The 72,089-nt window shown below is 36.0% G+C and overlaps 4 protein-coding genes across 17 annotated transcripts in view; 3 read left to right on the top strand and 1 right to left on the bottom strand.

The window, feature by feature from the left end:
• Positions 1–3,894: 3,894 nt before the first annotated feature.
• LOC137942669 (protein HESO1-like) lies at positions 3,895–17,766 on the top strand. Its single transcript, XM_068788399.1, has 10 exons — positions 3,895–3,922; positions 4,117–4,276; positions 4,968–5,111; positions 12,631–12,789; positions 15,049–15,077; positions 15,312–15,407; positions 15,814–15,880; positions 16,059–16,180; positions 16,856–16,966; positions 17,402–17,766. The coding sequence occupies exons 3-10, from the start codon at positions 4,973–4,975 to the stop codon at positions 17,687–17,689; spliced, it is 1,011 nt and encodes a 336-aa protein (XP_068644500.1). The 5' UTR covers positions 3,895–3,922; positions 4,117–4,276; positions 4,968–4,972; the 3' UTR covers positions 17,690–17,766.
• Positions 17,767–27,712: 9,946 nt separating this feature from the next.
• Positions 27,713–37,292, top strand: LOC137935138 (protein HESO1-like). 8 transcript variants are annotated; one of them, XM_068779812.1, is made up of 10 exons: positions 27,713–27,899; positions 28,468–28,529; positions 28,985–29,128; positions 31,659–31,817; positions 34,299–34,471; positions 34,562–34,657; positions 35,061–35,127; positions 35,306–35,427; positions 36,147–36,257; positions 36,698–37,292. In XM_068779812.1, exons 3-10 carry the CDS (start codon positions 28,990–28,992, stop codon positions 36,929–36,931), a joined length of 1,101 nt encoding a protein of 366 aa, XP_068635913.1. In that variant the 5' UTR covers positions 27,713–27,899; positions 28,468–28,529; positions 28,985–28,989; the 3' UTR covers positions 36,932–37,292. The 8 variants fall into 8 exon arrangements, with proteins under 8 accessions (XP_068635913.1, XP_068635922.1, XP_068635906.1 ...); XM_068779821.1 differs by lacking the exon at positions 28,468–28,529 and adding an exon at positions 28,134–28,293 and having other exon boundaries at positions 27,713–27,888; XM_068779828.1 differs by lacking the exon at positions 27,713–27,899 and adding an exon at positions 28,168–28,293.
• A 419-nt stretch (positions 37,293–37,711) lies between these two features.
• LOC137943050 (small ribosomal subunit protein eS7-like) lies at positions 37,712–50,488 on the bottom strand. The gene is made up of 5 exons (XM_068788746.1): positions 50,414–50,488; positions 50,263–50,336; positions 47,394–47,401; positions 38,018–38,133; positions 37,712–37,840 (listed from the first exon to the last, which is right to left on the bottom strand). Exons 1-5 carry the CDS (start codon positions 50,486–50,488, stop codon positions 37,712–37,714), a joined length of 402 nt encoding a protein of 133 aa, XP_068644847.1.
• A 17,656-nt stretch (positions 50,489–68,144) lies between these two features.
• The window catches only part of LOC137935180 (protein HESO1-like), an 11,157-nt gene continuing 7,212 nt past the window's right edge, over positions 68,145–72,089 (top strand). Inside the window, exons 1-5 of one of the 7 annotated variants that reach the window (XM_068779900.1) lie at positions 68,145–68,339; positions 68,574–68,733; positions 68,908–68,969; positions 69,425–69,568; positions 70,235–70,393. In XM_068779900.1, the coding sequence (XP_068636001.1) occupies positions 69,430–69,568; positions 70,235–70,393 (298 nt within the window). In that variant the 5' untranslated portion in view covers positions 68,145–68,339; positions 68,574–68,733; positions 68,908–68,969; positions 69,425–69,429. Of the gene's footprint in view, positions 68,340–68,573; positions 68,734–68,893; positions 68,970–69,424; positions 69,569–70,234; positions 70,394–72,089 lie in introns of all 7 variants that reach the window. The other 6 variants (XM_068779879.1, XM_068779904.1, XM_068779885.1 and 3 more) reach the window with 6 other exon arrangements.

Raw genomic sequence — 72,089 nt, forward strand, 5'->3', positions numbered from 1 at the left:
TTTTTTATTTATTCATCATATTTATTTTTTAATTACTGTGCTATATTAGTGATTTAATAGTGGTAATTAAAATATTGTTAAATCAAGCATTTGATCAATTATCTTGTTTTAATTAACCCATTTTTAATTAATAAAATCAATGGTTTTAAATTTAACCGAAATATTTTATTAATTAATAATACGTAGGGGTGGCATCGAGTCGAGCCGAGCCCGAACCTGCCTATGTTCGAGCCGAGCTTGATTTAAATATTTCAAACTTGAGCTCGAGCCTAATAATTTTAGCCGAGCTCGAACTTCAACATTTATTTAAAACTTTTCAAAAAATACAAGTCTCTAGTTCGTGCTCCAACATATATTTAAAACTTTTAAAAAAAATACATGCAAATAAATTGTATATAAAATTATGCATACATTTTACATAAATTTGGGAATGACCTCTACTTAAAATTGGGCATAAGGGTGACATCGAATCCAACTGAGTCCGAACCTTGTTCAAGCTGAGCTTGATTTAAATATTTTGAACTCGAGCTCGGTCGACCCTAGCCTCGAACCTAAAATTGTAATCGAACTCGAGCCTCATAATTTTAACTGAGTTCGAGCTCGAGCTCTAGCTGAGTTCGAGCTTAACCTACATTTAATACTCTATATAAAATATATGTCAAATAAATTATATATAGAATTATGCATATATTTTAAAAAAGGAATAATAGGAGAGGTTCAGGATTGAATTTCAATAACGGATTAAAACGCACCAATATGGATTTTTTTTACTCCAATTATTGTCTAGCTTATTTTGTAAATTTTTAATCTTACCATAAATTTACTATGGCCTCCTTAGTGCCTCTAGTTGAAAATTTATATTCTAGGAAAAACTAGAAATGTTTTTCCTATGATACATATTTTCAAAAAAACCTTTAAATAAAATCCTATTACTATTAGTGACTTATTAGAAAGTTACAAGAATTATTTTAAAATTTTATTAGGAAAGTTAAATGGACCTCTTATTACCTCTTCTAGGGAAATAAATAAAAATTAATAATCAATCTAATATATTACTATACTTATCGATAAAATTTTAATCGAATAAAATGTCAAACACAAAATTACTATGAAAATTGCCTCATGCTAAAAGTATTACATCATCAATTGTCAAATACTTATTCAAAAAATTTCTATACGGTTTTCTAGCCCATATTGGCAGGAAAATCTTACTTAGAAAATTATATGATTTTTTAATAAGAATTTTCAATTAAAAAAATATTTTAAAAAAATATGGGACACTAATAGTCCATAGAAACTTATTTGTACTAAATTTTATTTTTAATTTCTTCAAGAGCCTTGAGGAAGGAAAGTTTAAAAAAAAGTTTTTTTTTTTTTTACTTTATGATCTCACACGTGTCGAGCTTGAGCCGCTCGCGAGCCGGCTCGGTTCAAAGCCACCCCTAATAATACGTATAAATATATGGTGTGTTAAAGTTATGATTTGATCAATTTTTCCTGTTTAATCATTCCTTTTTAGGTTAAAGTATATCTTATGTTATTAATAAATTAATAAATGAACTTATTACATTCGTTTATGTTATTTTTAACGTTATATTTTTTTTATAATTAATCATGTGCACAGTTAATTGGCTCACATAATTATTGTATTAATGTACAATAAATTGTAATCATTAAATAATATAATATTTTATTTTAATTAAATAGTATATTAATATATTTTAATTATACATTAAATTACTTATTCATGTAGCAGTCATGTTTATTTTACCTAATTTTGGATTGAAGTATTATATTTTAATTAAATATACTATTACAATGTACTAATTCTCTTATTTTTTATATTTTTTTCATATTGGGGCACTAACACTAGAAACTATTTTCTAATGCACATGAACTCGTCGACACTAACACCAAGTTTAAATATGAAGTTCATGTAGATGAATAAAATGAATTTGGCGCAGGGGATAAGGTGAACTTCCATGTTGCTCTCCAGCCCTCGATTGTAAGCCTCGAGGGCTCCATCAATCTATGCCTACATAATTGTTGTTGCTATAGTTAGATAAGAATCCCATGAAATATCCTAATTACCCATTGTGAACACATATGAAGTTGCCATGATTTTGTTCCCTCAACTAGTCTCCTTTGTTCTTTGGTCGATTTCTCTATTTTAGAGTTCGACTATTTGACGTCTCTTGACAGTTGTGCCAAAGCTATAATTACCTTGCAAACTGAGGCCTTGATTCGTAGATCTTAATTACTTTTCGCGTCTTCCCGCTCATCCAAGTACAAAATGTCAGTGGTCATACCTAGGGGGGTAGTCAACCTAAGTAATTACTTGAAGTTTAACTTCAACTTTAACTTCAAATTCAAGACAATGATTTAATTCAACTTCAAGTTCAAGTTTGGTGTTAGTGTACACGAGTTCAAGTATATTGAAAAATAATTTCCAGTATTAGTGCCCCAAAATAAAAAATATGATGCAAATAAGAGAATGAGTAACTTGTAATAATATACTTAAATAGAACATATATACCTAAACACTAGATTAACCAAAACAAACATGATTATTACACTAATAAGTAATTTAATGTAGAATTAAAATATATTAAAATATAAATTAATAAAATAAAATATTATATTAATTAATGATTGCAGTTTGTTGTACATTAATACAATAATTACGTGTGACAATTAATTGTGCATTGATTAATTATAAAAAAATTAATAAAAAGTAAAAAATAACATAAGTGAATGTAATAAATAAATAAATCTATTTATTAATAACATAAGACATATTTTAACATAAAAAAAGGAACAATTAAAAAAATAATTGACCACTCTTAAATCACTAATTTAATACTGTAATAAAAATGAATATAATAAATAAATAACTATATTATTTTATCAATATATTCAAAAAATATTAATTTATTCAATAAGTATTTTTTATTCTGTTTTATGTGTGCTAGAGGTCGTCTTCAACCTCCAACCATGCGCAAAGGGGGTTCGATGGTGGTCATCGTCGACCCCTGTTGGTAAGCGTTGCTGGCTCACCCCGCTCCAGCCAGCGTTGCCCTTTCACCGCAGAGGCCTAAGAATGTTTTCATCGCTCATTGTCGACCTCCGTCACTTATCGCAAGTCGAGAGAGAGAAGAGTGGGAGGTCGAGAGGGACAAGCGATGGGGAGGCCGAGAGGGAGAGTGAGTGAGAGAGAGAGAGAGAGAGAGAGAGAGAGAGAGAGGAGGAGAGCAATGAGAGGGAGAAGAGACGAAGAAGTCGAGAAAAGAAAAAAAATTGGGAGGAAGAAATGCGTCCCGACCAATGGCTTCAAGTGGATGAATCACAAATTTGGACGGATTCCTGCTTCCATGATTTAAGCCTGAGGCGTCTTCATCCTAATAACCTATATCTTTCAGATGAAGTTGGAGTTGTTGCACCATTAACAGCTTCTTTGAATTACTTAAATAATCTAGATTAACTTCATCTATTGACTCATGTTGACTAATCCCTATCAGGAGCAGAACAAAAACCCTCTCCATTAAGCAAATGCAAACTGCTCTTTCCGCCCAACTTCGATCGTTTCCCTTTTTTACTTTTAGTCTTCCGGCCGTACGATTCCTTTTCCTTTTCCTTTTCCTTTTCCTTTTCCTGAGATCAAAAACCTCGCTGTAGAGAATGTAGTAAAACCCTCTCCATTAAGCAAACTGCTCTTTCCGCCCGACTTCGATCGCCCCCCTTTTTACTTTTATTCTTCCGGCCGTACGATTCCTTTCCTTTTCCTGAGATCAAACCTCGCTGTAGAGAATGTAGTCTCCTAGAAGACTGAAGTCTTTGTGTGCCTCTGTTGCTCGTGAAGATAGTGTTCTTGTGAACTCCGGTGATCATCTCCTCCGCTCTCATATTTGAAATCTACCATGACGTACTCCCTGTGTGATAAATTTGTGATTTTCTTTCCTTGATTATGGATATTCTGAACTAGATTACTGACAGCTGCCGGGAGTTCATTTCGTTTTTCACTCTTTGATTTCATACTTGTGTCTTCATCGAATTGTTGTTTCTTGCTTTTGACGTTTTACTTTGTAACTTCAATTTCTCTTTTCGTTTCTTCTCAAGGTTGCTTGATTCTTGAGTTTTAGTTTTTAACATGGCGTGAGTAGCCAGCAGTGTCATCGGATATTTGTTGGATGATTATAACAAACTCTTCAATGGAAAACAAGTGCATGATACAATGAAGCCTTGCATCTGCTAGCATGGAAGTCTCTAGTTAATTCCGGTACTTTTTATTGCTTTTTGTACGAAATACCAGTAATTGTTTCGTTGTGATCTTCAAGTTGTCTTTTTTATATCAAATACGTATATGTGCCATATATGCATGTGCTAAGTCAAGCTAGTGTGAATGACCTTGCAATAGATTTTAATGTTGCTCTCAAAGGTCAACCTTTTGCAGGGCCATCTGCAACATATTTGTCAAATGGCACAATATTCTTAAATTTTGGAAAACAATCGGTGGTATGTTTCTCAGCATAACAATTTGGGGTCCAGTAATCTATAAATTTCTTGTGCAAAGCTCCTAGGAGAATGTGAGCAATTCTGAAAAGCTTGGTTTAAACTTTGTTATCCTAAACTGTGATTTTCTGCATCTGTCTTAGATTGCTCATAATCTCAGATACTTGATCTTCTGGTTTCTTCAGTAAATCGCAGCTAGAGAACACACTGGCTTTAACACTCTTGATCAAGATGTTGGTTTACTTAAAAAGTTCCTGTAGTATATGAAGTTTTAGTAATGACATTGCTCTAGTGCCTGCTTTTATATTCTTAGTTCCCTGTTGTGGATGTGAGTCATAACTGGTTCTAAACAAATGCTTGTCTAGTACCATATTGAATTATGTTGTTTCAAACTCAAGTTTTTTGTTATTTCCAATGATTATTTTGTAATCATTTTATGTTGAACTTATACTTGGCAGGTATTATGGCTGGTTCATTTGTCTTGGAGTCGGCTCTTCAAGAAATACTTATTGTAGTCAAACCTTCAGAGGACGATCAATCGACACGGTCGGATGTCATCGATGACTTCAAAGGAGTAGTTCAAACTGTCGAAAGTTTGAGAGGTATCTGTCTGAGAACTGTTTAAAGTGATTTTTTTCCTGGATTTTGTGTGAAGTTCTATCATATTAAAAACCCTCAAATGTTATTTCAGATTATCAATTAGCAAAAAAATAAAATAATGGTCTAAATAAAAAAAAATTAAAAATTATTTCCTGCAATTGTTAGACTTTATGATCCACGTTTTTTACATCAGTAACATTATAAAAAAAGGTATTTCAAATCAATGACTTTAAGGGGGGGTTAGTCCACAATGAAGTGGAATGAATTCCCCCCCGTATTACTTAGTTCATTAGATAAATGGGTTAGTGTAGAATGAATTACTCTTCAAGTGAATTATGTCACTTCATTCTCTCAGGAAAAAATCGGGGAATTTGGATTCCCACCTAATTTGCGAATCAACCAATTGAAGCGCGCGTTGCTCCTTCCCCTCCCCCCTCCCCCCTCCCCCTTCCGTGATACTTCGACCAATTTTTTTTTCTTTTTCTCCCTCCCGTCGGTCTCCCTCTCCTCTCCCTCTCGTCTTCCGTCGCAGAGTACGGGAGGCCGAGCCTCCCGACTTCTCTTCTCTCGGCCTCTTACATCTCTTCACCCCCCCCTGTCGGCCTTCCTCCCTCCCCTCTCCCTCTCGACCTCCGTCACAGAGCACGGGAGGCCGAGCCTCTTGACTTCTCTTCTCTCTCGGCCTCCCTCTCTTTTCACTCTCGGTGTACTGTTGGAGTGTCGCGGCTGTCGCCGTTGCCCACTGGCCTGTCGCTGAGGAAGACGACACGTGCCGTGAGGAAGACGATGGTTTAATTTTTCCTAAGTTAGGAAAAATTAAACCATCGTCATTAAAATAATAATTTATAATTTTTATTTATAAAATAATTATTTTATTTATTTAATATATTTATTTTATAATTATTATATTAAATTAGTGATTTAATAGTCATAATTAAAATATTGTTAAAATAAATATTTGATAAATTATTTTAGTTTAATTATCCCAGTGCTATAATTAATTAAACCAATGATTTTAAATTTTGTGACAATATATTATTAATTAATAATACATAAAAATATATATTATGTTATTGATAAATATATATTTATATATTATATTAATTTTTTATTATTGTATTAAATTAGTGGTTTTTAATGTTAAAACATATCTTATGTTATTAAAAAATAATTTATTTATTTATTATATTCTCTTATGTTATTTTTTATTTTTAATAATTTGTTCTAGTCACACTTAATTATTGTATTAATTTATAATAAAATATAATCATTAAGTAATATAATATAGTTTTTCATTAATTAGGATATTAATATATTCTAATACTACACGTTAAATAACTTGTAAGTGTGGTAACCATGTTTATTTTGGTTAATTATTTGTTTAGATATAAGTTCTATTTAAGTATATTATAAAATATTACTCATTCTCTTATTTATATCATACTTTTCATTTGGGGGCACTAACATTGGAATCTGTCTTCCAGTGTACTTGAACTCGTCTACATTAATACCCCAGGATGAGTTGAAGCTTAATTCAATTATTCACTTCAATTCAAATTCATTATGGACTAACAACCCCCCTAAAAGATGCATTGCAATCATGGTCTTAGACAATGCATTGTGATTTTCTAAAATAAAAGTTATAAGTTCTTAAATAGGTATTACATCTGACTTGTAATTCTTTCTTTGAAGCGTTATGTTAGGTACAAATAGACTCCATATTGGTGATGTTTGAAGGTTTACATTTTTTTATAAATGTTTCAAAGGCCTTTTGCATTGGATCACCAAGATCAAGCTTCTGATGTTTGCTATCACCTAATGCAAAAATAGTTTGATTAACACCATCCAAAAATGATCTGCCACCAGAGCTGTTAGAACTTTGATGTAATGCAAGAGAGTGAATGGGGGGAGGGGGAATGGGTTGTTAACCTTTACTCCTGAATCAATTTCAATTTCAACTTCATCTTCATCTTCAAGTGAATGAGCTAATTCAAGTTCAAGTTTAAGTTAGGTGTTAGCGAAGACGAGTGCTGCACTGGAAAACAATTTCCAGTGTCGGTGCCCCAAAATTAAAAATATCATAAAAACAAGAGAACGAGTAACTTTTAATAATATACTTAAATAGAACATATATACCTAAACACGAAATTAACCAAAAAAACATGATTATTATACTAATAAGTAATTTAATGTAGAATTAAAATATGTTAATATACAAATTAATTAAATAAAATATTGTATTAATTAATGATTACAGTTTATTATACATTAATTTAATAATTACGTATGACAATTAACTGTGCATTGATTAATTATAAAAAAATAAATAAAAACTAAAAAATAATAGAAGCGAATATAATAAATTAATAATAACATAGGATATATTTTGACATAAAAAGGAATAATTAAACAAAAATAAGTGACCACTCTTAAATCACTAATTTAGTACAGTAATAAAAAATAATATAATAAATAAATAAATTAATTATTTTATCAATATATTCAAAAAATATTATTTTATTCAAAAAATATATTTTATTCTTTGCTTTCTACGTGCTGGAGGTCATCTTCAACCTCCAGCCACACACAGAGGGCGTTCAATGGCGGCCACCGTCGACCCCCATTGGCCCCCTGTTGGCCGCCGCCGTCGGCATCGTTGGCTCTCCTTGTGCCAACCAGCGCTGCCCTTTCATTGCAGAGGCCCAAGAATGTTGTCGTCGCTCATCGCTAGCCGAGAGGGAGAAGAGGGGGAGGCCGAGAGGGAGAAGCAAGAGGAATAAGGAGACGAAGAAACTGAGAGGGAGAAGAGAGCGGGAGAGAAGAAAAAAAAATTCTGGAGGAAGAGTCGTGTCCTGACGGTTCATGTGGATGACTCAGGATTTATTGTGGATTCCAGATTCCACAACTTATGCCTTGGGCGGCTTCATCCACTTGCAGTTTATTGTACATTTATATAATAATTACGTATGACAATTAACTGTGCATTGATTAATTATAAAAAAATAAATAAAAACTAAAAATAACAAAAACGAATATAATAAATTAATAATAACATAAGATATATTTTAACTTAAAATGAATAATTAAACAAAAATAATTGACCACTCTTAAATCACTAATTTAATACAGTAATAAAAAATGAATATAATAAATAAATAAATAAATGATTTTATCAATATATTCAAAAAATATATTTTATTCTTTGCTTTCTGCGCTGGAGGTCGTCTTCAACCTCCAGCCACGCGCAGAGGGGGTTCAATGGCAGCCACTATCGACCCCTGTTGGCCGCTGCCGTCGGCATCGTTGGATCTCCCCGTGCTAGCCAGCGTTGCCCTTTCATCGCAAAGGCCTGAGAATGCTGTCGTCGCTCATCGCTAGCCAAGAGGGAGAAGAGGGGGAGAGCAGCGAGAGGGGGAAGCAAGAGGAAGGAGACGAAGAAGCCGAGGAGCGGGATAGAAAGAAAAAAAAAATTCGGGAGGAAGAGTCGCGTCCTGACATTTCATGTGGATGACTCAGGATTTATTGTGGATTCCAGATTCCACAGCTTATGCCTTGGGCGGCTTCATCCACTTGAAGTCGGCGTTGGTGCACCACTATCGGGTTCAAGTGGATGATTTAAGTAATCAGGATGAACTTCATCTCATGATTCATGTAAACTAACCCTCCCTCCCCCCCCTCCCCCTAGTATGATCATTGATTTTGAATGCTTTAGGCAAAGGTCTAACAATATTTTTGTGGAGAAAACTCTTGGCATGTTGTCAATATACAAGTTCTTGTTGTGTTAGCTTGGAAAACATTGGCAAGAAATTGGAATTTATTGGTGGGTAAAAAATTTTGGCCAACTTTTAGTTATTGATGCACTTCGCTTTTGAGGCTAGTTGTCTAAAAGGGATGTTGTTGTATGTAGGAGAATAGCTTCACATTGTTTTAGGTTTGAAAAGGACTTGTGCTTATTAATTGGGAAGAAGCCTCATAACTTTGGCTAGTCATTTTAAAGGAAGTCGTCCAATTTTATATAGTATCTAAGCTAACCTTAGCCCATGTTTGTGTTCCATGTGGCAATTGTGTTTGTTCTCTATGGCACGTGTATGTATGTTCTCCGTGTCTTGAACCTGGTTGTTGCTATAGGCAATGTGAGGGAGGCATGTTGGTGGGTAAAAAAAAGTCTACGAGTCTATGGTTGTACATGTGTTTCACATCTCGGGCTAATTATTTGGGAGTGAGAGTTGTTGTTTTTGAGAGAGTAATCTCACATTTTTTGAGGTTGAAAAGATCCTGTGCTTATTAGTTGGAAAGAGGTATCTTGACTTTGGGAGATCATTTTGAAGGGAAACGAATGACTTTTAATTGGGTTTTTTCACTCTATTTTGCATTAGACATATACACATACTTATAGGATGTCAATGAGCCTATCTTTTGAGTTTGATGATTTTTGTTATCCCTTACCTTATTCCAATAGCAGAAAGGTATATTTGGCTATGAAAATTAGCACACATGTTTTTTTTTGGAACATTATGAAAAAAGTATTATATCTGTCGAACACTAAATGCTGATGCAAAGGTAAAACAGTTTCACTACAAGATGTTGATGGAAAGATCTACTTCTAGCTTAGGAATCATCTAAGTTGTCAACAATTTTCAAAATGTTTACCCAAGTATAGACAAGGTATTGTTAAAATATGGGAAAGGGTATTTTTGTCATTTTCCATTACCGGTATATGCATTTGGAGTTAGCTATAGGTCATATGTCATGAGAGGAATCTTTAGTTCAAGTTTGGATTCATGAAATTATGTGAGTTGAGGTTATAGGAGGCATTATTGTAATCTTACACATGTAATCACTTAAGTGAATAAAAGAGAAATGGAGTTGTGATTTTCAGCCTCCAAAGAGTGCTACATGCACACTCTCTTTCTTCTTTCTCTCTCTCTCTGTCTCTTTCTTCTCCAATTTCTTACTTTTTTCATGGTAGCAAAGTAGTAAGATCCTGTTTCAGACCTTCGTAGGCTTTCTTCTTCACTCTTCTTGAAGTTTGCATATTCTAATAGAGGGGAGCTTTAAGACTTTTATTTGATTGGAGTCGGGTATTTTTCCTTTTTTTTTTTGCCATAACCTAAGGGTTAATGGTTTCTACAATTGATTAGATCAGTTTTATGAAAAAAATTTGTCCTTAAAAGGGTTCTACAGTTGGGACTATCCCAATGTCTGCCTATGCAGGCCTTGCACTATTGGTGCGACTCCTTTGGAAAGTGATGTCATCCTTGGGGTTATCGATTGAATTTTGGTCTATTGGTGACTAAGTTGGTTTGAATGAACTTGTTTGCTATTTTTTCTATCCTAATTGCCTTGTGTGAAGCCCGCATAATCTGCACATACCTATCGTTGACTTTTGTTAGATTTTGAGATAGCTGATTTTGGTGAAATGTATACACCGACTAAGGAGACCAGTTATTCAAATGGAAAGGACACAATTGTAATAACTACAAAAAAATTGAATGGTTAGAATTACTTAAGCTGGTCAAAATTAGTTCGGATATATTTAAAAGGCAAGAAGATGACAAAATGCTTGACAAATGATCCTTCTGTTCTAGTAAATGATGATTGGGAAGCTATAGACAACCAAGTAATGACTTGGTTGCTTAAAAGTATGGATGTCAAACTTGGGAACCAAGTTATGAATTGTGAAACAACAAAGGTGATTTGGGCATTTCTTGAGTTCATGTATGCATAGAAAAGTAATTTATCAAGGATTTATGAGCTATATGCTCGATTCTTTAGTTTGAAGAAGGGTGGCAGAAAGGTTATTGATTACTATAATGAGATACGGAGTCCCATATAGCAGATCAGTGTATATCACCTTTTCACCATTGATGATAAACAACTTAGATAACAAAAAGAACAAATTTATGTTGCAAAATTTCTAGAAGGTCTCGGCCCCGAGTATAATGCAGTACAAGCCTAATTCAGATGAGGTTCCTTTGCTCCCTAATGAATTTAATAGGGTTATGCATGAATCAACAGTGGTTCACATAGTAGTAAGGAACCACCTATTTTGTCCTTAATATTCAGTATGGGTCTAGTCTCTTAGAGGCCAATTTTGGTTATGGTGGTAGAAGCAAAGGACAAAGCTGAGAGGGCTCAGGTCATGGTAGAGGTAGAGTGGTAGACAATTTGTCTATGTGGGTGTACCAACCATGTTTTATACAAATGTTGAGAGAAGTTTGGAAAACCAGTATGGACAAACTGGAGTTTTTTTGGGAGTAGCGATACCTCTGCAATTTCAAAGGATGGCCCTATTGACTTCAGCTTCTTCGTTTGACCTCACTCTGCTCCTACATGTACGTCCAATGGCTTGTTTTTAATTCTAGTGCGTCATCTCATATGTCAGGTATGTCTTCATTTGTTTTCAAAATCTTAGTCAATCCTCGTCATGTAAATAAATTACACTTGTTGTTTGCTCATCTTTGTTGGTTAGTGGAGTAGGTTCTATTAACCACACTTCTTCTTTGCTTTTTTCTGTAAGCCATATCACAAAGTCTTTGAATTACTCAGTAACCTTCTATCCTACTCTTTGTGTATTTCAAGACATCCAGATGAGTAAGATGATTGATTTAGGGCATGGGAGAGATAGATTATATCACTTGGAGGATTCCTCTTCACATGCATCTTATGCGCTTCTGTTAAACACCTAACCAATACTACCCAAAAAACCGGCCTGTTAAGTAGCAGAAAACCAAGTACTTAACCCCAGGATCATAACAGCTTCATGTCAATAATACACCCTTCCAGTGGCATTTTCAACTAGGTCATTCTTGTCTAGCGAAGTTATCCCAGTTATTTTTTGCATTGTCATCTCAATCTCCATTTCTGTGCAAGTCCTGTTAGCTAGGGAAGTGCCGATGACACCATTTCTTCCTAGTTAGTCTTTTAGTCATAGTCTTTTGAAAATAGTTCATTCTAATGTATGGAGACCATGTCCTGCTGTTAGTGCTTTTGAATATAAGTATTTTGTGTCATTTATTGATGATTTTAGTAGATTTACGTGTGTATATCTCTTATGAGAGAAGTCTGAAGTGTTTGATATATTTTTGAATTTTGTAATGAAATAAAGACTCGATTTGATGCTTTACTTTGTGTTTGCATACAGACAATGAGTTTGAGTTTATGAAAAATAAGAAAGTAGAGAGAGAGGAATTGAAGGGAAGGAAAGAAGAATGGAGAAGACTTTGAGAAGAGAGCTTTTGAGAAGACTCTCGTTGACAACCCCCTCATCTATTTTATTAAGTGAAACAAATACAAAATTATATAATTGCCTTTGTACACTTAAAATCACTAAAAACCATTTATCTCCCAATATACATATTAAACATGAAGAACAAAATGATGTAGTTCTCAGGAACAACAGCCAATTCTTTTATCAACGTATATTATTTCACCGTAGCTGTTGCTTGAAAGTTTAACTTCTTTTTGTATGCTTCTTAGAGATTGATTTCATATGTTTAAAAATACTAACACTGTTAACAGGTGCTACTGTTGAACCATTTGGATCATTCATTTCTAATCTCTACTCTAAATGGGGAGATTTAGATATTACTGTCGAGCCATTGAGGTCCTCTTCATCAGTTGAGAGAAGCCGCAAGCTGGATTTACTAGAGGACATAATGAGAGCACTGCAAAGGAGAGGTAGTTTCTCATCACCACTTAGCTTCATTAATCCTCAAGTTTGATCTACAAAGCTGTGTTTTCAAAACAGAACCAGCCATCAAACCGCAGGCATTGCTGGTTCCAGTCTAACTGGCCCAGATAGACCAGGTTCAACCAGTGCTTGGGCAAAAATGAGATGCTACCCCTATGTTTATTGAACAGAAAACAGTGGTTTGGCAGGCTGGTTAGTGGTTAAACATTTACCAAGACCTGTTATAGGTCAATCCTTCGAATCCTTCCCCCAGCACAAAATATTTTCCCCTTATCTATTGATCTAATTGGTCCAACCGTTCTGGTTTACTGGTTGAACTGGTTCAGCCAGCTGGTTTCTTTTGTTTTACTTGAAATTGATTCTTCCCTGACTGGAAAGGACTGCAGTTCTGGTTCAGCTCAGTTGAGCAAACCAGTCCGGGCCCCTGGCTCCTTCCCCCCTCTCTCCCCAACTCGGTGAGTCGTTACACCATTCATAAAAAAAACATTAGTTCAGAATCCTCGGTTATCCCCCCTTTCTGCTAAAGTTTACTGCTTGAGAATTAGATTTGGGTGATTTTAAGTTGCTGTACTTCTTTATCTTAAGTGAAGGGTACTTCTGTATTTTACCAAATGAAGCTATAGTACAAACTTAAAGGCATCTTGAATTGCATATCTTGACAACTTCCTTCTTTTGGAATATCCTCTTTCTTGTTATTTCTTTCTCTTCTTCTTCATATTCATCTCTCTTCGTCTTGCAATCTCTTCTTCAGTCTTGTACTTGCTACAGTATATTAATCTTGCACTCTCTTTTTGATTAAAAAATATATGATTATAGTGAAAATCAGCAAGAATCTATAATAATCTAACTTCACATGATATCTATAATAAAACATTTTGCGTAAAGTGACCATCTACTTTCTGTTAGCAGATGCTGTTGTTAGTCTAATATTTAAATTCATGGTGATACTGTCTTGACAGCTATAGCAGAAGGTTAGTGGATTCTAGATGATCAGAAGATTATGCAATCTTTTTGTGGATCACATTTCTCAAATCACCTTTCATAAATGCATTCTGACTTTGGCCTTCCAAATGTTGACTTCACAGACAGCTCTTTATGGCTTTCTTTTGACCTTTATTGTTGCTGTTGATTTGTTCATAAGCATGAGCTCACCCTGTGATCTACTGGGGCACTGATTGCTGATGCCAGCTGCTAGGTTTAGACTACCTACACAGCTTTTTGTGCGTCTATGATCATTTTGCAGTTCATGCAGCTGCTGGCATTAGAAATGGTAGTGGGATGTAGCCTGGTAAAGGGTGATTGCAGAAGAGAGTATTTTGTAATGGGAAAAGTGGCAAGGCATAAGAAAAGCAGAGATTGCAATTGATTGTGTTTTTCTAGTATGTGGTTAAGTAATGTGCATGACCATATTGCTTTGAAGCTCCTTTTGGTGAAAAAAACACATCAGGTGTCTTTTCTTGAGAATCTCAAAACATGTCATTTTTTTTATAATGTTGGAAAATTTTAGAAGTTTTCCTTTACAATTTCTACTACTGTATAGCTGCTAAAGAATGTTTTAAACTTGTATCTATTGTTAGCAATAGAACTGAGAAACAGTGACTTATGTTAGGGCGATGCAAATTAAGTGTTCAATGCATTATATTTTCTCACCCTAGCTGCCATGTACTCACAATCCGAATACCCCCTAGCTATGCTTGCTTACTATAGTTGCTGGTTTTCTATCTCTTTTTTCTGTTTGAATTTCTACTTAAATAAGCTAACAGCTCCATAAGTAGTTTTCTCAACATCAAAGCAATCTATGACACGTAATACAGTTTCTTGATGGGAGTGTAGTTTTGTTCATGGTCATGTGTCATTGACTGCAACTTCTGAATCAGACTTAACAGCTTGCAGCTTACTATTGTTCTTTTAAATCTTTAGTTGTTGTACTATGTACTAAATAACTAAAACAAATTCTTCTGGCATATCATTTGACATGTTTCTGATTTTCAGATTTTCTTACTTAGGCTGGGATCCAGTGAAGGTTTATTAAGCTTAATTTTCACTAACAATTTGTTTTACTTAAGCAAAAGATATTAGGGGACATATAGGTTGAGCCTGACCTCTCATTCAATCTCTCCTAGTTCTGCGACGACTCTGTTATTTATCTCTTTTCTTGCCTCTTAAACCTTTAAATTTAACTCTATTTCTAAATTACTTTCTTCCATGGTTTAAATGGTTGAAATTCTTCCTGTTCTTTTCTGCAGGTGTACATAAGTTGGAACTCAATCGATGGGTGAGTGTTCCTATTTTAAAATTTGAGAGCAATCAAAGCATTTCATGTGACATCTCAATTGACAATCTTCTGTGTCAAATCAAATCCAAATACTTTTTGTGGATAAATGATATAGATGAACGGTTCCGTGATATGGTTTTGTTGGTCAGTTGTACACTTGTTTATTTACCAATCGTATCAGTAGACTGATTGCTTGTCAGTGATGGATATTTTTCACACGATTTTCATATGTAGGTCAAGGAATGGGCGAAGGCACAAGGCATAAATGACTCCAAAAATGGCACATTTAATTCATATTCTCTTACTTTACTTGTTATCTTTCATTTCCAGGTAAATTCTGTAATATTCTGTTTATAGGGGTTATGAAACATTAAGAAATTTTTGTTCCATTTGGGCCAAAGCATGTAGTTTGTCATTGAGGATGTTTACACCTTGATCACTATATTATTAATTGATGGGGTTGTGTTGTCTATCGGGAGAATAATGACTCCATCTCATAAGAGGTATGAACACTGCCGCTGACTAATGTAAGAATCAGTAACTCAAATGGGGTGAAGAAGTCTCTGAAACATCCCATTCTTTTACTGATTTAGTTCCAGTTGCATCCTAGGTTTCTTGTTCTTGAAAGCTCGATGTTGCTTTCTGAAATATTTAAGTCTTTTTTTTGGTTTTAAAGCTAATAAGTGTAGTTACATGAGGTATGTTGCTGAGAAGTTCCTGTGCCTGTTGATTGCAGACATGCGAGCCATCAATATTACCTCCGCTGATGAGCATCTTTGATGGAAATATTGCCGATCTTATTGGTACATAGCATTTACAAGATTCAGTAATTGATGGGAGTGCCTAAATGCTTGTCTATTCTCTCATTGACTCAATAACAAGAATTTATGGAGGCTTCAATTGTGGAGTTAATCTGAGTTTTGTTTATGAGGTGGAGTAGTTTCTAAGAAGTGCTGAGTGTCTGTAGTTATATTTTTGTAGGAATGCGGTCATATGCTTCAATCGAAACTACTTGTGCTGAAAACATAGCAAGGTTCAAACGTGAAAGATACAGAAGAAATCAAAGCACACTGTCTGAACTGTTTGTTTCATTCTTTGAGAAGGTAATCGTTGTGTCACGTACTCTAAATATTGCTTGTTATAGAAATGGTTCCTTTGTAATGTTTAAATGTCTTTGAAAGTCTGATGGATTCCTGCAGATACTGAAATCTGGTAATGGTTTAGTTGTAATCCAGACGAAAGAAAAGTGAAAGAAAAGAAAAGAAATATGAGTGGAAATGTTTATGGAGAGAGGTAGTGAGAGGTCACGCGGATTTTTATTTATTCTACAAACATTGTACAAGACCAAAATACTCCATGACTTGCATGAATGAGTTATTTATATCATATATTTCAACAGATGTGGGTTGTATCTGTGTTTCTATCAGGGTATATTGCATATCATCTTCCTAGAATCTGAAATGGAGGATTAATCTAAACAATACCAACTTAATTAGGAAGGCATTGTGATGATGATAATGTGCAATTTTTCTCTGGTATTCCAATGTTTTTTAATTTTTGAGCATTGAATATTTTCCAGTGCAAAGTGTGATTGGCTCGTTTTACCTAGGAGTATACTAGTGGATACCACCAAATATGTATTACCTTGTAATTTAACCGTTACATTTAAAAATGTGTATGATTTGGGTTGCTCTTTGAATTTGTGTTGACTGACTGAAGTTTTTATTGAAATCTCACTTTCTTTCCACAACTTTTCGTTTATGCTCTCTGTCTTACAGTTCTCCAAGATGAAGACAAAATCAGCAGAACATTTTATTTGTACATATACTGGAAATTGGGAACTCAAACAGAGTCAATCCAGAAGGAGAATGAAGTCCTATCCAATAATTGTAAGGCATTTAGTTATGTGCACTTCTTGGAACTGTTCAACCAAATAATCTTTTTCTATGATGATTATCTTTTCTTACCTTTTAAGGGGAGATACAGGGTAAATAGAGAAATTAGCCTCATTGATCCTGCTTGAGTCTTTCAAACCAGGATTGCAGAAAAAGGAAACTGGGGTTTTGAAAATTATATGGTGCTAATTTATTATTTGAATTTAGTTGTCCAGGTTGGTTCAAGGATTGAGGTTCAGAAATATTATTAACCTCATTATTTGGTAACTGAACTAGGTGTTTGGACTCTAGATACGTTGACAAGGACATTCAGTATATTTTAATTTGGAAACTTGTTACTAAATTAATATTTTCATACAAAAGAACCTATGTAACGTTTTGACTTTTGAATTGTAATGTTTATACCTACTTCACATTTGTTGGTTGCAGATCGAGGATCCATTTGAGTGGACAGAGAATGCTGCAAGATCTGTTGGTGTATATAACCTGAGAAAGATTGATGAAACTTTTCAAGAGACCCACCATAAACTTTCGGGTTCATCTGTATTATCGAAGAAGTCTTTGATTCCCATTCTGGTTGGGCCACAAATTTCTTCACAGCTTGAAGTAGGAGTTCCACAACGTGATCTGTCACTTTTACGACTTTTGCTTTCAAGTTTTGTTTTTTTTGTTATTTGGTTGTGTATCTCCTATTTTGTTAACACCGAAAAATTGTAGTCGCCTAAAAATAGTTGTACTGAAGTTCTACCACTATAGTCTCCCCTAGTTGAAAAAATAAGGTCACTTTGGAAGTACGAGAGTTACATGTCACCTCTTTTTGGTTAAAGTTGTTTTCCTCTAATATTTTTAGATTTTATCTATCTTGTGTTTTATCGCTTCAAATCAATGCTTAAACGTATAGGAGTGTACCTAACATCAAGTTTGAGTTAAGTGTTTTTTTTTTTTTCACCCAAAATGTGATTTGTGTTCGAGTTATCCTTAAAAAGTGAGTAGTATGTTTGTTAAGCCCTAAAGTTGGGTCATTTTTTTGCCTTTAAAATTGAGTAGAGTGTATTTCAAACTATGAATATTTTGACTGGTGTATGGAGTTTTGTCGTATGACAAGGAGTGAGTCTCTATATCCTTTTTATCCTTAGTTTGAAGGGGAGAAGTAAAAGAAATACAAGAAAGAGGCATTTTGTTGCACATATTGTAATTTTTTTTGTGACCAAAATATTTTAAGAAAGGGGGAAAATGGTTGATGAAGATTTAACATGTATTGAAAAGTTTTAGACAATGAAGATTAAAAACCAATAATCCCTTTCAATAGGTGTTGAAGAGTAGATATAGAAGAGCTTTACATGATTCTCATTGTAAAAAGTCTCACAGAGACAAAATTAATTTGGAGTCTTATGGGAATTTCATAGGTATCATAGAATAGTCATAGTTAAATGTGTTTTAGTTATGTTAGTTTTGTATTTATAGTTGTTCAATTGTTCTAAGATTTATCTTTTAGTGTTTAACTTTGGATGTAATTGGGACAAAGGTAATTTAATTATAATTGGATTCTACTTGTTTCTTATATTATAAATAGAGATTCATGTAAATTACAACAAGTTGGTAAAAAAATTCTCTTTTCAAGAAATTCAACACTTAGAGCACAAAAAGTGTTAGAAAAATAGGGATGGTCTACACAAACAAAAATAGATAAGGTAAGGAGCATATACTTTGCACCTATGTGAGATATCTGCTTAGGAGTTACCAATTTGACCTAAATTGGTCCTTGCATGGATTATCCACTTCAATATAAGGTGAAGAGTGGAAGGTCATCATCTTATCTTATCCTAATAAGGGTGTCACATGAGCTAGGTTAAAAAGGCAATCCCAACCCTTCACCTTTGTAGATTATGGAAGAGGTGAGGTGGAAAATCCTATTACTATTCTTTCTAACTTAAATATATTTATATTTTTCAAAATTTATATTAAAGATAGAATAATTGTAGTAGTACAAGAATGTGTGTTTATGGGGTGAGTTAGTTTTTCAATAACTTGTCAAACATGACCTTTAAACACCCATAAATCCTAACAAAGGAAAAAATAATCAGGATTGAATTGTATGAGTATTTTTGTTGAATTTTTAGAAAAGAAAAACATAACTTGTTGTAATTTGAGTATATGAGCCTATATTTATAATACTAAAAGATAAATCTTAAAATAATTGAAGAATTGAACATAAATAGAAAATTAACATAACTAAAACACCGGTAAACTAAAATTATTCAATGAGACCTCTTTCCATAATAATTTCAGTTATGTAAGACTTTTTGTTGTTAGAGTTATGTGAGACTTTTTTATACCTATTTTACATGATTTTCCCTCAAGTTGGAGTTTTTAACTTCAACTTGCAATGAAAATGATTCTTGGTTTTCAATCTTGGTTTTAAACCTTCATTGCTGAAAAAACTTAAAAGACACCCACGTGGGGTAGAGCATTCAAGCCTCTTCCTTTTGGCTCAACTTTGTCCATACACTTCTCTATCTCTTTTCCTCTTATTTCTCTCCCATGGTTTCTTCTCTCTTCTCTCCCAAGAGTTAGAGTTCCTCTCTCCTTTCCTTCCCTTAAAATATCTTGTATTTATGTATTGTATGTAGAAATCAACATGGTATTAGGTCGGGCAAATATCTGACATGGAAAAGGAGAAGAAGATAGAGAAGAAAGGGTAGAGGAAGAAGAAGAAGAAGAAAAAAAGAAAAGAAAAAAAGAGGAGTTTCTTGTTTTTCCTTAAATCTTTGTTTCCTAATTCCTATTTTTCATTAGATGTTTTATTCTCTTATCGTATGTTTCCTAAAGAAAATTATAAACCGTTGGAAAGATCTTTGAGTGTAGTTTCCAACTCAAAAAAGAAAAATTGTTGAAATCAATTTTTTTTAAAAAGAGAAATTAACATATGAAGTAGCAAATGTCAAGCAACAGAAATTTTTTGTGTAGCAGCAGAAAACCTCAACTACCTGAACGAGTTGTACCAACATTACTGAGGATTTTGTTAATTTTAAGGATTCTATGGATTTAACTCATAAAGAAAAAGGGAGACGACATATTGGGAGAAAATAGGAGGAAGAAAAAGGGTATGAACTTGTGTTAACCCTCGCATGAGGCTCAATTTACATATGAATAAGATTACAATATTGTAATAATACCCCTGAAACTTAAACTAATTACATCAATACTATCTTTATGAGATGACTTTTATTTACCATCATGCCTCCATTATGTGGGCCTATGGGTCATCTCCTTAGTCTGTGGGTTTGAGCCCACCTTCTAACACACTTGGTCGTGTGGGTTTGTGCCCATATTCTAACACTCCCCCTCAAGCTAGGGGTGAGAGAATAACATGAATGCCCTGCTTGCTGCAAATGGTGTATAGGATATTCTTGTATAAAATGGCAGTTCATCATATCTTCATATTGGACACACTCCTATCCTTTGTAGGTAGTGGGTCTATAGGCATGGCTTTGAAGTGTATTAATAAATTCCTCCATCACAGTGTCCCAACATAGGGCACCAACTCTCAAATGGTAGGAATAAAATTGTCAAATAAGGAGGTAAAAGGTAATCATCGGAGGATAATATTATGGGGCCACCATAAGCTTTCTTCTTCATCAGAATAACCAATGCTAACAACAATTAGCAACTGAGAAGTCCTTCTTCAATAATAGTGTCTCAATCAGAGACACAATAATAGTGGTTGAATCGGGCCTGGGTCCAAATAATAAAAATCCTTAAAATTGGCTCATAAAATAATCCACAGTTAGTCCATCACTAAATAAAGAAAGTTGTACCAAATAATATGTTGGAACCAAGTAATAAGTTGCCAATACTTCAAAATAATAATCCAACTGAAGACAAGGACCGAATCGAACCGAGTCAAGTATCAGACCAATACAGCCGAGTCTCAGAAGAAATAGGTATAGAACTTGGCACCCGAGCCCGTATAACAGAGGCAATAAGCAAGTGAGCTGAGTCAGTTGATCGAACCGAGTTGAGTCGATCTAAGTTGACTCGAATTAACTCGGTAGAATAGAAGCAAAGCTCGAGTCGGAAAATTAACTTCTTCTTCCTCCCCGTCGCCAAAAGTTGTAATGTACTTGGCTATGTAGAAAACTCGACGAAAACAAAGTTCTCGAGAGAGGAAACAATCTAGCGAGCAAAAACAGAAAACAGAAAATGGACTCAACAAAGTCGTCTTCTTTGGCAATGGCAACGGGAATCAATCAGCGAACAGAAGAGAGGGCCAACGAAGAACAACAACGAATCAAGAAGATTTCGACAGCTAGTAAAAGAAAATAACTAGGAGATAATTTGGTGAGGTCAATGGCTGTCATCTTCGACCTCCAGAAACGGAACAAAGTAGACATCTCGAAGAAAACAACAACGAGAATCAACGACAGAGACAATCTCAGAGAGGCAGCAGTGATTTTTATTTTTTGGATGTTGTTTGCCGAACAGAGCAGGATCGATCAACAATAGTTTATAAGAGGAAGTTGGTTCCAAAAACCATTCCAAAAATAGAGCGGCAATCAATCGGAATTACTAGGATTTATTGTGTTTCCCTTATTCGAGTTGATCAATATCTATACGGATTTGTAGAGACTTCCACTTGACTTGATGGAGGGAAGACTAAAGCTGGAAGGCAATGAAGATCGTCCAAAAAAAATCAACAGTGTAGGGGAAGACTTTTGTTTCTCCGTTCGTAACGGCGATTAAAACATCCAAGGCTGAGAAAAAAAGATCACTTTGTTCTTTTCCTGCACTGGTTTTGTTTACCAGTGGAAGGCTCGAGTCTCGGAGGTTTCCTGAGATAAAGACAAACTTGAAGCCTATTGGAGCTGGGAGTGGGGTTGTCCTCGCTTGCATTGCCTCCTTGATGACGAATTTCTCTACTGCTTCAAGTATGAAGTTGCTGTATCCGTTTTTCTTGTTAAACTTTGGAGAGGAACCTGTACAATTGCAAAATCAGACCCACCAGAAATAGTAGTCCACAAAGCTAATGTATCTGGTTCAGAAAGGGTTTGGAAACTATGATGTGTTTCAAAACAATTGCAAGGACTTTACACTATATTGTAAAAAAGGTCTACTGGTTCTTGAAAAGTCCAAGACAGGAATGAGTGGTCAAGCTTCTTCCTTCATGGCGGTCCTAGTAGCAACTCTTGTTTCATCACCTTTGATGTTATTAATACTAGGTCTCATTGCTATGGCCACAGTTACTGCTGGAATGTATGCCACTAATATTGGAGTTAGAACAGACATCGTCGTTGTCTTCCGGCAGTGGCAATATCTTGCCAACGAAGAAAGGTTTTTGGGAAGCTGATTGAAGAAATTGCATTTGTCCCTTCTTTCCGCCATCAGATGGAGGGATACAAGAGTTTTTTTATTCTTCCTAACCAAAAAAAAGCACGAGACGCAAATCTTCCTAACTATAAAATATAACTCGGATGAAGAGCAGTAATAACCCGAGCAGATAGCAATATTGGATTTCTAAAACACCATATTATGAAGCATGATAATCATTGCTCTGATACCATGTTAATTTTCAAGACTCTATGGATTTATCTCACGGAGAAAAAGGGAGACAACATATTGGGAAAAAACAGGAGGAAGAAAGAGGTTATGGACTTGTAGTAACCCTCTCCATGAAGCTCAATTTATAGATGAATACGATTATACTATTATAATAATACTCTTAAAACTTAAACTAATTACATCACTGCTATTTTTATGAGATGACTCGTTATTTACCATCATGCCACCATTATGTGGGCTTATGGGCCTTCTTCTTGGTTTGTGCTAACACACTTAGATGTATGGCTTCGGGCCTATCTTCTAACACTCCCCCTCAAGTTGGGGGGTGAGAGAATATGATAAACACCCAACTTGCTACAAATGGTGTATAGGACCTTCCATCAGATTTATATTGAGAATTATTTCTCTAAAGAAATCTATGTGAGTCTCCTTTCTATCCCAATAAATCATTTCTCAATCTGATTTTTCTAAAAAGAGATATCCACATTGGAAGAATTAAATATCTTGTTGGTATCCTATTGCATAAGAAGATTCGATTTTTTTGCTTCACTTTTTGTGTTGCTAATATTGGTTGAGTTTCCTATTTGTGTTCCCCCCACAAAACACCTCTGACACCCAACAAACAAACCTAGGACATTGAGCACATGTATAATGCCACAAAATTATGAGACTTTTATGCACCAACACACTAGAAGGGAATAATGAGGCGGTGTTTAGGTTGACCAAATAATCTATTTAGTTGGAGATGAATCAATCATAGCAAGGTCTACCTAAATTTGCATTAAAAAGATGCTCCAATGGACCTATTACCAATCAAGCCTATTTCTATTTTGGTGATAACCCAAAAACCATCACTTACACATATTAAGTTCCCTGTGAATGATAAAGATGAAAACTATGATTCCAAGATATATGGCTAGTGTTAAGACAAGGGCAAGGTGAGTAATTTGATCATTAATTATCTCATATATCAGTTTTGAAGCCTATAAATATGGTCTTTTGTCTACCATGACTGATAAAGTACCCATGATTATATTGTCACTGGGATGGACATGTATCATTGCCTTATCCACACAATACTATGCAATTATGAATGAAAAAATAATCATCATAACGCCAATAATACATATAATGGTTATCATCATAATAGTTAGTGGTGAAGAAAGTATTTCACTCATACATTCTTATATTGTATGGCCAAATAATTGTTCTTGGATAAAAGACTTTTGAGATTTCTTACCCGAATGTGGTAGGAGAAGAATTGAGCACTTCTGGAGGGACATATGTCGTCAAAAGCAAGTAAATAACCAAATAACCAATCAACCTAGAAAAAAAGTTAACTCAGACAAGATTTTAGTTTTCACTTGTTGAAAGATAGGCTCAAGCCCACACAATCAAAGAAGACCCACGAGTTCATGTGTGTGGAAGATGGACCCATAAAACCAAGAAAGACCCACACATCCAAGAGATGTGGAAGATGGGCTATTATTTAGTTGTTACTATTGTGTCTATTTTTCCTGAGACATTGTTATTGAAGGACTTCTCAGTTGCTGATTGTTGTCAGCATTGGTTATTCTAATGAAGAAAAAAAACACATGGTCGCCCTAGAATATTATTTTCTGGGTAATTACCCGTTGCCCCCCTTAATTGATATTTATTACTCCTACCATTTGAGAGTCGGTGTCCTGTGAAAGGATACGATGATGGAGGGATTTTATTACACTTCTAAGCACTGAGTATAGAGTCATTACCAACAAAAGTGCCCTACATCTAACATGAGTTATGACTAGAGTATGGATCGATGTCATACGACTTAGAGTGATTTTACTCACTTATCTTATGCCAGTTGGGCCTCATGGAGGAAACCACCAATGTGAGGGGGAGTGTTGGAAGATATGGAGGATTACCATTTTATATGAGAAGATCCTATACACCATTTACAACAAATTGAGAGTTCATGATGTTCTCTCACCCCTAGCTTGAGGGGGAGTATTGGAAGATGAGTCCAAACCCACAAGACCAAAGAAGACCCGCAAGTCCATGTGTGTGGAAGATGTGCCCAAGCTCATAAGACCAAGGAAGACCCATACATATAAGAGACGTGGAAGATGGGTTCAAGGCCCAAAGACCAAGGAGAAGGCACTAAGCCCACATAGTGAGGGCAACATGGTAAATAAAGAGTCATCTCATAAGAAATGACGTTGATATAATTAGGTTAAATTCTAGGGGCATAATTGTAATATTATAGTTTCATAGGAAGGGTTAGGACAATAAATTCATAACCTCTTCTTCCTCCAGTTTTCTCTTAATAGGTATTTTTTTTTCCATGAGCTAAATCCATAGAGTCTTGAAAATGAACATCACTCAGGGGGGATTAGTCTACAATGAACTTGAAATAAAGTTAAAATTTCAATTCATCTTAAATGAATTAATTCAACTTCAACTCATCCTTGGGTGTTAGTGTAGACGAGTTCAAGTGCACCGGAAAACAGATTCCAGTGTTAGTGCCCCAAATGAAAAATATGATATAAACAAGAGAATGAGTAACTTTTTATAATATATTTAAATATATACCTAAACAGATAATTAACCAAAATAAACACAGTTACTACCCTTATAAGTGATTTAATGTGTAGTATTAAAATATATTCATAAACTAATTAATGAAAGACTATATTATATTATTTAATGACTATAGTTTATTATAAATTAATATAATAATTATGTGTGACTAGAATAAATTAAAAATATATATATATTATTTTATCAATGACATAATATATATTTTTACATATTATTAATTAATAATATATTACACAATATTTAAAACTACTGGTTTAATTAATTATAGCAATGGGATAATTAAAGTAAAATAATTTATCAAATGTTTACTTTAACAATATTTTAATTACAACTATTAAATCACTAATTTAATACAATAGTTATAAAATGAATATACTGAATAAATAAAAATATTTGTTTTATAAATAACAAAATATGGATAATGAAGTTATGACGTGGTTTAATTTTTCCTAACTTAGGAAAAATTAAACCAGCAACGTCATCCTCATGACGCCGATAATGGTGGGAGACAACAACGGGCCAGTAGGCAACGACGATGGAGGCGACACTCCAACGGTACGCCGAGAGGGAGAAGAGGGGGGCAAAAAAATTCATTAGGAGAGGAAGGCCGAGGGAGAGGGAGAACAGAGGGATATGAGGGAGAAATTTTCGTTTGGGGGGAGGTAAAAACACGTCCCACACGCGATTCATGTGGATGATTCACAAAATAGGTATGAAACATGATTCCCCTGTTTTTACCTGAGATCATTACTTGACGTGATTCAAATGAAGATGAGATCATTTAGGACTAACGGCCTAATCGAATGAACGGAGTAATGCGGGAGTAATTCGTGTCTGACTAAGTAGCAAATTCTCTGGTTGACATTGGAAAAGTATTAGCACGTAAAATAATTCAGTAATTGCATCTTCCGTTATACGTATAATCAAATAGTAGAGTCAAAATTAAATCTCCGAGAAAACTACTCCAATCTCAAATTATATGATATTATAGCTAAGAAAACAAAACATAATTGGACATTATAGGAGACATATATGAAAAAAAATACTCCACATAAGAGATGAAATAAATCGTCATATACCAAAATTACCTTAATATCTCGATGAATTAAAGCTACACCATGTATATATTCTACTGCATATGACTTCAGTTGCATAAAATCTAGCACCAGCCTTTAAAAGATGCCCTTTCTACCGTCAAAGAAAATTTTTTTAATGATGATCAAGATAGATGCCACCTCGAGAAAGGAAATGTAAGTTCATTTGCATGCAATGGATACCCTGGTTATTTGATGAAAAAGCTCTCCACCTTCACATAATTCCAGGGCCATATCTTGAATGAAATAGTGAGCAAGACAAGCAAGGCAATCAATTCAATTTGGGAAAATAGTCAGCAATCTCTACACTACAACTTTAGAATGGAAAATGATGGATTCTAAGGCTCATTCAGGTTTCCCTTTCGGAACATCTGTTAAAGACAACATATTAATGGCGACTTCAAATATGAATGTAGGGTCTACTGAACCCAGGAAAGGCTCCAGATGTGAAACCACATTAGAAACACACACAAACCTCTCTGCACAGTCCGAGGTTCTTACTCGTAGAGAGCTTCTGATAGACCTCCACAACACCTGAAGCCACAATTTTCATTGCATAAACGATAGGAAAAACCGTGTCCTAAAACTCTCTATCGGAAGAACCAAAGACCTTGCCATTGAAGTATTTCCTCGTCTTCCGAACAAAGTCTACAATATAAGCAACCCAATTCGATTTTATAGCTAAAGAATTTTCACTATCTATAACCTTATCAACTGCCAACCTGCTCATTCTTTTCGAATCAAACTTCTGAAACAACCTCCCAACCGATTCAAACACAACTTTGGAGATAGAATCGGATCGATCCCACATATTCTGCCGTATGCATTTTCTAAAATTTGTAAATCGATCCAGCAAAATAGAATTACGAGACCATCTGTGGGGAGCATGGAATCGAGGGTTTCAGTGACGGAGAAGCGGAGATCACCACTAGGAGAGTTAAAAGCAGTTGTAAAGGAAGAGGAACAGGCGAGGAAGAGGCAAAGGCAAAGGCAAAGGCTTCACAAGGCGAAGGGTGGGAGGGGTATTTATTTATAAAGAAGTCTCGTTCATATGATCAATGAAAGGTATTTATTTGAGAGGTTTTAACTTTTCTATTTTAATACATCTCAACCTTTCTGTCATTAACAACAAGAAACACTGCCAATGTTTAGTAAAGAGAATCCATATTTGGCCGGGTTGATGTAGACAACCCAAGTTAGGCCAAATTCAAGGTGACCCATCTCAACCTAGTTACCTCTATTCTGTCTCTTTTTATAGGTGTCGTCTTTGATGTCCCATGAAATATCCTAATTACCCCCAGTCTCCGTTCTTTGGTCGATTTCTCTTTTTTAGAGCTCGACAGTTGACGTCTCTTGAAGGCAGGGCCAAAACCGTAAATACTTCCCAAACTGAGGCCCTGATTCGTAGACATAATTACTTTTCGCGTCTTCCCGCTTCTCGTATTCGACGTCCAAATACGAAATGTCAGTGGTCATACTCAGGAGCAGAACAAAAACCTTCTCCATTAAGCAAACTGCTCTTTCCACCCAACTTCGATCGTCCCCCTTTTTGACTTTTAGTCTTCCGGCCGTACGATTCCTTTGCCTTTTCCTGAGATCTAAACCTCGCTGTAGACGATGTAGTCTCCGAGAAGACTGAAGTCTTTGCGTGCCTCTGTTGATCGTGAAGATAGTGTTCTTGTGAGCATCTGGTGATCATCTCCTCCGCTCTCATATTTGAAATCTACCATGACATACTCCCTGTATGATTTTAAATTTTTGATTTTCTTTCCTTGATTATGGATAGTCTTACAATTCTGAACTAGATCACTGAAAGGTGCCGGGAGTTCATTTCGTTTTTCACTCTTTAATTTCATACTTGTGTCTTCATCGAATTGTTGTTTCTTGCTTTGTAACTTCAATTTCTCTTTTCGTTTTTTCTCAAGGTCGCTTGATTTTTTAGTTTTAGTTTTTAACATGGCGTGAGTAGCCAGCAGTGTCATCGGATGTTTGTTGGATGATTATAACAAACTCTTCAATGGAAATCAAGTGCATGATACAATGAAGCCTTGCATCTGCTAGCATGGAACTCTCTAGTTAACTCCGGTACTTTTTCTTGCTTTTTGTAGGAAATGCCATTAATTGTTTCGCTGTGAGCTTCAAGTTGTCTTTTTTATATCAAATACGTATATGTGCCATATATACATGTGCTAAGTCAAGCTCGTGTGAATGACCTTGCAATAGATTTTAATGTTGCTCTCAAAAGTCAACCTTTTGCAGGACCATCTGCAACATATATGTCAAATGACACAATGTTCTTAAATTTTGGAAAACAATCGGTGGTATGTTTCTCAGCATAACAATTTGGGGTCCAGTAATCTATAAATTTCTTGTGCAAAGCTCCTAGGAGAATGTGAGCAATTCTTAAAAGCTTGGTTTAAACTTTTTTATCCTAAACTGTGATTTTCTGCATCTGTCTTAGGTTGCTCATAATCTCAGATACTTGATCTTCTGGTTTCTTGAGTAAATCGCAGCTAGAGAACACACTGGCTTTAACACTCTTGATTAAGATGTTGGTTTACTTAAAAAGTTCTTGTAGTGTATGAAGTGTTAGTAATGACATTGCTCTAGCACCTGCTTTTTTATTCTTAGTTCCCTGTTGTGGATGTGAGTCATAACTGGTTCTAAACAAATGCGTGTCTAGTACCATATTGAATTATGTTGTTTCAAACTCAAGTTTTTTGCTATTTCCAATGATTATTTTGTAATCATTTTATGTTGAGCTTATACTTGGCAGGTGTCATGGCTGGTTCATCTGTCTTGGAGTCGGCTCTTCAAGAAATACTTATTGTAGTCAAACCTTCAGAGGACGATCGATTGACACGGTTGAATGTCATCAATTACTTCAAAGGAGTAGTTCAAACTGTCGAAAGTTTGAGAGGTATCTGTCTGAGAACTGTTTAAAGTGAGTTTTTTTTTTTCTGGATTGTGTGTGAAGCTCTATCTTATTAAAGTGATTTTTGTTTTCTGGATTGTGTGTGTTTGGAGTCGGGTATTTTTCCTTTTTTTTTGCCATAACCTAAGGGTTAATGGTTTCTACAGTTAATTAGATCAGTTTTATGAAAGATTTTTGTCCTTAAAGGGTTCTACTGTTGGGATTATCCCAATTTCTGCCTATGCAGGCCCTGCACTATTTGTGCAACTCCTTATGAAAGTGATGTCATCCTTGGGGTTATCGATTGAATTTTGGTCTATTGGTGACTAAGTTGGTTTGAGATGCACTTGTTTGCTATTTTCCTATCCTAATTGCCTTGTGTGAAGCCTGCATAATCTGCACATACCTATTGTTGACTTTTGTGAGAATTTGAGATGGCAGATTTTTGTGAAATGTACACCGACTAAGGAGACAAGTTATTCAGATGGAAAGGACACAATTGTAATAACTACAAAAAATTTGAATGGTTGGAATTACTTAAGCTGGTCAAAATTAGTTCGGATATATTTAAAAGCCAAGATGAAGAGAAAATGCGTGACAGATGATCCTCCTGTTCTAGTAAATGATGATTGGGAAGCTATAGACAACCAAGTAATGACTTGGTTGCTTAATAGTATGGATGTCAAACTTGGGAACCAAGTTATGAATTGTCAAACAAAAAAGGTGATTGGGACATTTCTCGAGTTCATGTATGCATAGAAAAGTAATTTATCAAGGATTTATGAGCTCTATGCTCGATTGTTTAGTTTAAAGAAGGGCAGCAGGAAGGTTATTGATTACTATAATGAGATGTGGAGTACCTTATGGCAGATTAGTGTATACCACCTTATTACCGTTGATGTCAATCAACATAGATAACAAAAAATACAAATTTATGTTGCAAAATTTCTGGAAGGTCTTGACCCCGAGTATAATGCAGTACAAGCCTACTTCAGATGAGGTTCCTTCGCTCCCTAATGAATTTAATAGGGTTATGCATGAATCAACAGTGGTTCACATAGTAGTAAGGAACCACCTATTTTGTCCTTAATATTCAGTATGGGTCTAGTCTCTTAGAGGCCAATTTTGGTTATGGTGGTAGAAGCACAGGACAAAGCTGAGAGGGCTCAGGTCATGGCAGTGGTAGAGGTGGTAGACAGTTTGTCTTTGTGGGTGTACCAACCATGTTTTATACAAATGTTGAGAGAAGTTTGGAAAACCAGTATGGACAAACTGGAGTTTTTTTGGGAGTAGCGAGACCTCTACAATTTCAAAGGATGGCCCTATTGACTTCAACTTCTACGTTTGACCTCACTCTGCTCCTACATGTACGTCCAATGGCTTGTTATTAATTCTAGTGCATCATCTCATATGTTAGGTATGTCTTCATTTGTTTTCAAAATCTTAGTCAATCCTCGTCCTGTAAATAAATTACACTTGTTGATTGCTCATCTTTGTTGGTTAGTGGAGTAGGTTCTATTTACCCCACTTCTTCTTTGCTTTTTTCTGTAAGCCATATCACAAAGTCTTTGAATTACCCAGTAACCTTCTATCCTACTCTTTGTGTATTTCAAGACATCCAGATGAGTAAGATGATTGATTTAGGGCATGGGAGAGATGGATTATATCGCTTGGAGGATTCCTCTTCACATGCATCTTATGCGCTTCTGTTAAGCACCTAGCCAATACTACCCAAAAGACCGGCCTGTTAGGTAGCGGAAAGCCAAGTACTTAACCCCAGGATTATAACAACTTTATGTCAATAATACACCCTTCCAGTGGCATCTTCAACTAGGTCATTCTTGTCTAGCGAAGTTATCCCCTTTATGTTTTTTTGCATTGTCATCTCAATCTCCGTTTCTGTGCAAGTCCTGTTAGATAAGGAAGTGCCGATGACACCATTTCTTCCTAGTTAGTCTTTTAGTCATAGTCTTTTGAAAATAGTTCATTCTAATGTATGGAGACCATGTCCTGCTGTTAGTGCTTTTGAATATAAGTATTTTGTGTCATTTATTGATGATTTTAGTAGATTTACATGTGTATATCTCCTATGAGAGAAGTTTGAAGTGTTTGATATATTTTTGAATTTTATAATGAAATAAAGACTTGATTTGATGCTTCACTTTGTGTTTGCATACAGACAATGAGTTTGAGTTTATGAAAATTAAGAAAGTAGAGAGAGAGGAATTGAAGGAAAGAAGAAGGGAGAAGACTTTGAGAAGAGAGCTTTTGAGAAGACTTGTTGACAACCCCCTCATCTATTTTATTAAGTGAAACAAATACAAAATTATATAATTGCCTTTGTACACTTAAAATCACTAAAAACCATTTTATCTCCCAATATACATATTAAACATGAAGAACAAAATGATGAAGTTCTCAGGAATTACAGCCAATTCTTTTATCAACGTATATTATTTCACTGTAGCTGTTGCTTGAAAGTTTAACTTCTTAGAGATTGATTTCATATGTTTAAAAATACTAACAATTTTAACAGGTGCTACTGTTGAACCATTTGGATCATTCATTTCTAATCTCTACTCTAAATGGGGAGATTTAGATATTACTGTTGAGCCATTGAGAATCTCTTCATCAGTTGAGAGAAGCCGCAAGCAGAATTTACTAAGGGACATAATGAGAGCACTGCAAAGGAGAGGTAGTTTCTCATCACCTCATAGTTTCATTAATCCTTAACTTTGATCTACAAAGCTGTGTTTTCAAAACAGAACCAGCCATCAAACCGTAGGCATTGCTGGTTCCAATCTAACTGGCCCAGATAGAGCAGGTTCAACCAGTGCTTGGGCAAAAATGGGATGCTAGTTAGTAGTTAAACGTTCACCAAGACCTGTTATAGGTCAATCCTTCGAATCCTTCCCCCAGCACAAAATATTTTCCCCTTATCTATTGATCTAATAGGTCCAACCGTTCTGGTTTACTGGTTGAACTGGTTCAGTCAGCTGGTTTCTTTTGTTTTACTTGAAATTGTTTCTTCCCTAACTGGAAAGGACTGCAGTTCTGGTTCAGCTCAGTTGAGCCAACCAGTCCGGGCCCCTGGGTCCTTCCCCCCTCTCTCCCCAACTCGGTGGGTCATTACACCATTCATCAAAAAAACTTTAGTTAAGAATCCTTGGTTCATTGTTATATTCTCCCCCCTTTCTACTAAAGTGCTTGAGAATTAGATTTGGGTGATTTTAAGTTGCTGTACTTCTTTATCTTAAGTGAGGGGTACTTCTGTAATTTACCAAATGAAGCTATATTGTAAACAAACTTTAAGACATCGTGGATCACATATCTTGACAACTTCTTTCTTTTGGAATATCCTCTTTCTTGTTATTTCTTTCTCTTCTTCTTCAAATTCATCTCTCGTCGTTTTGCAATCTCTTCTTCAGTCTTGTACTTGCTGCAGTATATAAATCTTTCAATCTCTTTTTAGTTTATCAATTTGCCTCTAATTAAACTCAAGGAGAGAGCTTTTTCAAAGAAACTGAAGGAATGAGACCTTATGATTAAAAAATATGATTATAGAAAATCAGCAAGAATCTATAATAATCTAATTCCACATGATATCTATAATAAAACATTTTTCGTAAAGTGACCATCTACTTTCTGTTAGCAGATGGTGTTGTTAGTCTAATATTTAAATAGATGGTCTTGACAGCTATAGCAGAAGGTTAGTGGATTCTAGTTGATCAAAAGATTATGCAATCTTTTCGCGGACCACATTTCTCAAGTCATCTTTCATAAATGCCTTCTGACTTTGGCTTTCCAAATGTTGACTTCACAGACAGATGTTGCTGTTGATTTGTGCAAAAGAAAGTATTTTGTAATGCAAGGCATAAGAAAAGCAGCATTGCAATTGATTGTGTTTATCTCCTTTACTTAATTTAGTATATGATTAATTATTAAGAAACAGAGATTGCAATTGATTGTGTTTTTCTAGTATGTGGTTAAGTAATATTGCTTTGAAGCTCCTTTCGGTGAAAAAACACATCAGGTGTCTTTTCTTGAGAATCTCAAAACATGTGTTTTTTTTATAATGTTGGAAAATTTTAGATGTTTTCCTTTACAATTTCCTCTATATAGCTGCTAAAGAATGTTTCAAACTTGTATCTATTGATAGCAATAGAACTGAGAAACTGTGCCTTATGTTAGGGCGATGCAAATTAAGTGTTCAATGCATTATATTTTCTTACCCTAGCTGCCATCTACTCACAATCCGAATACCCCCTAGCAATGCTTGCTTACTATAGTTGCTGGTTTTCTATCTCTTTTTTCTGTTTGAATTTCTACTTAAATAAGCTAACAGCTCCATAAGTAGTATATTCAACCTAAAAGCAATCCGTGACACATAATACATTTTCTTGATAGGAGTGTAGTTTTGTTCATGGTCATGTGTCATTGACTACAGCCTCTGAATCTGACTTGCTTACTATTGTTCTTTTAAATCTTTGGTTGTTGTACTATGTACTAAATAACTAAAACAAATTCTTCTGGCATATCATTTGACATGTTTCTGATTTTCAGATTTTCTTACTTAGGCTGGCATCCAGTGAAGGTTTATTGAGCTTCATTTTCACCAACAATTTGTATTTGATTTCTTTCTTTTTAGTATTTGAATAGCATGGTCATTCTCCATGTCGAGAAACATATTTGGGGGTGCTTTGGTCATTTGTCACTAAGCGCATAGTGTGAATGGTCCCTCTCCCTTATCTGGTTTCTTAGTATCAGAGTGTTGGGTTTGATTTATCTGTATATATCCAGAATAGGTTAAGTTATAAGTTATGGCAAGAAGGGCAATCTTACACTTGTTCTTTATTTTTTTTTAGTTAAAAGATACGAAGGGACAAAAGGGGTTGAGCCCAACCGCTGGTTCAGTCTCTTTCAGTTCTGTGGGCAATGTTGTCATTATTCTCTGTTTTTCTTAAGCAAAAGATATTAGGGGACAAGTAGGTTGAGCCTGACTTCTCATTCAATCTATCCTAGTTCTGCGACAACTGTTATTTATCTCCCTTAAAAAAAAAAAATCTTTGTTATTTATCTCTGCTCTTGCCTCTTAAACCTTCAAATTTAACTCTATTTCTTAATTAATTTCTTCCATGGCTTAAATGGTTGAAATTTTTCCTGTTCTTCTCTGCAGGTGTACATAAATTGGAATTCATTCCAAGGGCGAGGGTTCCTCTTTTAAAATTTGAGAGCAATCAAAGTATTTCATGTGACATCTCGATTGATAATCTTCTGTGTCAAATCAAATCCAAATACTTTTTGTGGATAAGTGATATAGATGAACGGTTCCGTGATATGGTTTTGTTGGTCAGTTGTATACTTGTTTATTTACCAATCGTATCAGTAACCTGATTGCTTGTCAGTGATGGATATTTTTCACACGATTTTCATATGTAGGTCAAGGAATGGGCGAAGGCACAAGGCATAAATGACCCCAAAAATGGCACATTTAATTCATATTCACTTACTTTACTGGTTATCTTTCATTTACAGGTAAATTCTGTAATATTCTTTTTATAAGGCTATGAAACATTAAGAAATTCTTCTTCCATTTGGGCCAAAGCATGTACTTTGTCATTGAGGATGTTTACACCTTACCACTATTATTTGAATTGACGGGGTTGTGTTGTCTATCGGGAGAATAATGATTTCATCTCATAAGTGGTATGAACACTGCCACTGACTAATGTAAGATTCAGTAACTCAAATGGAGTGAAGAAGTCTCTGAAACGTCCCATTCTTTTACTGATTTAGTTCCTGTTGCATCCTAGGTTTCTTGTTCTTGAAAGTTCGATGTTGCTTGCTGCAATATTTAAGTCTTTTTTTGGTTTTAAAGCTAATAAGTGTAGTTACATGAGGTATGTTGCTGAGAAGTTCCTGTGCCTGTTGATTGCAGACATGCAAGCCATCAATATTACCTCCGCTGATGAGCATCTTTGATGGAAATATTGCCGATCTTATCGGTACAAAGAATTTACAAGATTCAGTAATTGATGGGAGTGCCTAACTGCTTGTCTATTATCTTATCGACTCAATAACAAGAATTTATGGAGGCTTCAATTGTGGAGTTAATCTGAGTTTTGTTTATGAGGTGGAGTAGTTTCTAAGAAGTGCTGAGTGTCTGTAGTTATATCTCTGTAGGAATGCGGTCACATGCTTCAATCGAAACTACTTGTGCTGTAAACATAGCAAGGTTCAAACGCGAAAGATACAGAAGAAATCAAAGCACACTGTCTGAACTGTTTGTTTCATTCTTTGAGAAGGTAATCGTTGTGTCATGTACTCTAAATATTGCTGGTTATAGAAATGGTTCCTTTGTGATGTTTAAATGTCTTTGAAAATCTGATAGATTCCTGCAGATACTGAAATCTGATAATGGTTTAGTCATAAACCAGAGGATGGAAAAGGGAAAGAAAAGAAAAGAAATATGAGTGGAAATGTTTATGGAGAGAGGTAGTGAGAGTTCACACGGATTTTTATTTATTCTACAAACTTTGTACAAGACCAACATACTCCAGGGATGACTTGCATGAACGAGTTATTTATATCATATATTTCAACAGATATGGGTTGTATCTGTGTTTCTATCAGGGTATATTGCATATCATCTTCCTAGAATCTGAAATGGAGGATTGATCTAAACAATACCTACATAATTAGGAAGGCACTGTGATGATGATAATGTGCGATTTTTCTCTGGTATTCCAATGTTTTTTAATTTTTGAGCATTGAATATTTTCTAGTGCAAAGTGTGATTGCCTCATTGTACCTAGGAGTATACTAGTTTTTTTTGTTTTTTTTATTTTTTATTTTTATAAAGGTAGGTGTATACTAGCGGATACCACCAAATATGTAATTTAATCGTGACATTTAAAAATGTGTATGATTTGGGTTACTCTTTGAATTTGTGTTGAATGCCTAAGTTTTTATTGAAATCTCACTTTCTTTCCAAAACTTTTCTTTTATTCTCTGTATCTTACAGTTCTCCATGATTAAGACACATTCAGCAGAACATGTTATTTGTACATATACTGGAAATTGGGAACGCAAACGGAATCAATCCAGATGGATGAGGACACCCTCGCCAATACTTGTAAGGCATTTAATTATGTGCACTTCAGTGCTTTGAACTGATCAACCAAATAATCTTTTCAATGATGATTAACTTGTCTGACCTTTTAAGGGAGATACAGGGTAAATAGACATATTGACCTCATTGATCATGCTGGAGTCTTTCAAACCGGGATTGCAGAAAAAGGAAACTGGAGTTTTGTAAAAATTATATGGTGCTAATTTATTATTTGAATTTAGTTGTCCAGGTTGGCTCAAGGATTGAGGTTCAGAATTATTATTAACCTCATTATTTGGTAACTGAACTAGGTGTTTGGACTCTTGATACGTTGACAATGACATTCAGTATATTTTAATGAGGAAACTTGTTACTAATTTAATATTTTTATACATAAGAACCTATGTAACGTTTTGACTTTTGAACTGTAATGTTTATGCCTACTTCACATTTGTTGGTTGCAGATCGAGGATCCATTTGAGCAGACAGAGAATGCTGCAAGATCTGTTGGTTCATTTGACCTGACAAAGATTGATGAAACTTTTCAGGAGACTCACGATAAACTTTCATCTGTATTATCGAAGAACTCTTTGATTCCCATTCTGGTTAGGCCAGAAATTTGTCGACTGCTTGGAGTAAGAGCTCCACAACGTGATCTGTCTCCTTTACAACAACTTCTGCGAGACTTTTACGTATAGCCCTCCATCTCCATCTGTGAGGACTAACAGGGCGATGCAAATGTGGGGGTGAAGGTACATTTGATCAGTGATCAGCTGTTATTTGCGACAGTTAATATCTAGTTCAAATTCAGTTGGAGCTGTCTGATAGCTTGGGTTGTTCTGGGAAGCCAAGATACTGTACTTTGATCTTTTTAACTGGATTGTCACCGTATGCTAGCTTAATGATCAAAACTGATAGTAGGGTTATCCGTGATTGCATAGATTATTATAAACAAACTCCTCAAGTCTTGTTGGGGGAGGTTCGAGATGGCTTTTAGAAGCTCATAATGCTGGTGTCGGTCTTCTGTGGTAAGGGATTAGTTAAAAGTCTTTATTTGCAGATTTGGTGGTGGCAGACCCATGTGCTCCCTTCCATCTATTCAATTTGCACAATTGGTTATCACAACCGTTGACCATTATTATCAAAATTGTAACTTAAATCCTAGAAAGTTGGTTGAGTTCAATTTGAGTGTTTTAACTGTGAAAACAAGCAGTAATCAGGTTTGAGAGACACACTCCAATAGATTTCTTTCCTAGTGACCCAAACCACTTCAACATTTGAACATTTCTAATGGCATGATCTAAATAACTAAATAGACCTAAATAAACTTGCCTTTGCGACATTTTACGTCATTTTTGCCCATATAAATTCTCCTACTACACTTGCTTGAGAGCTCAATTTTGTCCTATTAATGTACTCTTTTATAGAAGGTTTTACAACCCATTGTTGAAAACCTTAAAGTTTCCTTATAGGAATGATCAAACAGATAATTTTTCTTCCAAAATGGCATCATGAACTGCAGTTAGAGTACGGCTGCGAGGGCGCACAACTGCTGAACCCTTCTTTGGCGGCATAAGAATCCTTCGTGTAGCAATCAGTATTACATCCTAGCACAACATATAAGCATTAAACAAAGGAAAATCATAACACCAGATCAGACCACAGATATAACACTGAAAGAAACCAGTAAAGTGCGACCAATTTCTAAACAGATGAACTGTGCATTGTACCCCAACATCATCGAAAATGATGTTCACGAGACTCCTACAGAAAGTGGAGCTCACCTTGCCACTAAACTTCTTCACTAGTTCTCGCACGAGCCTCACATGAATCTTTCGGAAAGCTTTCCTCAGTCTATAGGGAACATTAAGAACAACAGCTTTGCGGTTTCCGGTAACATCTGTTGAGATTTCTTCCTATATATAGAAAGATATTCTTTCCTTATTCGTAAAAATCTTGTAATCCCTGTAATCTCTCTCAATTCTTTCGTGTATAGATTATTACAATCTGTAAATCGGCTATTTAAGTCAAACGATGTGAATAACAATACAACGAAAATTGAAATCTTATTTTTGAGTTAGTATCAGAGTGGGAGAATCATTATCCTTCTCCTTCCAGTCGCCGAAGAACAGAGCAGAAGCTCTCTGTTTTCTGCTCTGTAACAGCATTGTTCAGTGCTCCCGTATTAATATCGGTTGTCACCGTGAGAAGCACCATCGTCACCCTACTCCGGCGGAACTTCTGAAAGACGCCGACGACTCCAGTCGAGCCACCGCTCTGCCTTCCAACAACCCGCTTCAACGGTCTCAATGGATAACTTCCAGTCGTCGAAGAATAGAGCAGGTCTGCTCTGTAGTTGCCATGAACAACACTGTTCAGTGCTACCGTATTTATTTCAATCGTCACCATGAGAAGCACCGTCGTCACCCTACTCCGGCGGAACTTCCGAAAGACGCCGACGACCGCATCCGAGCCAACGCTCAGCCTTCCAGCGACCTGCATCAACGGTCCCGACGGAGAAGAAGTTTTCTTTCCTCTCGGTCATTGCCGTAAACAAAAGACCTGTCGCCCAAACTCCTGCAGGACTCATGAAAGTCACTGACGAACTACAACCGAACCACCAGCCCGACGAAGGAGGAGCTGCATCAGCGTCTCGACGAAGAAGACAAAAGAGGCACGAGAAAAAACTTTCCGCTTAGCTTAGGCCAAACTAGGTCAAATTTTTTTATTATTCTACCGACCAGAACTCGGACCAGACCACAATCAAAGGCCAAACTAGGTCAACCCGGCGACAAAAGCGAACCGGACCAATTCTCGGACCAGACCAAAAATAGAGACCCAAACTGGGTCAACGCAGCTGCAGGAAGTGGGTTGGACCAATATTTTTGGGTGATTTTATTCTGATCACCGCCAATCACCTTGCATCATGTCGAAGGAATCAACACCGATTATTCATGTTTAATCCAAAAACTCTGGTTTTACAGCCAGCGTTATTCTTACCGAAGTAAACTATGATGTATGGTCCCAAATCATGGATATGCAAATTACAGGATGTGAGAAGTTTGAATATATTATGGGAAAAACACATCTCCCACAAGAAACTGATGCTTCCTATATGAAGTGGTATGCTGAAAATCAAAAAGTTAGGGGTGGTTGCTAACCTCTATGTCACCAGATATTATGAAGCGCTATATTTGGCTGCGCACCGCACTCGAAATCTGGAATGCTCTGGCCAAAACTTTCTACGATGGGTCAGATGAATCACAACTTTTTTCATTGAATTAGAGAGTTTTCTCCACCAAACAAACTGGTCGCCCTCTGTCAACATATTATGGTGATCTTATGGAAATTTTCCAAGAACTTGATCATCGTGATAGGATTATAATAAAAGATCCTGATGATGTTATCACCTATAGAAAATCTGTTGAAAGATTGCGTGTACACATTTTCTTAAACGGATTGGATGCAGAATTCGAACAAATTTGAGGCAAAATTCTCAGAAAGGACCTGATATTGGATCTTGAAGAAGCCTAGGCTTACATACGTCGTGACTCTATTCCCAGAACAACTTTAAATAGTGAAGTTGATCATGTTGAGTCACCTGCAATGGTGGCACATCGAACTTAGCCTAAAACAGCTCGACCAACTGGTCCTACTAGTTATCAAAATCAGGCATCAAGATCTCAGAATCGCAACTATGAGATTGGAACAACAAAACCAGAGCGTATTTGTAGTCACTGTGATGAGACTGGGCATACAAAATCATGATGCTATTCGTAGAATGGTGGGATCCTACCAAAACGCCTCGCAAACGGAACTCTAAACCAAATAATCATGCTTCCGTTGTAGTAGTAGAACCCTCCACCTCTCACACTATTGGAAGATGGGCCCATGCTCACACGACCAAGGAAGACCCACATATCCAAGTGTGTTGGAAGATGGGCTCAAGCCCATAAGATATGGGACCCACCATGATCACATGAGGTGGCATAAGAAGTCTTACACAATAAGAAATCTAACAAAGCCACAATTATTATGGAAACAGGTCTCCTAGAGGAGTTTCAGTTTAAAGATGTTTTGGTCATGTTAGTCTTCTATTTATATTGGGTTATTTAATTATGGTAGAACTTATTTTTAACTGTTAGAGTTTGGGTGTAATTGGGACAAGGGTAATTTAATTGTAATTGAACTCTACTACTTTTCTCTATTATAAATAGTGGTTCATTTACTCTAATTATATTAAGTCAATGAAGTATTTATCTTTTCCATAAATTTAGCTTGGTATCAGATAAGGTTTTGTGAGTTGACTCGGTCAACCCACAAAGGTAATGTGATTTTTTCTGATCTATTATCTCTAACAGTTTAGGTTCGTATTTTATTTCTCTCTTTTTAGTCCCTATACCCGTTTTTTTCTTTGCGTTATCACCTCTATACAAGGGTTTTCATATTGAATATTATGTATTTACGGAAAGTTATTCGAATCTACTTCCTAAGGAAAAATGAATTTTTGTAATCAGATTTATCTACAAAGAGAAATCAATATTTGAAACAGCAAAGGTTAGATTGCAAAAGAGGTTCGTGCAGCAGTAGAAAACTTCAACTTCCGAGCTATTTTATGCTATCAAGAATGAAGCTTTATATGAAAATTATATATTTGTTGATTTTTCAGGACTCCATGATTTAGGTTATGGAGAAAAATGAGAGAGACACCATTGGGAGAAAACAGGAGGTTATGGACTTGATCCAAACCCTCCCCCATAATGTATATTTATAGATATCAAAATTACCAATATTACAAGTATACCCTTCACCCTAATAAGAGTGAAGAAGAGACAGGAAACGTAAACTAATTACATCAGTGCCACCCTAATTACATCATATATTACAACACCCCCTCAAGCTGGGAGGTAATAGCAATGATTCCAGCTTGGACCAAATAACATAAATGTAATAATAATCTCCTCCATCATGTTGTCCCAACGATAAGTATGAAACTGGACACAAACTCTCAAAAGGTAAAATGGGTGAGAAAACATAAGTCGAAACCAAACTCGAAGGATTTCGAACGCATTTAGTGACAATAATCACTAAAGTGGGTAAAACCTATCATTCACAAGACGACGATAAAAACCCATCGGTACCAATAAAAAGTCTCAATAGATTTTAAACACCCATATGAATAAAAGGGACAACCAAAGCAATGTTTTAAAAAGGATTGGCCAATAAGGGTAAGTGAGAGTAAAATAAAGGATGGTAGGAGAAAGACTGCCAAAGGGTAATGGGTAATGGGTAATGGGTAAAGAGGAATATACAATGCTAGGGCCACCATGTGATTTATTTTTCTAAGAAATTCAAAATTTGCATAAAACGAACCATTGCCAACGATAGTCAGCAAATAATGAATCCAAGGCAAGCAACCGAGGAGTTGTTCTTCAGAAATAATGTCTCAATCAAAGAGACACAATAGCAGCAATGGAAATGGGCTAATGCCCAGAAACATGCACCATATGTGCAGTTGTATAATAGCGGATAACCGATAAATAATAGAGGTCCTTAAAAATAATAAGGACATGAAATAGTCCGCAGTAAGTCCATCAGTAAATAAGGAAGTTACACCAAATCTAGGTAATAATCCAAGATAATAATCCAGGCGGAGAAAAAGAATCAAGGAGTCGCACTAAGTCAAATAGTAGACTTATATAGCCGAGTCATGGAAAATATGTATGAACTTGCGAATTGACACATATACCGAGGCATTTTTTCCTGAGTCAGTTTGACCCGGGCCCGAGTTGACTCGATTGATCCAACTCGCTGGGTTAACCCGAGTGGAGCAGAATGAGTCAGCGCCCGCCCGCTGGGTTAACCCGGCTAAATAGATGACTCTTTGGTCTCGGGCAGAAGAAGCTTGGCACGACACACTGGTTTCCGAACATTGCGGAAAGCCAGAGAAAATCACGGTAGGATTCCATACACAATGGGCGATTCCGAGGAGGCCGTTCGGACTGTCAGGTTAGCGCGTACGAACCGAACAGTGCCGGAGCTCAAATCCTCTTGGGGCAACAGGGTCGTCTTCCCCTCGCGGCAGCACAACAGAATGTAAATAATCCAGCATATTAATCGGCGTGAGAGGATTTTCCGAAAAATATTTTCAAAGATATTCGAGGACTTTCTAATCGCAACAGTGCGTCCTTCTCGGCTCCGAAGAGATCGGGAGATCTCATGCGACAATCATGACAGGAGATCTCAGAGAAGCAGCGGACGAACAATAGTGTCAATAACTGGATAAACAACAACAAATATTCTTCTCCACGGTGCCGAAAAGAGCGGCCGACTGAACTTCAAAACAACAGCGAAAGAGACTTTCCAATCAATGATAAACTCCTGATAAACAAAGACGGACTCGCTGAAGGGCAGCAATGCCGGGGAAGACGAGCACTGCTGGAAGGGAAGACTCGTCTCTGTTGCAACTCTTCTTTGTTCTATGGTAGTACAAACAGTGGCCACTTGCGTTCTCCGACAGCGTGGCAAAAAAATCGACAAGATGCCAATCTCTGTTTCCTATCCGACGGAGCAGGGAAGACGGCTTCCGGATTAACAGAGCAAGAATAAAGAAAGTACCATAAGTGATGGCAGGAGGCAGTCGACGAGAACCAGAATGGAAACCGGACAATGCAGCAGATGCTTTAATTTATGACTTTCCACAATAATATCCAGAATAACAACGAAGGAAACTTTCTGATTGATGATAACCTCCCGTAAGCGGAAGAACAGCGATGCCAAATGATCAGAACAAAAATATTTTATTGAAATGATGGCAGATGTTACCAGAAATACGCATTAGCAGAAACGTAGTTCCATTAACAATGTAAAAAAAAAAACAGTAATATGAGCAAAGAAGGAAATATTTTCTTTTTCTAGAACACCATAGATACGAGTCTTGAAAATCAAAGCTGATTTAGGTCATTGAGAAAAATGAGAGAGACACCATTGGGAGAAAACAGGAGGTTATTGACTTGATCTAAACCCTCCCCCATAATGTATATTTATAGATATCAAAATTACCAATATTACAAGTATACCCTTCACCCTAATAAGAGTGAAGAAGAGACAGGAAATGTGAACTTATTACATCAGTGTCACCCTAATTACAACATATATTCCAACAATATCAAAAGAAAGATCTCTAGGAACACTGTCATTACCTCCCAGCTTGAGGGGGAGAAGTACAAAAAGTACAAGAAAGAGCAAAGAAAATTGAATATCAAGAATCCTGACTCGCAGTAATAATTGTGATACTCGCATCGGATTACTTCATGGGTCCTTTTACAAGGATTTTATTATTTTGGTTTGTGTTATATGGGCCCAGACCCATTTCAGCTACAGTTATTGTGTCTCTTTAGATGAGACATTATTATTGAAGAAGTGATGACCTCAACATCCTATCTTCCTCTTTACCCATTACTTATTGGTTGTCTGACAACCTTACTCCTACCATCCTTTATTTGACTCTCATATACTTCTTTGGGCCAACCTCTTGCGTGTTGCTTCGGTTGGGAGTTTAAGTCCATCATGATTGGGTGTCTTATGTCCATTGAGACTTTATATATATATATATATATATATATACTCGTGGGTCTTTTATCGTCGTCTTGTGAATGATAGGCAATACCCACTTATCACGTCTTTTATTGTCGTCTTGTGAATGACAAACATTTATCACGTATCACGTCTTTTATCACCATTTTGTGAATGACAGACATTTATCACCCATTTCTGCCTATGAGAGTTGGTGCCCGGGTTGGGACACTGTGATGGAGGAGCTTATTATTACATATATGTTACCCCCCTTAATTGGCATTTATTACTCCTACCACTTAAGAGTCGTTGTCCTGTGGAGGGACACAGTGATGGAGGAGTTTTTACTACATTTTGAGCAATAAGTATAGACCCACTGCCTGCAAAAGATAGGAGTGCCACTACCCGAGAATGATAGGAGTGTGCCCTATATCCAGCATGGGTTATGACTGCAGTATGGAGCAATGTCATACGACTTGGAGTGATTTTACTGTCACTTATCTTATGCCAGCTGGGCCTCATGGAAGAGAGCACCAGCATGAGGGGGAGTGTTAAACGATATGGATGACTGCCATTTTATAAGAGAAGATCCTATACATCATTAGCAGCAAACTGGGATTTCATGATGTTCTCTCACCCCTAACATGAGGGGGAGTGTTGGAAGATGGGCCCAAGCCCACACGACCAAGGAAGGCCCACATATCCAAGTGTGTTGGAAGATAGGCCCAAACCCATAAAACCAAGGAAGACCCGCATTTCCAAAAGTGTTGGAAGATGGGCCCAAACCCATAAGATATGACACCCACCATGACCAAGGAAGGCCCACATATCCAAGTGTGTTGGAAGATAGGCCCAAACCCATAAAACCAAGGAAGACCTGCATTTCCAAAAGTGTTGGAAGATGGGCCCAAACCCATAAGATATGACACCCACCATGATCACATGAGGTGGCATAAGAAGTCTAACAGAGCCACAATTATTATGCAAGCAGGTCTCATAGAGGAGTTTCAGTTTAAAGGTGTTTTAGTCATGTTAGTCTTCTATTTATATTGGGTTATTTAATTATGCTAGGACTTATCTTTAATTGTTAGAGTTTGGGTGTAATTGGGACAAAGGTAGTTTAATTGTAATTGGACTCTACTACTTTCCTCTATTATTAATAGTGGTTCATGTACTCTAATTATATTAAGTCAATGAAGTATTTATCTTTTCCATAATTTCAGCATGGTATCAGAGCAACTTCTGTGAGTTGACTCGATCAACCCACAGAGGTAATATGATTTGTTCTGATAAATTATCTCTAATAGTTTAGGTTCGTATTTTTTTCTCTTTTTAGTCCATATTCCCGTTGTTTTCTTTGTGCTATCACCTCTATACTGGGCTTTTCATATTGAATATTATATATTTACGGAAATATATTCGAGTCTACTTCTTAAGGAAAAATGAACTTTTGCAATCAGAGTTAAATACAAAGAAAAATCAATATTTGAAGCAGAAAATGTCAGATTGCAAAAGAGGTTCGTACAGCAGCAGAAAACTTCAACTTCTGAGCTATTTTAGGCTATCAAGAACGAGACTTTATATGGAGAATTATATATCAAAAGAAAGATCTCTAGGAACACTGTCATTACCTCTCAGCTTGAGGGGGAGAAGTAGAAGAAGTAAAAGAAAGAGCAAAGAAAATTGAATATAAAGAAAATTCTGACTCGCAGTAATAATTGGGATACTCGCATCGGATTATTTCATGGGTCCTTTTACAAGGATTTTATTATTTTGGTTCATGTTATATGGGCCTAGACCCATTTCAGCTACAGTTATTGTGTTTCTTTGGATGAGACATTATTATTGAAGAACTGGTGGCCTCAACATTCTATCTTCTTCTTTACCTGTTACCTATTGGTTATCTTACAACCATACTCCTACCATCCTTTATTTGACTCTCACATACTTCTTTGGGCCAACCTCTTGCGTGTTGCTTCGGTTGGGAGTTTAAGTCCATCATGATTGGGTGTCTTAAGTCCATTGAGACTTTATATATATATACATGTGGGTCTTTTATCGCCGTCTTGTGAATGATAGGCATTTATCACCTATTTCTACCTGTGAGAGTTGGTGCCCGGGTTGGGACACCATGATGGAGGAGTTTATTACTACATATATGTTACCCCCCTTAATTGGCATTTATTACTCATTCCACTTGAGAGTCATTGTCTTGTGGAGGGACACGGTGATGGAGGAGTTTTACTACACTTCTGAGCACTACGTATAAACCCACTACCTACGAAAGATAGGAGTGCCACTACCTAAGAATGATAGGAGTGTGCCCTACATCTAGCATGGGTTATGACTGGAGTATGGAGCAATGTCATACAACTTGGAGTGATTTTACTCTCACTTATCTTTTGCCAGCTGGGACTCTTGGAAGAGAGCACCATCTTGAGGGGGAGTGTTGGAGCATATGGAGGACTGCCATTTTATACGAGAAGATCCTATATATCATTTGTAGCAAGCTGGGAGTTCATGATATTTTTTTACCCCCGACTTGAGGGGGAGTGTTGGAAGATGGGCCCAAACTCATAAGACCAAGGAAGGCCCACATATCCAAGAGTGTTGGAAGATGGGTCCAAGCCCATAAGATATGGCACCCACCATGTTCACGTGACGTGGCATAAGAAGTCTTACACAATAAGAAGTTTAACAGAGCACGATTATTATGGAAGCAGGTCTCATAGAGGAGTTTCAGTTTAAAGGTGTTTTAGTCATGTTAATCTTCTATTTATATTGGGTTATTTAATTATGCTAGGACTTATCTTTAAGTGTTAGAGATTGGGTGTAATTGGGACAAGGGTAGTTTAATTATAATTGGACTCAAATACTTTCCTCTATTATAAATAGAGGTTAATGTACTCTAATTATACTAAGTTAATGAAGTATTTCTCTTTTCAATAAATTCAACACGACTGAGGATGCATCAGTTTTAATTGCTACATTTGGTAAGGTTCTTAATACTTCCACTCCTTGTAGAAATAGTGAATGGATAATTGATTCTAGTGTTACCGATCATATGACCTTTGACAATCATCATGTTAAAATTATGAAACCATCTGAATATTATATCGTATCTACAACAAATGGTACTCCCTCTCACTCTGCATTGTATTGTGATTATTTGGCCTAACCTTTGTGTTTTTAAGGATATTCGAACCCGGAAGACAATTGGTTATGGTACTAGAAGGGGGAAGCTCTATTACCTTGATATGAAGCCAGAGAGTTCTCATAAGTTAGCTCAAGCAATCTCCGTGAATAGATTTGCAGATTCTGAAATTTGGTTATGCATAAACGGTTGAGTCACTTATCCTTTGGTTATTTAAAGAAATTGTTTCCAAAAATCTTTGTTAGATTATCTGTTTTAGATTTTAAGTGTGATGTATGTGAATTGGCCAAAAGCCATCGTGTTCTATTTCAAATAAGCATAAATAGGAGTCCAAAACCCTTTATGATTATCTACGTTGATGTATGGGGTCTATCAAATATAACCTCTCTTAGTGATAAACGGTGGTTTATTTCCTTTATTGATGATCACACCCGTATGACTTGGATTTGCTTAATGAAATCAAAAAGTGAAGTTAGTTCACTATTCAAACAATTTCACAGAACGATAGCCACTCAGTACCTTTCTACAATACAAACTCTCTACAACGACAATGGTGATCATGGTATTACTCATCAAACTACTTGTTCGTACACCCCTTAGAAAAATGGGGTTGCGGATCGAAAGAACTGTCACCTTCTTGAGGTTGTTCGTGCTTCCTTGTTTGAATTTCATATGTCGGCTAGTTACTGGGGTGAATCCATCACAACTACAAATTTTCTTATCTACTGAATACCCTTGAGTGCGTTGCAATTTCAAACTCCCTGGAGTGTTCTTCATGAAACCATAAGTTCACATACTATGCCGAATCTGCCACCTAGAGTTTTTGGGTGTGTAGCCTTTATTCATCTCCTTAAGCCATTGAGAAATAAATTGGAACCCCGAACTCTCAAGTGTTTCTTTGTTAGTTATGCTCAACATAAAAAAGGTTATCGTTGTTATCATCCTCCCTCTCACAAATTGTATGTCACTCTTGATGTGGTATTTCACGAAGATAACATATATTATTCTACTCCCGAGTCTTCAACTCAGGTGGACAACATGATTGAATTCCAGACCCTTAATCATCATTTGGACACCTTGGATACTACAAGTGGTAAGTATTTAGATTACAGCAGTGAACATCAAAATGATACAAATGAGCATAATTCACAGAATGGAGACAGTAAAGACCAGATGGAAGTGATTCAACCAGAGTCTCAGTCGACATCTTTCCCTCTTCATAAAGTACCAGTGGATCAATTATTTTCTAAGTCCGAGTCCATGCCTAAGCCTCATGTAAGTTCCGAAACTCAACTAAGAGTGCTACCTTATCGAACCACAAGAGGAAAACCTAGAGTTAATTATAAACCTCTTCTCACCTCTAAATCTTAGTATCCCATGCATAATTTTGTGTCTTAACATAGATTGTCAAAGGCAAATGAAGTATTTATGAATCAATTATATGCTATATCTATTCCTAATAGTGTGTAGGAAGCCTTGAAAGATCCAAAGTGGAAAGAAGCTATGAATGAAGAAATGAGGTCCCTCCAAAAGAATTCGACATGGGAAGTGGTTGACCTACCTGTAGAAAATACACCAGTCGGATGCAAGTGGGTATTTACCATTAAATATAAAGCCGATGTCACCATTGAAAGGTTCAAAGCAAGGTTTGTCACCAAAGGATATACTCAAACCTACGGGATTGATTACACTGAGACATTCCCACCAGTGGTCAAAATCAATACTGTTCGAACTCTAATATCTTTAGCCGTGAATCTTGACTGGCCCTTATGTTAAAAATGCATTTGTGCACGAAGATCTCCAAGAAGCAGTATATATGGAATTACCACCCGAATGTATTATGCAAACCAAAGAATGCAAACAAGTATGCAAACTAAGGAAGTCCCTATAAGGTTTGAAGCAGTCCCCGAGGGCGTGGTTTGGAAGGTTCACCGATTTTATAAAATCTATCAGATACAAGGAAAGCAACTCGAATCATAATTTCTTCCTAAAATCTAACAAGAAAACAATATCAACTCTTATTGTGTATGTTAATGATACGATAGTAACTGGGAATGATCCAGAAGAAAAGAAAACATTGCAAAGTCATCTTTCCAGAGAGTTTGAAATGAAAGATCTTGGTTACTTTAAATATTTTCTTGGTATTGAAGTGCCAAGATCGAAGGAAGGAATTTTTCTATCTCAACGAAAATATGCTTTGGACTTGTTGAAGGAAATTGGTATGACAACATGTAGTCTAGCCAATACTCCCATGGTAGAAAATCTAAAACAGGGAACACGTTCAGATCAAGTCCCTAGTAACAAGGAACTTTATCAAAGACTAGTCGAGAGGTTAATATATCTAGCACATACCAGACCAGATTTAGCTTATGTACTAAGTGTGGTTAGTCAATTTATGCACTCTCTAAGTGAAGAACATATGAATGTCGTCAACCGTATCTTGCAATACTTGAAACCATCTCCAGGGAAAGGAATTTTATTTTAAAAAGGAGACGACTTGAAAATTGAAGGTTATACCAATGCCTATTGGGAATAGAGGATCGACGATCTACATCTGGATACTTTACATTTGTAGGTGAAAATTTGGTCACTTGGAGAAGTAAGAAAAAAGAGGTGGTGGCTAGATCGCCAGCTAAAGCTGAATACAGGGGAATGGCCAAGGCAATATGTGAATTATTATGGATCTAGAATCTGATACAAGAACTGCACATTGAGCAAACAAGTCTTATGAAATTATATTGTTATAGTAAGGCAATATGTGGTATTGCCCACAACCCAGTTCAACATGATAGAACTAAACACGTTGAAGTTGATATACACTTTATCAAGGAAAAGCTAGAAGCAAGAATCATTGAAGTACCACATGTTCGATCTCAAGATCAACTTGCCGATGTATTGACCAAGGCAGTGTCTTACCGAGCTTTTAACAATTGTCTTGACCAGTTAGGCATGAGTGATATCTATGCACCAACTTGAGGGGGAGTGTTGAAATTTCTTCCCGTATACAGAAATATATTCTTTCCATATTCTGAAAAATCCTATAATCCCTGTAATTGTGTAATCACTATAATCTCTCTCAATCCTTCCGTGTATAGATTATTATAATCTGTAAATCGGCTATTTACGCAAGACGATGTGAATATCAACACAACGAAAATTAAAATCTTATTTTTGAGTACATCAACTTGGCTGCATAATAAAAAAAATAACAAGCAAAGCAAGGTCAGAACAAAACTTTGAATTCTATGAGAAAAATGAAAATGGAAAAAAATGGCAGTCAAATGAATTCATTATCCTCACACAATAGAATTAATATAAAGATCTTTCAGGTCACTCTTCAGCTCGTGATTGGTATTCTCCAAATTAAAGGATGACTGCAAAGAAAGATATATTAAGAATAAAAGAACCCAAACCCACAACCATGTAATATGATCTAGCATTGGTATTGAACCTGAGCAACTGAATCTTCAAACTCAGGAGGCTCAACACCTTTGTCCTTCAAGATTTTCCTCCTCGCTGTATACATATTGGTTGTTCTTTGAATCTGAAAATTTTCTAGAGGCAACAATGCAACTAGCACCTACAGTACTGTCCGGTAATGAATGTTTTACTGTATATTGGATGACCAAAAAAATAGATTAACATGGCTAGAACCATGGCGCTCCATCTTATATGCAGTACCCTAGTCCTCACAAGCGCACACAATGTAGCTCCGAGTACAAAGATAGTTATTAAAGACATCACGTGCTTTCCCATTAACCGTTTTCCAATACTTAATCAACTACTTGAAGTTGATCTGTAGAGGTAGAGAGACAAATCATTCGATCCATAACTATTGATCATTATTAACTTAATGAAACGCCTTTAATGCACCATATAAGCGAAAATTGGCACACCCCATTCATTTAGATATGACATCTAAACCTTATTTCAAACACTGCAAAAACACGTCCTAAGGCTGAAATTTCCTTCTATGTCATGTTTCCTGCCTGAGATTCAAAACTGGAAAGTTTCCAAGTTTCTGAACTAGAAACTTCCAAGTTTAGATAGAGAATAACTTGGAAATCTTCCAAGCCTAGCCTAGGAATCTTCCCTCATTGGCTAAGTTTCCAATTTCTGAATCATTCAAAAATTGTAATGATGGCCAAGGAATGATGGGAATAGTTTTGAGTTCCAAAACGTATCATGGTTTGACAACCCAGAGGAAGAACATAACCAAAACCATATATGAAATCAACTTTAGATTACTTACCACCCAATCTGAAATAACTGCCACGAAAATTGTACTAACGCTTTCACTTCGTTGATCAATTGAAGCAAAGGAGACGAGATCCGATCTTGGCCTGCCTATCTCTGGTGGCTATGTAACCGAGCAAAGAGATTAGGTCATGGAGTCCTGAAAATCACAACTCTAATACCATGTTGATTTTCAGGATTCCATAGGTAAGCAAACGAGAGAAGGAAGGAGGAAGAAGAAAGCAAAGAGAATATGATACACGTCCAAGAGAGAGGAGAGAAGAGTACGTGAAGGAAAGAGGAGGAAATAAATTAGGGTTTTGGACTTAGTCCAAACCCTTCCCCATAAGTTATATCTATAGGTATCAAAAGTATCAATATTATAAGTATACCCTTCACCCTAATAAGAGTGAATAAGAGACAAAAAATGTAAATTAATTACATTAGTGACACCCTAATTACATCGTATCTTCCAAAGAGCCATATATGTGTTTTTGTCCCTTATTGTATCATTATTGTTCATTTTGGAATGGATCAGTTTCTTATCTTTTCATGAAATGATTAAGAATGTTAATATTCTTACCAATTAAATTAGGTATGGAAGAAGACAAGATTGTATGGCCATCTACCAAAATGTTTAAAAAAGTGAAGTTTTTGGTTATGGTTCATTTGATAAGCTCCAAATTAGATCATGAAACGGGAATTGTGTTAAGCGAAGCAAACATCTTCTCTAGTCTTGTTTCAGTTGTTGTCTCTTGTACTGCCATTCCTCCTAACCACTGAAAACATCTCCTTTTACGGAGCAAAGAGAAGAAGGGTTGCTTCCAGTGGAGAAAATTCTGAGACAACTGCAATAGTTATGTAATTGGAGGTATACATTTATTTTATTCTCATATGATATTTAAGTTGTAATGAACCTGCTTTGTATTTTTTGATCACTAAAGGATTGTCATGCATATTACAATGTCGTATAACCATTTTGTTAATATCAGCCAAGATCCTTCTTTAAGAAGATACTATATCCAGATAAGATTTCTCAACAGAGGTCATTTATCTCCATGTTGATATCCATCTGGACTGTATTGCTTGGACCTGCATGTGTCATCCTATTGTAGAAGCTAATTTCTTGCCCAAATGAAAAAGGCCACTAACTCTAGTAGGTGAACACAATTTTTTTATTTTTTTATTGGTTGAGGGGATCCTTGTATTATGAACAACAAATTGTGTTGATGTTTGCTTCATTTGTTAGGCATCTTTATAACTAAGGTCTTTTGTGACGCCATGTCAAGGATCAAATGAAAGGCGAAAAGATCTATACCATTGCAACTATTGCAACAAAATTTGTATTCTCTATTTGTTATTAATGGCCTGCACATATATGCTCAGTTTTTAGCCTTGATAGAAGAATAGAAATGACAAGAGATTCTTAAATGCTAAGGTAAATCCTCAATACCTTGCAATTCTCATATGTGTGATATTGAATTCCTTCGGCCGTCTTCAAAAGTGATCATTAAGTTCTTCCTTGTCATGCAGAAGCATGGTTATATAGTAGAATTTGAGTGGGTTGATGATCACAGGGCTGATAAAATTGTGGTAAATTTGAATTGTAGGTTGAACAAGGGTGGTGTTATTAGTCCTCATTTTTATGTTGGTGTCAAGGAGATTGAATCATGGACAGCAAGGCTGCTCCCATCTAGATAGTTTGGTTACGTTGTCTTGACAACATATGTAGGGATTTTGGATCATGATGAGGCGAGAAGAAGAATGTTGGTGCTAAAGTGATAGGTTTCTTTTACTAAAATTGTTGTTGAAGAGTATGTTTGAAGAGTTTTGAATCTCACTGGGAAAAGGCTGTTCTGATTTTTATATCCACTTGAGTTTTTTCCCTCACCTAAGTTTGATTTTCAGCTTGTTCACATTTCATGAAGTTGTTGTAAGCCATTCAAACTATTTGATTATAAGTTGGTTGTCAACCATTCAAAAAAATAAAAAGTAAAAAGAATTCCTTCGTCACACAGGTACACATTAATTAGATGATGAGGCTACGGTCTCTCTCTCTCTCAGAAAACATCTCTTTCCTTTATCTACTTTTCCTCTGATCTTTACCAACTGGTAAGCCTGTGGATCTTTTATGGCTAGGCAAATTGATAGCCTGAGGAAGCTGTTAGTCTTTGAAATTGAGTGGATTTTACCTGATATGCATCATGTTTACTGTTTAGTCTTTTTGACACAAATGACTTCTAAGGCTAGTTTAGTTGGAAAAAATAAATTTATCTATATTGCTGATTTATGCTTTTTACAGGTTGGTTAGAATTTGAACCAATGACCACATCTAAATGAACTAGCTCAATGCTGCAAGGTAAATTAGGTGAAGGATAATAACAAGTATTGCAACTTTGAAAGCATCACTGCTAGGGGTGGCTTCAAACCAATCCGGCTCGCGAGCGGCTTGAGTTCGGCTAGGTGTCGGCTCGGTTCGATTCGTTATATCTCGAGCTCGAGCTGAGCTCGAGATCATAAATGGGCTTGTTTAGATTAACGAACCGAGCTCGAGCAGAGCCAGGTTTGGCTCCGACTCATTAATTTAATGAGCGGCGATTCGGGAATCGGGGGGATTTGGAAATTTTTTTGGGAAAGAAAGTCCCGTCTCTTCCATTTCGTCTTGCTGCCTACGAAACTCATACTTCTCTGCCATTTCCATGTCGTTTCAGCATGATTTTCTCATGGAAATCGTTGTCCATCGGCGGGTATTCATGGGAAATGGGAGATTTTGGTCTTCAAATCCTTCGTTCTCCCTCTCCCTCTTTGATTGCCCAATCTCTATCAAAATTTTCAATTTTTTTGTCTATGATTTCTTCCTCTTCTATCTTCTTCCTCTTCGATTTCTTCATCCAAAGTTCTTCCTCGCCGAAGAATGAAAGCGACGGTCCGACGGGAGTTAAGCTTTTTATTTAATGTTTTGTTATATTTGTGTCACCGAACTAACCCTACAAAATCTCTAACTCTCGCTTCATTTCAGCAGTGCTCCTTCATTCTTGGAAAGGTTTTGGAGATATCCCCGAACGGCGAACACTCTCTGTTTCTATAATTGTTGATTTTTTTTTTCAGTTTTATCTTCTGTACGTTTTCTTCCTTTGCGATTTCGGTGTTGATTTTTGTTTTTCATTTTTATCTTCTGTACGTTTTCTTCCTCGGCGATTTCAGTGTTGATTTTTTTTTCATTTTTATCTTCTGTACGTTTTCTTCCTCTGCGATTTCAGTGTTATTTTTTTTTCATGTTTATTTTTTGTACATTTTCTTCTTCTGCGATTTCGGTGTTGATTCGAGCAAGACACAACAATGATCTTTTGATCAATATTTGAATGATTTGATTATGAAAGCCACCCCTACCGGCGACCATGTTTATGCCAGGTTATGTGATAGGGGAGACAATTAAGAGCAAATGATTGTTGATATTCGTCCTTAGTGTTTATCTTTCTCATATCACTGTGCTTGTTACTCATATAATGGTGTTAAATGAAAATACTTGAGGTAAGGATTACTTGCAGAAAACTAGAACGCTTGGTTCCGTGGTTAACCTTTTCAACTGTTTCAAAAAAATCTTCTTCAAATCCAATGAACCTCTATGTTTAGGCTTTTGCTAACTGTAAAGTTTCCCTGGGCAAATAAGGCAGTCAATATATCTTCCTTCTTCTTATTTTTAACTTGTTCATTTTTTTTTAAGTATGTCTGAGTTGCTTAATATATTTCGAGCTAGAACTTTTAGTCATTTACTCAATAGAGGCTCAGCTAGAATGTTTGCGAGAAATGCGAGGATAATTACGTTCTTATACCATGTTTTCTATTTATTCTGTTTGAATTTTACACCTCTCTTACCAGTGAAATTTCGTCCAATCACAAAAGGAATACGCATGATAGGAAATTTTTCTAGCTGAACTCTTCCTATTCCTAAATATAATATTGTGGCCCATAGAACAACCATAATAATTAAATTGTTGTTCACCAAAACAAAAATCTTTTTTATGCATATGGAACTCAACCCAATTCTGTTATGTTAGACTAGTAACAAGTTTAGTAAGCATGTATTCATCATACATATCAGAACAGAACATTTCGGAATACAGTACAAAATTTTTATTTTTAGACCCAATATTTCGTTGAATTGATATGTTAGATACATACGGATGTAAATTATCTCTCTTTTTTTAAATTGATTTTTATCCTTCATCTTCGATTTCTTCATCCGAAGTTCTTCCTCGCTGACAAGACGAAAGCAACGGTCCGACGGGAGGTAAGATTTTTATGTAATGTTCTGTTTTTTTTTTGTCGCCGACCTGACCCTACAAAATTTCTAACTCTCACTTCGTTTCAGCAATGCTCCTTCATTCTTGGAAAGACTTTTGGCGATATCCTCGAATGACGAACACTCTTTCTGTTCTGTAAGTGTTGATTTTTTTTTTCATTTTTATCATTAATTTCTTGGTATTGAGGTTGAATTTCATCAGAATATTAGAAGAGAATGTTGATGTGCTTATTTCCTTCTCTTAGAAGTTTTAAAATTTATATATAAAAGAAGGATTGGTATATTGGACTGAAAACTATTGGGTGCAGGGTTATAGACTCTAAGAGACCCCGCTGCATTGAAAGACAAGGGTCATTCCCAATTGTCACAACGTCACGTACCTTTCTCTAAGAATAGACAAGTTTGATAAAACAAGATTAGGCCTAATAATAGACTCCTTAAAAATAGGGGGAGAGAGAGAGAGACAGAGAGAGAGAGTCATTGAAAAATAAATCATCCAGATATAACAGGATAATGATTACCTCATATATTTTTTAGAGATAAAAGAAAGTTAAAGGTTAGGTTTATTTGGGTAATTTTGAACGAATGTTAAAGGTCAGGGGTATTTGGGTAATTTTATTTTAGGATATTGTTTTCTAAAGTTGTAGTTAATGTAGAAACCTCCCTAAGGAGGTACATACAAGTTCCTACTTCAGCACTTTTGAATCTTTTGATAATCTTGCTTTGTCTTTTTCTATCAATGTCATTAAAGTGTCCCCCCTAGAATTGTTAATCTTCATAGGCATTGTTCTCCTTATTGCTGATAAGTATCTTAAATTATGTGTAAGATCTTTGTTGTTTGGATTGCTTTATTTTCTTTATGTTTTTAATTTGTAATTTTGTTTGTTTGTAGAAGTAAGAATGTTAACACCTCCTCAATTGACATAAATAATTAACACTAGTTCTAGTGTGGCCATAAATAGTGACTCAACTCTACCAGAGTCACTACCCTCTGTCATAGAAGTGGGCCCAGATGAAATTTACCATAAATGAGGATGAAAGTGACTCTACCCATACTTCAAAAAGACAAAAAAAGTCTCACGTGTGGTTGGAATTCAAAGAAGTATAACTTAATGGTACAAAAAAGGTTCAGTGTGTTCATTATTAAATCAACTTGAGTGTTTTTAGTAGTGGAATGACCACACATATGAGTCGACATTTGAAACGTTGCACTAGTAAAAAAGTGGCAATGAGAAAACAAAAAACCTTAAACTTTCAACCAGTGGGAGTGGGGTCAAATGTTGATCAGAGTCCATCTGGACTTCCTTTTATGGATTTTGGAGGAAAATATTATCTAGCTAAACTAAGAGTACTCATTGCTCATTGAATTCTTATGCATGAGCATCCATTCATGATAGTAGAAGAGGAGGGATTTAATTTTGTAATGAAGATGGAAAATATGAATTATGAGAAAATATCCTATAAGACCATTAAGAAGGAGTGTATGGAGGAGTATGAGGCATAGAAAAAGAAATTGAAAATTTTGCTAAAAGAGATTAACAAGATTAGTCTTACCACGGATCTTTGGAAGTCACAAAATCAAAAGATTGAATACATGGTTATTATTGGGCATTTTATTGACAGTAATTGGAAGCTAAAAAAATGAGTTTTGAGTTTTGTGCATGTTCCTCCTCCTTGTCGTGGTGTTGATATAACAGATGTTATTTACAAGTGTTTGAAAGAGTGGGAGATCGAAAATAAAGTTTTAGTATTTTAGTTGATAATGCTGCATATAATGATGTTTGTATGAGAGTTTTCAAAGAAGATTTTTCTAGGAAAAAAAATTTGGTTTGTGGTGGAAAGTTGTTTCATGTGCGTTGTTGTGCTCATATTTTGAACTTATTAGTCCAAGATGGTCTTGTTCAGATTAATGATATCATTGATAATGTGCGTGAAAATGTCAAATTCATAAATCTGTCTGATGCTAGACTTCGCACTTTTTCTGAAATTGTACAACAACTAAAACTTGGTGAAAAGAGATTGGTTATGGATTGTCCAACTCGTTGGAACTCCACTTATGACATGATGTCTTCTGCATTAAAATTCAAAGATGCATTCTTTAGATTTAAAGTTAGAGAACCAACTTATGATTGTTTGCCAAGTCTTGATGAATGGGAAAATGTTGACATGGTGTGTGAGATTCTAGAAGTTTTTAATGCAGTTACTAATATAATTTCTGGGAGTGACTACCCTACTTCTAATTTGTACCTTAGTGAGGTATATAGGGTAAAAGAAGTTTTGAATTCTCATTCTACAAAGGAAAATGTTTTCATTAGGACAATGGTTAGTAGAATAGAAGAGAAATTTGAGAAGTACTGGGGTGAATGCAATTTATTGATGGTTGTTGCTTCAGTTTTGGATCCAAGGGTCAAATTAAGGTTGATCGAAATGTGTTTTCTAGAGATATATTCTAAGGAGGAAGCTACAATGAATATAAATTTAGTTCGACGCACCTTATATGATCTACGATGAATATGTATCCTTATATAATATGGATATTAGAAATGAAGAGATTGCTTCAAGTACTAGTTCTATGGTTGTTTCCACAAGTCATAGGCCTTCATCAAGTTCAGGTTGGTCAAAGTTAATGAATTTTGTGAAACAAGTGGATGTAGTTAATTCACCAAGGTCAGAATTGGAAATTTATCTTGAAGCAGGTGTATATAGTTGTGAGGGAACTTCACAATATGATTTTGATGTTTTAGAATGGTGGAAGTGACTCATATAAAATTTTGGGTATTATCTAAGATTGCAGCAGACATCCGTGTAATTCTCACATCCATAATAGCTTCAAAGTCTACATTGAGTGCTGGTGGTAAAGTAATAGACTAATATCGTTCTTCCTTGGCACCAAATACAGTTCAAGCTTTGATTTGTGGCAGTGATTGGGTTCGGTCTCTTCACGGTGTAAAGAAAAATCAAAAGGTGAATTTCTTTGATTAATTATTTATTATGATATTTTTTAGTATATTTTTTAATTTTATTTATTAAAATTTTGTTTTATGATTATAGCCTGAGAAGAAGAGTGTAGAGATAATGCTACCAGCTACATGATTTTTTATGTTTTTCTCATCATGGTAATTTTAATATTTTTAACGACATTTTGTAACTAGTAGTGGAAGAGTATTTTTTTATCTGACAATAACTAATTTTATCTTTTTGTTTTTGTCATAGGTGGAGATTTTGCTCATGCAGAGATGTATATTATTTTCTAGCATGAAGAGAAACAACTATAGTTTGTAAATTTATAATGGATTTATAGTTTTTATTTGGGTGATTGTAAATTGATAGTGATATTTCATTTAATTTGGTTGTGTTTGATTATTGTATGGAGTTTATTCATTATGTTATGCAGTGTATGGAGTGTTTAGACTATTTTATGGAGTGTATGAAGTGTATAAAAAATTTCATGGAGTGTTTATGGAATGTATAGACAATTTATGGAGTGTTTATGCAGGTATTCTGTATATAGATTATGCCCAATTTTAAGTAGAGGTCATGCCGAATTTTATATAGGTATTATATACATAAATTATGCTTAATTTTAAGTAGAGGTTATGCCCAATCTTATACATGTATTATATATATAGGTTATGCCCAATTTTATGTAGAGGTCATGCCCAATTTTATGTAAAATGTATACATAATTTTATATACAATTTATTTGATATATATTTTTTGAAAAGTTTTAAATGTATGTTGAAGCTCGAAGCTCGGCTCAAACTCGATTAAAAATTTTGGGCTCGAGCTTGATAACAATTTTTGGCTTGAGACGAGGCTTAGCTCGAAGCTCGGCTCGAAATATTTAAATCAGGTTTGGCTCGAACATAGGCAGGTTCGTGCTCAGCTCGGCTAGATGCCACCCCTAATCACTGCTATATCATTTCAAATTCAGATTTTTTAAGGGTTCGATACAAACATAGAAATCGGTGATTGTGAGAAATGCCTAAGAAATGGCTATTTGTTGTTCATAGTATTATTGTTCTAAGTGTGTTTATTGAAAACAAATGTATGTTACAAAACTTTGCTTACTATGGTGCAAAAACGTTTTTTCCAAGATGGAAGATATTATAAATGATGACATTATGCTTTTGATGGCCACCTCATTAACTTGTATAGCAAAAAAATGGCTTAAGAGAGCAAGGGGAAACTAACAATTGGGGGGATGCAGGACAACTCCAAATTCATTGCAATAGAAGGTGAAACAAATAGGTCTAAATTAGTCTCATCCTCATTCCTTAACAAAATCCTAGGTCACTAGTGCATGTTGAAAAAGACTTCTCCATTCCTCAAGTTAAAGAAGATGTTTCATCACATCTCTCAGGATGGTACCCCGCTTGGACAAAACCAGTAGCTTAAGCCTTCATTTGCAGAATCATAGTGGTCCAAACGAGGTTGCACATGAGTGTTTGGCTCTTGCCTGACACTTTGCATAAGAAAAAAAGGACAACGTGTCAAAAATATAAAAAATATACACAACATGTAGGTGAACTTACCAACACGCATTCACGTTGTAAATTCACAAGCAATTCCAGTATCACTTGATTTACAGCCTCCATCGTCTTTGTGGTTATTTGTTAATCATGGATAGGTCTGTTATTTATTCAATTTTAAGACACCTTCTCATGTAGTAATATATCTTATAAGAAACCTTAAACATACAAATAGACACCAATCGGCCATTTGTACAGTAGACCAAAGAAAATAAATGACTTTGCTGGGAATCGAACCCAGATTCTCCAGTTAAACAGGTGCCTTATCCATTAGACAACAAAGTCTTCAATGGCTCTAGCTCTTCCATTACAAAATTTATGGTCCAATAGATAAACAAAATGCGAGGAGGGATTGGGTTGAAACGATCTTGCAGTTTAAGGCATACAAATAATTGTACCTTGGAGGTAATTTCTCACTATAATAATTGTATAGACATTCATCGACACAATCTGGTTTTGGCTCCATAAAGAATGCCACCTACAAATTTTGTTTTAGTTCACGGTTGGAAATATCAACCGCGTCTATGGACACGCTTTAGAAATCATGCTTTTGTATATATGATGCTTAACTTACCTCATCTTAAACTAGAATTCCAAATAAAGCATGTGCCTTATCATAATCTCACTAGCATTTGCAGTTTTGTTCTTAACAAGTACCTATGCAGCAAGTAAACATAACAGTTATATAAGCAAGCAAAATTCCTCCATGTGTATTACTCTTCATACCTAAAACACTCAATTTTTACTAATAAAAAATGTAGAGTCTAAGAATTTACTTTTTCCAAAAAAAATATACACTAACAAGTTGTTGTGTTGTTTTTCTATTCAAAATATAATCATTTTTCTTCCAACTTGGGTAGTAGAAGTTCCCCAAGATCTTCTCAATAGAATAAAAACAATGCAACTAGTATACAACTCAAGGCAACCAGTTATATATACACCTAACAACTCAAGGCAATCGGTTATATATACATCTAACACTTGAAGGCACTTGCAAAGAAAATATTCATATCTAGGCCCTGCAATAGCATCAAACACTTGTGAAAAAATTAAGTACTACAAATTGCAGCATATGAAAATCCATCGATCCTGCTTATTATCCTAACAAAAACATACACCTATCGAGAATATCAACATATGCAAAAAAATTATAAAGAAATTTTAGAAGTATTCATAAATATATAATGAAAAAACTTGTTTTCTCAAGCTTACGTAATATGCTCCCATTTCTCAGGGGCTTCCATTGGCCTCAAACCTGCACATATAATGAAAAACCAGTTAAAAGTGTAGGTCCTGCAATAGTATTAGACACTTGTGGTAAAATTAAGTATTACAAATTACAACATTTGAAAATCCACCAATCCTTTTTATTATACTATTTATTGTAAATTCAGATTGTAACATAAATAAAATAAGGATAAAATATAAGCACAAGGGCCACAATGAATAAGACAAGGACCAACAAACAAACCTAGGACATTGAGCACATGTATAATGCCACAAAATGATGGGACTTTTATGCACTAACACACTAGAAGGGAATAATGAGGCGGTGTTTAGGTTGACCAAATAATCTATTTAGTTGGAGTTGAATCAATCATGGCAATGCCTACCTAAATTTGCATTAAAAAGATGCTCCAATGGACATATTACCAATCAGGCCTATTTCTATTTTGGTGATAACCCCAAAACTATCACTTACACATATTAAGTTCCCTGTGAATGATAAAGATGAAAACTATGATTCCAAGATATATGGCTAGTGTTATGACAAGGGCAAGGTGAGTAATTTGATCATTAATTATATCATATATCAGTTTTGAAGCCTATAAATATGGTCTTTTGTCTACCATGACTGATAAAGTACCCATGATTATATTGTCACTAGGATGGACATGTATCATTGCCTTATCCACACAATACTATGCAATTATGAATGAAAAAATAATCATCATAATTCCAATAATACATATAATGGTTATCATCATAATAGTTAGTGGTGAAGAAAGTATTTCACTCATACATTCTTATATTGTATGGCCAAATAATTGTTCTTGGATGAAAGACTTTTGAGATTTCTTACCCGAATGTGGTAGGAGAAGATTGAGCACTTCTGGAGGGACATATGTTGTTGTTTCACAAAGGTGCGGCCCTTTTCATATGCTATTGTTCGTCAAAAGCAAGTAAATAACCAAATAACCAATCAACCTAGAAAAAAAGTCAACTCAAACAAGATTTTAGTTTTCACTTGTTAGAAGATGGGCTCAAGCTCACACAGCCAAAGAAGGCCCACGAGTTCATGTGTGTGGAAGATGGACCCATAAGACCAAGGAAGGCCTATACATCCAAGAGATGTGGAAGATGGGCTCAGGCCCACATAGTGATGACAAGATGGTAAATAAAAAATCATCTCATAAGAGATAGTATTAATGTATTTAGGTTAACTTTAGGGGTATAATTGTAATATTATTATTTTTATTAATCAATAAATTGAGTTTCAAGGGAAGGGTTAGGATAATAAGGTCATAACCTATTCTTCCTTTTGTTTTCTCCTAATAGTTGTCTCTCTCTTTTTTTCCATAAGCTAAATCCATGGAATCCTAAAAATCTATATGGTATCAAAACATTGATTTTCAGGATTTAAAAAATTCATCATTTTTTGCTCATATTATTACTTATTTTTTCGTCTTATTATTGTTATTTTTTTTGCTCTTGCTCGTTCCCCTGCAGCCTTATCCACAGCAGGCAACCTCCTGTTACCAGAACGGCCCGAATCAACATCAACTCTTCAGAATATTTCCATGGACTATAAGAGCTATCGGGGTCGTTAGGTACATCCGCTGCTAGTTGTGCATGCATTTGACCATCTCTGAGTTCTCTCTCAGCACGCCACCTACCAGAAGGCATGAACACCCTGTAAATCCTTCAGGGGACGGCTTCCTCCCAGAGCTTCGGAAGGGCGATGTAGAAGAGACATAAGATTCCGAGGCTCAAGCGCTTCTGACCGAATGTGGAAAGCTTCCTCTGCTATTGCTTGAACATTTCTCAGTCACTCTTGATCTCTTCTATTTACAACTTTGGTTGATCGGGACAATAGGTTTAGATTTGGAGAGAGGAGATCAACATCCGCCGAAGTATCCACCCATGGCCTGAGGTCTGATTTTGTTTCCCAGCTCCGGTCTCGCTGAAGCACGTGCCGAAAGCATTGTCTTCATTGCTCTGTAACTTACTCTATTCAGCTGGCTTGCTCGCTGCCATTGCTGCCATCGGGAGTCGTATTGAGGTTCTGAATTTGTTCGGCCAACTTCCGGTTGTCTATCCTGTCTATCTCGAGTTAACTTGCCATCTCTGTGCTGCCTTGCCATCTATTTGTGGATGAAGTTTCTGGTTGCGCTTCTGGAGGACGATGAACCAGCGCCTTACTTTATTAATGGATTTCATATTTTTCGTGACTCGTCTGATTACAACTATTACCTTCTATTGAAAGTTGTTGATGCCGCTGAAAGTTGCCCACAGAAGTTACCTTCCAGAGTGGTTGGATTACATATTCCAAAATCTTACCTTAGATGTTGCCGACGTTGTTCAAGGAACTAAATCATATTCCAAAGTTCACTTGATTGCTGGCACTAACCTCGTTGGCATTTCTTTTATTTTTGGAAGTTTGCTATGTTGTCATCCAGTTCGAGACTCCGAGGAATCTCTTTGCATCAATCTTCAGAAATTTATAACTATGATTCAGTGTCCTTCTCCTGTTGGCCTCTCTCTTGGAACGTTGTGCGGAGTTACCAGAAGAGGTTGAGTAGTTGCCCGAATTGTTCACTGCCAAATCAACATTATCGGACTTCTGAGGAAACTTAGCCAGCAACCTACTGAGTCGTCGTGATTTTCTGCCATTTTGGAAACTTACGGCTGCTACTGCCTCTTCGGAAATATTACGACAAGGATCATTCTGCTGGAACAGTTGATCCTTCATTGGCATTTTTTCCTTCTTTGGCGTCGCCTCTCTGGTTCACATTGGTCTTGTTGTTCGGAAACGGATATACTATAGGCGAATTAAAATTTGCCAAGTTAGGTAACTAGGTTTAATTGAGCATCTGCCAAGACTCGGACCGGACTCGCCCGAGTCAAGCCAGCGAACCAGCGACACAAGGATCAAGTGGTTTTGTTCCAACCGAGTCAACTCTGACCAACTCGGACTGATTCAACCCGATCTAGATCAACTCGGTCTGGGTCATCTTGACTCAACCCAACTCACTTGCTTATTGCCTCTATTATATGGGTCTTGATCCCTAGTTTTATTTCTATTTCTTCTGTGACTCGGCTATATTGATCTGATACCCGACTCGACTCGACTCGGTTTCCTCGTCTCCGACTGGATTATTATTTTGAAGTATTGGTAGTTTATTCCTTTAGTCAAGATATTATTTGGTACACAATCTTTTGATAGACTTGCAACAGATAATTTTATGGGTAAAATTTTTCATTAGTAGGTACGTGTTATTGGGCCTAGACCCATTTTAGCTGTTATTTAGCTGTTACTATTGTCTCTTTTTCCTGAGACATTGTTATTGAAGGACTTCTCAGTTGCTGATTGTTGTCAGCATTGGTTATTCTAATGAAGAAAAAAAGCACATGGTGGCCCTAGAATATTATTTTCTGGGTAATTACCTGTTACCCCCCTTAATTAATATTTATTACTCCTACCATTTGAGAGTCGGTGTCCCGTGAAGGGATACGATGATGGAGGGATTTTATTACACTTCTGAGCACTGTGTACAGACTCATTACCTACAGAAGTGCCCTACATCCAACATGAGTTATGACTGGAGTATGGATCGATGTCATACGACTTAGAATGATTTTACTCACTTATCTTATGCCAGTTGGGCCTTATGGAGGAAACCATAAGGGGGAGTGTTGGAAGATATGGAGGATTACCATTTTATACGAGAAGATCCTATATACCATTTACAGCAAGTTGAGAGTTCATGATGTTCTTTCACCCCTATCTTGAGGGGGAGTATTGGAAGATGGGTCCAAGTCCACAAGACCAAAAAAGACCCACAAGTCCATGTGTGTGGAAGATGTGCCCAAGCCCATAAGACCAAAGAAGGCCCACACATATAAGAGACGTGGAAGATGGGTTCAAGGCCCAAAGACTAAGGAGAAGGCCCATAAGCCCACATAGTGAGGGCAAGATGGTAAATAAAGAGTCATCTCATAAGAGAAGACATTGATATAATTAGGTTAAATTCTAGGGGCATAATTGTAATATTATAGTTTCATGGAAGGGTTAGGACAATAAATTCATAACCTCCTCTTCCTCCAATTTTCTCTTAATAGGTGTTTTTTTTTCCATGAGTTAAATCCATAGAGTCTTGAAAATGAATATCACTCAGGGAGGATTAGTCCACAATGAACTTGAAATAAAGTTAAAATTTCAATTCATCTTAAATGAATTAATTCTACTTCAACTCATCCTTGGGTGTTAGTGTAGACGAGTTCAAGTGCATTGGAAAACAGATTCCAGTGTTAGTGCCCCAAATGAAAAATATGATATAAACAAGAGAATGAGTAACTTTTTATAATATACTTAAATATAACATATACCTAACCAGATAATTAACCAAAATAAACACAGTTACTACACTTATAAGTGATTTAATGAGTAGTATTAAAATATATTCATAAACTAATTAATGAAAGACTATATTATATTACTTAATGACTATAGTTTATTATAAATTAATATAATAATTATGTGTGACTAGAATAAATAAATAAAAAATAAAAAAATAAAAAAATAAAAATATTATTTTATGAATGACATAATATATTTTTTCACATATTATTAATTAATAATATATTGCCACAAAATTTAAAACTACTGGTTTAATTAATTATAGCAATGGGATAATTAAAGAAAAATAATTTATCAAATGTTTACTTTAACAATATTTTAATTACAACTATTAAATCACTAATTCAATACAATAGTTATAAATGAATATACTGAATAAATAAAAATATTTATTTTATAAATAACAAAATATGGATAATGGAGTTATGATGCGGTTTAATTTTTCCTAACTTAGGAAAAATTAAACCAGCAACGTCGGAGAGGAAGGCCGAGGGAGAGGGAGAACAGAGGGATATGAGGGAGAAATTTTCGTTTGGGGGGAGGTAAAAACACGTCCCACACGCGATTCATGTGGATGATTCACAAAATAGGTATGAAACATGATTCCCCTGTTTTTACCTGAGATCATTACTTGACGTGATTCAAATGAAGATGAGATCATTTAGGACTAACGGCCTAATCGAATGAACGGAGTAATGCGGGAGTAATTCGTGTCTGACTAAGTAGCAAATTCTCTGGTTGACATTGGAAAAGTATTAGCACGTAAAATAATTCAGTAATTGCATCTTCCGTTATACGTATAATCAAATAGTAGAGTCAAAATTAAATCTCCGAGAAAACTACTCCAATCTCAAATTATATGATATTATAGCTAAGAAAACAAAACATAATTGGACATTATAGGAGACATATATGAAAAAAAATACTCCACATAAGAGATGAAATAAATCGTCATATACCAAAATTACCTTAATATCTCGATGAATTAAAGCTACACCATGTATATATTCTACTGCATATGACTTCAGTTGCATAAAATCTAGCACCAGCCTTTAAAAGATGCCCTTTCTACCGTCAAAGAAAATTTTTTTAATGATGATCAAGATAGATGCCACCTCGAGAAAGGAAATGTAAGTTCATTTGCATGCAATGGATACCCTGGTTATTTGATGAAAAAGCTCTCCACCTTCACATAATTCCAGGGCCATATCTTGAATGAAATAGTGAGCAAGACAAGCAAGGCAATCAATTCAATTTGGGAAAATAGTCAGCAATCTCTACACTACAACTTTAGAATGGAAAATGATGGATTCTAAGGCTCATTCAGGTTTCCCTTTCGGAACATCTGTTAAAGACAACATATTAATGGCGACTTCAAATATGAATGTAGGGTCTACTGAACCCAGGAAAGGCTCCAGATGTGAAACCACATTAGAAACACACACAAACCTCTCTGCACAGTCCGAGGTTCTTACTCGTAGAGAGCTTCTGATAGACCTCCACAACACCTGAAGCCACAATTTTCATTGCATAAACGATAGGAAAAACCGTGTCCTAAAACTCTCTATCGGAAGAACCAAAGACCTTGCCATTGAAGTATTTCCTCGTCTTCCGAACAAAGTCTACAATATAAGCAACCCAATTCGATTTTATAGCTAAAGAATTTTCACTATCTATAACCTTATCAACTGCCAACCTGCTCATTCTTTTCGAATCAAACTTCTGAAACAACCTCCCAACCGATTCAAACACAACTTTGGAGATAGAATCGGATCGATCCCACATATTCTGCCGTATGCATTTTCTAAAATTTGTAAATCGATCCAGCAAAATAGAATTACGAGACCATCTGTGGGGAGCATGGAATCGAGGGTTTCAGTGACGGAGAAGCGGAGATCACCACTAGGAGAGTTAAAAGCAGTTGTAAAGGAAGAGGAACAGGCGAGGAAGAGGCAAAGGCAAAGGCAAAGGCTTCACAAGGCGAAGGGTGGGAGGGGTATTTATTTATAAAGAAGTCTCGTTCATATGATCAATGAAAGGTATTTATTTGAGAGGTTTTAACTTTTCTATTTTAATACATCTCAACCTTTCTGTCATTAACAACAAGAAACACTGCCAATGTTTAGTAAAGAGAATCCATATTTGGCCGGGTTGATGTAGACAACCCAAGTTAGGCCAAATTCAAGGTGACCCATCTCAACCTAGTTACCTCTATTCTGTCTCTTTTTATAGGTGTCGTCTTTGATGTCCCATGAAATATCCTAATTACCCCCAGTCTCCGTTCTTTGGTCGATTTCTCTTTTTTAGAGCTCGACAGTTGACGTCTCTTGAAGGCAGGGCCAAAACCGTAAATACTTCCCAAACTGAGGCCCTGATTCGTAGACATAATTACTTTTCGCGTCTTCCCGCTTCTCGTATTCGACGTCCAAATACGAAATGTCAGTGGTCATACTCAGGAGCAGAACAAAAACCTTCTCCATTAAGCAAACTGCTCTTTCCACCCAACTTCGATCGTCCCCCTTTTTGACTTTTAGTCTTCCGGCCGTACGATTCCTTTGCCTTTTCCTGAGATCTAAACCTCGCTGTAGACGATGTAGTCTCCGAGAAGACTGAAGTCTTTGCGTGCCTCTGTTGATCGTGAAGATAGTGTTCTTGTGAGCATCTGGTGATCATCTCCTCCGCTCTCATATTTGAAATCTACCATGACATACTCCCTGTATGATTTTAAATTTTTGATTTTCTTTCCTTGATTATGGATAGTCTTACAATTCTGAACTAGATCACTGAAAGGTGCCGGGAGTTCATTTCGTTTTTCACTCTTTAATTTCATACTTGTGTCTTCATCGAATTGTTGTTTCTTGCTTTGTAACTTCAATTTCTCTTTTCGTTTTTTCTCAAGGTCGCTTGATTTTTTAGTTTTAGTTTTTAACATGGCGTGAGTAGCCAGCAGTGTCATCGGATGTTTGTTGGATGATTATAACAAACTCTTCAATGGAAATCAAGTGCATGATACAATGAAGCCTTGCATCTGCTAGCATGGAACTCTCTAGTTAACTCCGGTACTTTTTCTTGCTTTTTGTAGGAAATGCCATTAATTGTTTCGCTGTGAGCTTCAAGTTGTCTTTTTTATATCAAATACGTATATGTGCCATATATACATGTGCTAAGTCAAGCTCGTGTGAATGACCTTGCAATAGATTTTAATGTTGCTCTCAAAAGTCAACCTTTTGCAGGACCATCTGCAACATATATGTCAAATGACACAATGTTCTTAAATTTTGGAAAACAATCGGTGGTATGTTTCTCAGCATAACAATTTGGGGTCCAGTAATCTATAAATTTCTTGTGCAAAGCTCCTAGGAGAATGTGAGCAATTCTTAAAAGCTTGGTTTAAACTTTTTTATCCTAAACTGTGATTTTCTGCATCTGTCTTAGGTTGCTCATAATCTCAGATACTTGATCTTCTGGTTTCTTGAGTAAATCGCAGCTAGAGAACACACTGGCTTTAACACTCTTGATTAAGATGTTGGTTTACTTAAAAAGTTCTTGTAGTGTATGAAGTGTTAGTAATGACATTGCTCTAGCACCTGCTTTTTTATTCTTAGTTCCCTGTTGTGGATGTGAATCATAACTGGTTCTAAACAAATGCGTGTCTAGTACCATATTGAATTATGTTGTTTCAAACTCAAGTTTTTTGCTATTTCCAATGATTATTTTGTAATCATTTTATGTTGAGCTTATACTTGGCAGGTGTCATGGCTGGTTCATCTGTCTTGGAGTCGGCTCTTCAAGAAATACTTATTGTAGTCAAACCTTCAGAGGATGATCGATTGACACGGTTGAATGTCATCAATAAGTTGAAAATAATAGTTCAAACTGTCAAAGGTTTGAGAGGTATCTGTCTGAGAACTGTTTAAAGTGAATTTTTTTTTTCTGGATTGTGTGTGAATCTCTATCATATTAAAAGCCTTCAAATGTTATTTCAGATTATCAATTAGCAAAAACCAAAATAGTGGTCTAAATAAAAAAAAATTAAAAATTATTTCCTGCATTTGTTAGACCTTGTGATCCAAGTTTTTGACATCAGTGACATTATAGAAAAAGGTATTTCAAATCAATGACTTTAAACGATGCATTGCAATCATGGCCTTAGACAATGCATTGTGATCATCTTTTAAAATAAAAGTTATAAGTTCTTAAATAGGTATCACATCTAACTTGTAATTGGTTCTTTGAAGCCTTGTGTTAGGTACTGATAGACTCCATATTGGTGATGTTTGAAGGTTTATATTTTTTTTAAATGTTTCAAAGGCCTTTCGCATTAGATCACCAAGATCAAGCATGCCCTAAGAGATTTGAACATATAAATGCCCTGCCATTTATCTCCCAATATACATATTAAACATGCAGAACAAAATGATGTAGTTCTCAGGAACAACTGCCAATTCTTTTATCAACGTTTATTATATCACCATAGCTGTTGCTTGAAATTTTAACTTCTTTTTGTATGCTTCTTAGAGATTGATTTCATATGTTTGAAAATACTAACAATGTTAACAGGTGCTACTGTTGAACCATATGGATCGTTCATTTCTAATCTCTACTCTAAATGGGGAGATTTAGATATTACTGTCGAGCCATTGAGCACCTCTTCATCAGTTGGGAGAAGGCGCAAGCAGTATTTACTATGGAACATAATGAGAGCACTGAAAATCAGAGGTAGTTTTTCATCACCACTTAGCTTCATTAATCCTTAACTTTGATCTACAAAGCTGTGTTTTCAAAACAGAACCGGCCATCAAACCGTAGGCATTGTGACGCCGGACAGGATAGCGATTATCCTGCAGACGATTCCACCGGTAATCTACAGGGAAAATTTGCAAGAGGTCGCCCTAAAAACACAGAGAAACCTCTCTGATTTTCGATTCTCAATATCTCAAAATCAATAATAATCCTCCCTGTTCACATAACAGAGATTTAACAAAGCTCAACGCCTCTGACAAGCCCGGACTGCAGCTCAAAAAAATAAACAAACCCAAACCCTAAAAAATCTGGTCCAGTTTGGGTTCAGGAAAAAGGTCCAACTACGGATCCGACTAAAGATCCGACTACGGATCTGACTACTTACCCGCTTTACGCTGATCGGTCAACTTGAGGTATTTCAAAGCCAACAACGTGCTATCTGACAATTCAACATCATTTGGCTCGGTGTCTCCTGCATCAGTCGCCTCGGGTTGGAAAGAACTCGCCCTCGAGTTCACAATAGCTTCATCGGAATCCATAAAACAAGGACTCAAGTGTTTGACATTAAAGACATCAGAAGTTCTCAAATGACTGGGGAGGCGCAATTTGTAGGCGTTATCATTGAGCCGCTGCAGGACCTCACAGAGGCCAATCTTCCGCGCCTTAAATTTAGTATACTTGCCAACAGGAAAACGATCACGAAGTAAAACTGCCCAAACAAAATCACCAACATCAAAAAGTACCTGACGACGACGACTGTCGGCCTTAACCTTGTACTTGGCAGTACTCTTGTGAATGGCCAGCTTCGCCTGCTTAGGCGGCAGTCCAGGAGGAAGATACTCCTCGACGTCTCCATGCTCTATCTCTACTAAAAACCTGGACAGTGAAAGCAGGTTAGTAGTACCGGCTATCGGAGTAGGAGTGGGTCTTTCCCGACGAGGTGCCAACACGATCTTCTGGCCCTTGATGCTAAGGGAATAGGTATTCTTCCGCCCATCATGAGTAACATTATGATCATATTGCCAAGGGCGGCCTAACAAGACATGACAAACATCCATAGAGACAACATCACACCAAGCATTATCAAAATATTTCATACCGATGGAAAAAGATACGAGGCATCGCCTATCGACTGTTACCTCGTTGCCTTTAGTCAGCCATGCCAACTTGTAAGATTTGGGATGACGATCTGTCTTCAACTGCAATTTCTGGACAGTCTCTTCTGACATAACATTCTCACAACTACCATTGTCAATGATCATCTTGCAGACTGTATCTGCGACTGTGCAGGTCGTCTGAAAAATATTGGTCCGCAGCCAATCATCCCCTGAATCCCCCTTGGGAGTCAACGGACTCTTACGAACAACCAGAGTTTCATGACCATCACCATACAACACATCTCCATCCTCATCGTCATCATACACAGGCTCACCAATTTGCTCATTTTCATCTACCACGTTTTCTTCAATCAAAATATTTTTGCCCTTCTGACTAGCAGGTTTCCTACACTCAGTGGCCTTATGGCCCTGCTCACCACATCGGAAACATCTAATACGTGAGTTAGAAGTACCTTGTATAGGTTGTTGGGCAGGAACGGATTCTGGAGGACGAGCTGGTGGGTTGCTTGGATCCCTTCTGATCATGGGCCTTCTGTTCTACTGTTTTTCCACAG

Source organism: Aristolochia californica, unplaced genomic scaffold, assembly GCF_029961685.1.
Source record: "Aristolochia californica isolate CCGP_79_NKW_82.1479 unplaced genomic scaffold, dmAriCali1.0.hap1 SCAF_10, whole genome shotgun sequence".
NCBI lineage: Eukaryota > Viridiplantae > Streptophyta > Magnoliopsida > Piperales > Aristolochiaceae > Aristolochia > Aristolochia californica.

Excerpts from the sequence above, each read along its gene's own strand:
- LOC137942669 (XM_068788399.1), top strand. The coding sequence starts at position 4,973 with ATGGCTGGTTCATTTGTCTTGGAGTCGGCTCTTCAAGAAATACTTATT. Across the intron at positions 5,112-12,630 it reads AACTGTCGAAAGTTTGAGAG|GTGCTACTGTTGAACCATTT; the intron begins GTATCTGTCTGA and ends CACTGTTAACAG. Across the intron at positions 15,881-16,058 it reads AAATATTGCCGATCTTATTG|GAATGCGGTCATATGCTTCA; the intron begins GTACATAGCATT and ends ATATTTTTGTAG.
- LOC137935138 (XM_068779812.1), top strand. The coding sequence starts at position 28,990 with ATGGCTGGTTCATCTGTCTTGGAGTCGGCTCTTCAAGAAATACTTATT. Across the intron at positions 34,472-34,561 it reads TCCGTGATATGGTTTTGTTG|GTCAAGGAATGGGCGAAGGC; the intron begins GTCAGTTGTATA and ends TTTCATATGTAG. Across the intron at positions 35,128-35,305 it reads AAATATTGCCGATCTTATCG|GAATGCGGTCACATGCTTCA; the intron begins GTACAAAGAATT and ends ATATCTCTGTAG.
- LOC137943050 (XM_068788746.1), bottom strand. The coding sequence starts at position 50,488 with ATGTATACAGCGAGGAGGAAAATCTTGAAGGACAAAGGTGTTGAGCCT. Across the intron at positions 50,337-50,413 it reads TTGAAGATTCAGTTGCTCAG|TCATCCTTTAATTTGGAGAA; the intron begins GTTCAATACCAA and ends CTTTCTTTGCAG. Across the intron at positions 37,841-38,017 it reads TGAAGAAGTTTAGTGGCAAG|GATGTAATACTGATTGCTAC; the intron begins GTGAGCTCCACT and ends ATGTTGTGCTAG.